At 39.5% G+C, this 72,089-nt stretch overlaps 1 protein-coding gene and 2 long non-coding RNA genes across 5 annotated transcripts; 2 read left to right on the forward strand and 1 right to left on the reverse strand.

Moving 5' to 3' along the window:
* The first annotated feature begins 3,601 nt into the window (after positions 1 to 3,601).
* ATP6V0D2 (ATPase H+ transporting V0 subunit d2) lies at positions 3,602 to 43,629 on the forward strand. Of its 2 annotated transcripts, XM_031669654.1 has the most exons (7): positions 3,602 to 4,047; positions 29,595 to 29,773; positions 31,592 to 31,671; positions 33,038 to 33,115; positions 40,339 to 40,515; positions 41,691 to 41,765; positions 43,029 to 43,514. In XM_031669654.1, exons 1-7 carry the CDS (start codon positions 3,812 to 3,814, stop codon positions 43,188 to 43,190), a joined length of 987 nt encoding a protein of 328 aa, XP_031525514.1. In that variant the 5' UTR covers positions 3,602 to 3,811; the 3' UTR covers positions 43,191 to 43,514. The 2 variants fall into 2 exon arrangements, with proteins under 2 accessions (XP_031525514.1, XP_031525515.1); XM_031669655.1 differs by lacking the exon at positions 40,339 to 40,515 and having other exon boundaries at positions 3,603 to 4,047; positions 43,029 to 43,629.
* On the reverse strand, positions 40,489 to 45,862 carry LOC116276374. Of its 2 annotated transcripts, none has more exons than XR_004185869.1 (3): positions 45,774 to 45,843; positions 40,956 to 41,176; positions 40,489 to 40,597 (listed from the first exon to the last, which is right to left on the reverse strand). It is a non-coding gene; the product is annotated as an uncharacterized LOC116276374 (long non-coding RNA). The 2 variants fall into 2 exon arrangements; XR_004185868.1 differs by having other exon boundaries at positions 40,490 to 40,597; positions 40,956 to 41,168; positions 45,774 to 45,862.
* On the forward strand, positions 45,030 to 56,197 carry LOC116276375. The gene is made up of 3 exons (XR_004185870.1): positions 45,030 to 45,303; positions 52,389 to 52,524; positions 54,899 to 56,197. It is a non-coding gene; the product is annotated as an uncharacterized LOC116276375 (long non-coding RNA).
* The last annotated feature ends 15,892 nt before the right edge of the window (positions 56,198 to 72,089 follow it).

The following is a 72,089-nucleotide window of genomic DNA, read 5'->3' on the forward strand; positions in this document are numbered from 1 at the left end:
CTAATTGCAGATCCACCCTCCCCCAGCTACCAGAGCAGTCAATTCATAGCCCGCAGTAGTGGCTTCCTGTTATCTCCGGATAAACATGGCATACCAAACCCTCCTTAGGACAGTCCTGCTTATTTCTTTGGCTTCAATTCTTACCTGCCCTTTGCTACCGCTCCTTTGAAATGGACACACAAAAATTGCATATATTTATCATATGCACCATGATGTTTTATTTTATTTTATATTTTTTGAGACAGTCTCTCATTCCTTTGCCCAGACTGGAGTGCAGTGGCGCAATCTCAGCCCACTGCAACTTCTGCCTCCCAGCTTCAAGCAATTCTCATGCCTCAGCCTCCTGAGTAGCTGGGATTACAGGCGCACACCACCACACCCAACTAATTTTTGTATTTTTAGTAGAGATGGGGTTTCACCATGTTGGCCAGGCTGATCTGGATGGAATTCCTGATCTCAAGTGATACACCCACCTCAGCCTCCCAAAGTGCTGAGATTACAAATGTGAGCCACACGCCCAGCCTACGTTGTTTTAATATATATATTAATTGTTGTATCAACCGAAATTAAGTCTGTTAAGGCAGAAATAGTTCAACAAAGGTTTATTGGAAGCCAAGTGTGAGGACCGATCAAGGAAGACACAGCAACAAAGCTGGGTGTGTCCCAGAGTCTGCTGTGAGTTGGAAGACTTTTAAGGGAAAGTTTAGAAGAACAGAGGAGGACTCTTCATACTACCGTTGTTCTTTTCATTGGAGGTCACAATATAGAGGTTGCAATCACTGGCTACAGATGATATACAGGCTACAATGTCTATATGCAAGACAATCAGTAAACTTCATGATGCAGAAACTAATCATCAAAATTTGATGATTCAGAAACAAATCAATGTCCTTTTCAGTGCCAGTAGGTTATGTATTAATCAGTACATCAACAATTTGAGGGACTCACCGTAAGATTCTTTACTCTGGGATAGGACAGGACAGGACAGGACAGGATAGGCATCGTAAGAACTCTGCCAGGCAGGTTAATTTGGAAGCCTGCCCAATGTGACCTATACGTTATCAATCAAGTGAATTAACATATATGTTAATTCACATACCAAATTTTGTGGGGAGAACACAATATCTACTATTTACATGATTTTAAAAATACAATACATTGCTATTTACTCTAGTCACCGTTTTGTACCATAGGTCTCTTGAAGTTATTCCTCTTGTCTAACTGAATCTAACTGAATTTTGTATCCTTTGACATCTTTCCGATCCCTCACCCTCTCACCTGTCTCCCACTGTCTGTTTTTTTTCTTTTTTTCTTTTTCTTTTCTTTCTTTCTTTCTTTTTAATGTAGAGACAGGATCTTGCTTTGTCACCCAGGCTAGAATACAGTGGCGTGATCATAGCTCACTGCAGCCTTGAGCCCCTGGGCTCAAGGAATCTTCCCACCTCTGCCTCCCAAAATGCTGGGATTACAGGCATAAGCCACCACTCCTGGCCCACTCCTCGCCCTTTGATGACCACTACTTTACTCTACTTCTCAGTTGTCACAAATGACAGGATTTCTTTCTTTCTGAAGGTTGAGCAGTATCCTATGGTATATTCATACCACCTTTCCTTTGTCCATTCATCCGTTGATGGGCACTTAGCTTGATTCTATGTCTTAGCTATCGTGAGCAATGTTGTAATGAATGTAGGAGTACAGATATCTCTTCAACATACTGATTTCGTTTCCTTTGGATATGTACCCGGTAGTATATATCCAAATAGCTAGATCATATGGGAGTTCTATTTTCAATTTATTTCTCTCCCACTTAATGCTTCAGCAACACTGAACTGCTTTGAGCTCCTTGCACACACCACACCTGTACTAAGTCATCGAATGCCTGCCCCTATTCTTATTCTTTCTCCCCTCTTCCTCCACTCTTAACATAGTGTTCTAAGGCTCATCTCCTTCGAGACACTTTCCTAGGCTTCTTGCTCCTATTGCTATGGATCTGGGTCTCATTTTCTATGTTCCCATAAATCAAGGACCTTATCTTTATCACTGAATTAACACATTGTTTGAATCATCTGTGGCTGCCTCCTCCTTTACCAAACAGTGAGTTTCCTTGGGAATGAGGAATATGTCTGGTTTATCTTTGGGTCTCCTGTAGTTGGCAGCATGTAATAGATGCTTAATAAATGTTTGAATGCAGATCCAATAAGCTCCATATGTGTGCTGGATGTTGCCAAGGACATTTTAGACACTCAGATATGCAATAACACTTACATGTTGGGTTCTGCACAAGCAGTCACAGATAAAATATATAACTAAGATAGTGTAACTGCCTTCTGGGTTAACATGCTTAAGAGTATATAATATCCTATAATAGATGTTATGCTAGAGGTTTTATCAAAGTACTTTCAAATTCAGATGAGTGAGAGTGAATAATTCTGCCTGAGATAAGTAAATCTTTACAGAGCAAGTGATAATCTAATTGAATTGGTTGGCAATAAAATAAAGTTTTAAGTGACTTTGAAGTCAGGTATACCTGGTTTTGAATCACAGCTTATCTACGTGAGATTTTTTAATTTTTTAATCTATGTGATCTTGAACAAGTTACTAACCTCTCTGAGCTTCAGTGTTCTTATCTGCACAAAGGCATAGAAATCATTTTTACCTCATAAAATTGCCTTGAGTATTAAATGAGATAATACAAGTTCAGTACAGTACCTAGTACCTAATAAGCACTCAATCACTGGCAACTATTATTTTAATGTTACAACCAGACCTTGAAGGGTAGATCATAATAAGCCAATCTGAAAAGGGGTGCGGGAAAAAAATTCTAGAGTGGGGTTGGGTCAGCATTGACTGAAGTATGGATGCTAGAAAACACAAGGTTTGTTCAGGAGGAATGACAATCAACAAAGCTGAAATTCAGTTCAATCCAATTACCTGGCAACCAAAATGGATGACATTTAACGGATGCATGGCATGGTCTGGTGGAAACGATGCTGGGTTATAAGAATAAGGGGACTAATCTCCTACTTCAGTCTCATTAGATAACTCCACCATTTAGTCCCACTGAGCTTCAATTTCTTCATCTGTAATAAAAGGATACTGAAACAGAGCAGCGATGACTGCCCATGCCACCTGCCCCCACACCCACGGTAGCTACTACTAATACATTTATCTTTTCCATCAAGCTGAGATGGAGCATTAGTATCTTCAACAGTTTCCCAGGTAGCTATTTCCAAATGACTAAAACCTGTTTGCTATCTGTGGATTAGGTGTTTGTTAGTTTTGTTTTTTTTTTTTTTTTTTTTTTTTTTTTTTCAGACCTTCTAAATAATACCAGACTTCTTAGGTAATTGAAATATTTTGTGAGGGCCAGGGACAGTGGTTCCTGCCTGTAATCCCAGCACTTTGGGAGGCTGAGGTGGACAGATCACTTGAGGTCAAGAGTTCAAGACCAGCCTGGCCAACATGGTGAAACCCTGTCTCTACTTTAAAAAATACAAAAATTAGCTGGGCATAGTGGCATGCGCCTGTGGTCCCAGCTACATGGGAGACTGAGGCAGGAGAATTGCAGAACCCAGGAGGCAGAGGTTACAGTGAGCTGAGCTCCCTCCACTGTACTCCTGCCTGGGCTACAGAGGGAGACTCCCTCTCAAAACAAAAGAAAAACACATTTTGTGGTGTGCTGGATTATCCATATTCACATTACATTTTCTGTTGCTTTAGAGATCAAGTTTAAATCATATTTAGACCTCATATTAAAATCTAATAAGATAATACATATGTATGTACCATAAAATTGTCATGAATTCAACTAATGTTGAAAAAGCTATTTGTGTATGCTCAAAATTTAACCCGAATTGGGTTTTATTTAATTTCAGACCTGAAAATTCATCTCCAGACTACTGACTATGGTAACTTTTTGGCTAATCAAACAAATCCTCTTACTGTTTCCAAAATTGACACCGAGATGAGGAAAAGACTATGTGGAGAATTTGAGTATTTCCGGAATCATTCCCTGGAGCCCCTTAGCACATTTCTCACCTATATGACGTAAGTGACGACAGAAAGCCCCAATAAGCCCCAATGTACTTGTGCGGATGACCCCTAAGAGTACTCGTGTGGATGACCCCTAACAGTTACGGGGTTGAGGGGTATTAAGCCAGAGTGAGACTTAAGACCTTTTCCATTGTTTGTAAGTTTAAATTCATTCAAATTTTAGCAACTGATCAGCTCACAAAGCCACATTTTTGCATTAGAAAATGGATTTCATTGATTTATAAACATGACTGTATCAGTGGTGGTAGCCTCCATCTAAAGGAATATTTTCAGTTTTCATTTAATAAAAAAAAAAAAAAAGTGTTGCCAGTGTTTAAGGTGTTAGTGATGAAGGTAAATGTTATGTGACATTTTTATATCACTTTTGAGGATGGGGTTGACAATATCTCACAGTATTCATAAGGTCACATATACCGCGGCTAATTCCCTTTGTAACAGTATAAGTAGCTGTTGTGAAAGTTATATGTGTTTTATTTTTATCCATCACCCACAGGTCCAATTGTGCAACACATGAGCTCCTCATTCTAAAAAATATCTAGTGTTAGGAGCGGTGGCTCACACCTGTAATCCCAGCATTTTGGGAGGCCAAGGCAGGTGGATCATGAGGTCAGGAGATCGAGACCAACCTGCCCAATATGGTGAAACCCTGTTTCTACTAAAAATACAAAAATTAGCCAGGTGTAGTGGCGCTCCTCTGTAGTCCCAGCTACTTGGGAGGCTGAGGCAGAATCGCTTGAAGCCGGGAGGTGGAGGTTGCAGTGAGCCGATATCGTGCTGCTGCACTCCAGCCAGGGCGACAGAGTGAGATTCTATCTCAAAAAAAAAAAAAAAATTGAACTCCCACATAATAGTAAACTGCACTTTTATGACACTAATTGATAAATCTTACTTAGTGCTGAAATGGACCATTTGAAATAGGTGTGTGCCTTTCCAGTTCTCCTAGCTGAAAAACAGAACAAAGACCCACAAATGGATGAGCTGTGTGTTATGCAGATAAAATTTAGATGTAAAGCACAAAGTTCTGAAGACTAGGTCCTAGCCCAGGTCTAGTGCCTGGCACTAAGGCATCAATATATTTGTGGAAAGAAAATATCAAAAAAAAAAAAAAAATGCTGGATAATACAAGCCAAAGATTAGTCAAAGGGGAACAAAAGAACAGGACTTCATGTCAAACACTGCTCAGTACTAGAAAAGGAAATTAGAGACATGTTGTATGAATAAAGGAAACTGGGCATTGGCTGTGTGAAGGCATGGCTTTGGGGGACAACCTAAGATTTTTAGAGGCAGATTCCAAGAAAATATCACAAGAGAAAGGCTGGAAAGGTAGAAGGCAGAGACTCCTTCTGAAAGAGCAGTTTCAGCATCTGTCTGGTTGAACGATAAAATGACAGTGTTGCCTCAAGGACCAGGGAATGAAAGAATCCGCTTATCTGACCAGGCAGATACTCCCTCTATCCTTCTATTCTTTCTTTGTCCTTCCATATCTCCATCATCCATTCTTTTTTTTTTTTTTTTCTTGAGACTGAGTCTCACTCCGTCGCTCAGGCTGGAGTACACTGGCGTGATCTTGACTCACTGCAACCTCTGCCTCCAGGGTTCAAGCGATTCTCCTGCCTCAACCTCAGTTTTGGCTGGAGTGGGTATGCCAAATGGGAAGGAGGCATGCAGGCACGTGCCACCATGCCCGGCTAATTTTGTATTTTTAGTAGAGACGGGGGTTTCACCATGTTGTCTGGGCTGGTCTCGAACTTCCAACCTCAGGTGATCCACCCGCCTCGGCCTTCCAAAGTGCTGGGATTACAGGTGTGAGCCATCATGCCCAGCCTCCATCATCCATTCTTCCACTTTACAAATAACAGTATCTCTGCCCTTGAGTCCTGCAAACAAGAGATTGGAACTAAGAATATCCAAATGTACTTGCTGAGCTGAACAGAGTTAAGTGGACCTTAATTTCTACACATGCCTTTAATTTCAGGGGAAAATATCAGTCAGCAAGATTTCTCACACTGTAGCAGATATTCCTTGGCATCTAAATACGGCAACCAGAAAATATTCCATGAAAACAGAACTGCATTCCTAGGCCTTTGGCACAAAGGAAAACCAATGCAAATTTCCTATTATTGACAGCAGGCAAGAGCAGAAGTAAAGGAATTCTCTTCTGTTTGGGATTTCACATCACATCATACAATCTGAAGATCAACTTTACTTAATGAATAATATCTTTAAGAAAAAAAGAAAAGTAATTAAGGGACATGATTACAATCTTTAAAGAGTTCAGAAAAGCATAAAATAAAAATATCACTCTGTGTCTACATGTCCCCTTCTTCCCCCACTCAGTTTCTCTCCCAAAAGTAACCACTTCTCAGTTTCTTATGTGTTATTCCAGAAAAATACTTACATGTATGTGTGTCTATTGCTACACACTGTCCCACGCATACATTTCGAATTTATACAAATGGAAACATATTCCTTCTGTACTTTTTTCCCACTTAATATTTCTTAGAAATATGCTTGTGAATGTCATTCTTTTTATTTTATTATTTATTTCTGTTTTTACAGACAGAGTCTCACTATATTGCCCAGGGTGGTCTTGAACTCCTGGGCTCAAGTCATCCTCTCACCTTGGCGTCCCAAACTGCTGGGATTATAGATGTCTGCCATGATGCCTGGAAAACATCATAATTTTTAAATAACTGCATAGAATTGACTATATGTGTCATGACTCCATTTACCAATCATCTATTGACAAGTAGCTAAATTATTTTTATTTTTTCCCATTACAAAAAATTTTGCAATTAGCTTATTTCTTCTGAGATTAGATGAGATCAGGTGCGTTCAGGGTGGTATGGCCGTAGACCAATTAGCTTATTTCCATGCAGGTCTTGAACTTATTTCTAAGCTCAGTTTTTAGCAGTGGAAGTGGTGAATCAAAGGAATGTGCATTTTCATATTTTAGTAAATATTTCTAAGTACTCAACAAAGGTAGCACCAGTTTGAATCCCCTAAAACAGCCTGTGAAAAGGCCTGTGTCCTTACACCATTATCGACATTGGATATTTTCTTTTTAACTTTTGTCAGTCCAATAGGTTAAAAAAAATAGTATCTCTTTGCTTCAATTTATATTTCTTCATGAGTGAAATGGATCATTTCATATTTATTATTTATGTGGATTTGATACATGACCTAATTGCCTATTTTTATTAGAGTTTTCAGCAGTTTTTGATGATGTATAACAGCTCTTTGTAAATTAAGAAAGTTTTAGCCCTCATAATATATGTTGCAAAACTATTTTCTTGGTATGATATAATGTAATTTTTATGTTTGTGGGGTGTTTTTTGCTGTGGAAACATTGAATGCTTTAAACTAGCTATACTCATCAATGTTTTTATTCATTGGCTTCTGGGTATTTTACTGTACCCTGTTTAGAAAGGCCTTCTCCACTCCAAATTCATGAATAAATTCACTTGTCTTTTCTTCTATTTATTTGTTGTTACAGATGTTGTTTCATTTTTTTACATTTAAAACTTTGGTCCATCTTAGAATTTATTTTCATGTAAAGAATTAGACTACATATCTAGCTGAAATTGTTTTTCCCAAATAGCTCTCCATTTCTATAAGTAAGTAAGTAGAAGAAATGACCATAGGTCAAGTAAGGAAGGAATTGTGGATATACCTGAGACATGGCGTTAGTGCCAATGTTTCTTGTTTGCCCCTCTCAGTCCTCCTATCAGCGCTAGGGGTTAGGATAATTCCTTCCATATTACTTACAGGCAAGACACAGATGCTGATGTTTTCAAAGAATTCACAAATTTCAAAGAATTCACAAAAGCTAGTCAGGGGTAGAGATTAGATATGAACTTACATAGGACTCAGTTCCGCGATTCTGGAAAGCCTTCCAGAAGGGCTGATGTTGCTGAGCCTGGAAACAGTGTAGAATTTGACAAACGGGAGAAGCCTCAGCATCCGGGGCTGAAACATGTAGATGGGAAGGTTGTTCCATGCGTGAGGAACAGTTCAGTTTTGGCTGGAGTGTGTGTGCCAAATGGGAAGGAGGAAGTGGGGAAAGGAGGCTGGAGATGCAAACTCCAGTCACGTTACGGAAAGTCTTTGATGCCAGGCTAAGGAAGTTGAGCTTTATCACATCATAGTGTTTCGTTTCTTTTCTTTCTTTCTTTCTCTTTCTTTCTTTCTTTCTTTCTCTTTCTTTCTTTCTTTCTTTCTTTCTTTCTTTCTTTCTTTCTTTCCTTCCTTCCTTCCTTCCCTCCACTCCTTTCTTTCTTTCTTTCTTTCTTTCCTTTCCTTTCTTTCTTTCCTTCCCCTCCTTCCTTCCTTCCTTCCCTTCCTTCCTTCCTTCCTTCCTTCCCTTCCTTCCTCCCTCCCTCCCTTTCTTTCTTTCTCTCCTCTCCTTCTTTCTTTCTTTCTTTCTTTCTTTCTTTTTCTTTCTTTCTCTCTCTCTCTCTCTCTCTCTCTCTCTTTCTTTCTTTCTTTCTTTCTTTCTTTCTTTCTTTCTTTCCTCTCTCTCTCTCTCCCTCCCTCTCTCTTTTGAGACGGAGTTTCACTCTTGTTGCCCAGGCTGGAGTGCAGTGGCGTGATCTTGGCTCACTGCAACCTCCGCCTCCCGGGTTCAAGTGATTCTCGTGCCTCAGCCTCCGGAGTAGTTGGGATTACAGGGGCACGCCACCACGCCCAGCTAAATTTTGTATATAGATATATATTTATTTATTTATTTTTAGTAGAGATGGGGTTTCCCCATGTTGGTCAGGCTGGTCTTCAACTCCTGACCTCAAGTGATCTACCGGCCTCAGCCTTTCAAAGTGCTGAGATTGCAGGCGTGAGCCACCGCACCCGTTCGCAGAGTATTTTTCAAGGTTGTGTGTGTATGTGGTGTATTTTGTTGGTATCTGCAAGTCCCTTCCTAAAAAGTAAAAACCTTAAGGAGAAACCCAAAATGTAAAAGGGACGAAAGAAGATGCCGGGATTGCTCACAGAACATTTTCCTCCTCCCAGTGATGGTTGGGAGGAAGTAGAAAGTGCTTAGGCTTTCGGTTGAGTCAGATCCAAATTCATGTCTAATCTTCAATAGCTGCAGTGAGAGAGGCTCTGCAAGCAGTGGTGCCTCCTGCAAAAATGCCTGGCATGGATAATTACGGAAAACAGTAAAGATTCCTGAGCTGAGGGACAAAATGGTCCTAGTTGTGTGGAAGGAAAAATAATAATCAACATACTAGACAACATTTACAGAACATTACTATATGCCGGGGACTTTATTGGGTTGGAAAGCTAAGTGCTTTACAAACATTCTCTCATTTAACCCTCCTGACAAGTCTTACTCAATTCTTACCATCACCATTCTAAGGATGAGGAACCTAGAACTTAAGTGCAATAATTTGCCCTGATCACAGATCTAACAACGAGTGGTGGCGTCGTGGTTTGAAATAACTGTTAGCAGTAGGCTTCATTAAATTATTTTGCTCAGATTTTCATTGAGTTCAGAAAATCTGACCATGACAGTGACAGAGGGCAGCCCAATTTTATCTGAGTCAGAAATCTCCCAGCGTTTGTACTTTGGGGTTGGGAAACAAATCTCATATAAAGGAAATGTGCCCAGAATACACTGGGAAATGCTCTAGTTCTAAAAACAGCTGTGAGTCCTTTGATCAAAGGTTCCTCTCATTGATGATCCCACAGATTTTTTGTTTCCTAATCACAGGATCTTTTTTCTTTTCTCTTTTGAAATGGAGTCTCGCGCTGTCACCCAGGCTGGAGTGCAGTGGTGCGACCTCGGCTCACTGCAACCTCTGCCTCCCAGGTTCAAGCAATTCTCCTGCCTCAGCCTCCTAAGTAGCAGGGATTACAGGTGCACACCACCACACCTGGCTAATTTTTGTATTTTTAGTAGAGATGGGGTTTCACCATGTTAGCCAGGCTGGTCTCGAACTCCTGATCTCAGGTGATCTACGCCCCTCGGTCTCCCAAAGTGCTGGGATTACAGGCATGAGCCACCATGCCTGGCCCTAATCATAGACTCTTAGACATGGAAGGAAACTTAGCATTCATTAATTAAGCAAATGTCCTTATTTCACAACAAATTACTGTGTTAAAATATACTGTTTCTAAAGCAAAAATAATTACTTGAAATTTTTAACATTTCTAGTTAAAAGCCGTATTTTTTTTAATGGTTTACAAAAATACAGATAGTCACAAAGCCCAGGGTAGAATGTTAATGCAAAATTAAAATTGGAAAGGTGGTTTTGGTAGTATTAGCATTGTTACTAAAGGATATATTTTAATGTATCTACTCTTCCTATTGGCTATACATGCTTTGAATTAGTGCTTTTAGTATCTCTGTCTAGACTCGCTATTACTTAATGGGCATTGAATATTTGTTGAATCAATATAGAATTCTGCATTCAGCAGTACGTTACACAGAGCTAGAAAAATATATCCAGAGAACTCAGCAGTTTATATTTTATATAGCAGTTGAGAATTGGTTTTTTATTGACCATTATGTTAGGGGTAAAACTGGATGTCATGCCTGCAGATATATTTTGTGAGGCCAGCTCAGTGTTTTAGAAAATAACTTTTAAAAAATACACTTTGAGCCAGGCACAGTAGCTCATGTCTGTAATCCCAGCACTTTGGGAGGCCAAGACAGAAGGATCACTTGGGGCCAGGAGTTTCAAAAGCCTGGCAAACATAGTGAGACCCTGTCTCTACAAGAGAAAAAATTAAAAATTAACCCAGTGTGGTGGTGCATACCTGCAGTCCCAGTTACTGGGGAGTCTGAGGCAGGAGGATTGCTTGAGTCTAGGAGATTGAGACTGCAGAGCCATGATCATGCCACTGTACCTCAGCTTGACAGAGTAAGACCCTGTCTCCAAACAAAACAAAACAAAAACAAAACAAAAACAAAAGCAAACATACAAAAAACACTTTGAAGTCAGGTGTGGTGGCTTGCACCTGTAATACCAGTTTCTCAGGAGGCTGAGGCAGGAGGATCACTTAAATGCAGGAGTTTGATTCACCAGCCTGGGCAACAGAGCAAGACCCTGTCTCTTTAAATAAATGAATAAATAAATAAATAAATAAATAAATAAATAAACCATTTTGTCAAGGCTGCGTTCTTCCATTAGCCACAGTCTCCAACACTCCTGTATTTAAGCTACTTATCAGACCCCTGAACATATTTACCGTGACCTAGATGTTTTACCTTCACCTCTACACAAGAACCCTGCAAAGCGGGTATTTATATCTCCACTTTTAAAATTATGGAAATGAAGGGTCAATGAATTAATGCATTTTTCAAAGTCACAAAGGCAAGAGACATGAAAGGATTCCATTCCAGGTCTATCAGTCTAGCAAGCTAATGATCTTGCCACTGTCCAGATAGTTTATAATAAGGCAAGCAAATCAGAAATATCTGTGGGTCTTCAAAAACCACTTATATTCTTGACCCCTTCTTCAGGAGATTCTGATCTAATTGGCCTTGGAGTGGGGCCCATCTATATTTTGGAAGGCACCCAGGTTGTACTGAGGTGCACCTCTGATTAAAAATGTGTCACCAGGGTGCCCCAGCTTGATTACTTGGAGGTGACTTTCGCAAATACTTTCATGAGCTTCTCTTGACAGTTACCTATACAGATAGCATTATCTCCCTGTCGGAAACTAGATAGCACCAAAGCCTAGGTCTTCTGAATCTCCATCCATGATCTGTCCCATCATGTCATGTAATGTCTTGTGACTTGCAACCCTGGCAGCATTCAGCTGCTCTCTGTGGAGCTTAGAGATTTATTACAATAAGAAACGGTAATGGCTGGACACGGTGGCTCATGCCTGTAATCCCAGTACTCTGGGAGGCCGAGGTGGGTAGATCACTTGAGGGAGTTTGAGACCAGCCTAGCCAATATGATGAAACTCTGTCTCTGCTAAAAATACAAAAATTAGCCAGGTGTGGTGGCACACACCTGTAGTCCTAGCTACTTAGTAGGCTGAGGCATGAGAATTGCTTGAACCTGGGAGGTGGAGGTTGCAGTGAGCTGAGATCATGCCACTGCACTCCAGCCTGGGTGACAGAGCAAGGCTCCACCATTTCAGGAAAAAGAAGAGGAAGAAGAAGAACAACAACAAGAAGGAGGAGGAGGAGGGGGAGAAAGAAAGAAAGAAAGAAAGAAAGAAAGAAAGAAAGAAAGAAAGAAAGAAAGAAAGAAAGAAAGAGAGAGAGAGAGAGAGAGAGAGGAAGGAAGGAAGGAAGGAAGGAAAGAAGGAAGGAAGGAAGGAAGGAAGGAAGGAAGGAAGGAGAAAGAGAAAGAAAGAGAAAGAAAGGAGAGAGAAAGAAGAAAGAAAGAAAGAAAGAAAAAGAGAGAGAGAAAGAAGAAGGAAGGAGAGAAAGAAAAGAAAGAAAGAAAGAAAGAAAGAAAGAAAGAAAGAAAGAAAGAAAGGAAGGAAGGAAGGAAGGAAGGAAGGAAGGAAGGAAGGAAGGAAGGAAGGAAGGAAGGAAGGAGAGAAAGGGTATACAAATGGTGGAAAGGTATCCCACAGTTCTGAAACCCTTTCTCTTATCTCTCTTCCAGTATGTCTTCCAAAGTCAAGGGTCTCTCTAGCACCCATGAAATTCCATCAAATGAAGTAACTTCCTGTCCTATTAGGAAATGCCCAAGACAACATTATACAAATGATTAAATCAATTTTAATAGAGACAGTCTAAATTTAAGTTGGAATAATAAATATAATCTTAAGCATTGCACATTTTATGAGATATAATTACTGTACATGTGAAACTTATTTTGAAAATCTGGAATGGATATTTTTAAATACTTAATAGCAGGAAGATCTGCTGGAGGGTTTGTATACTATAATTATACACAGTTGTGTGAAACAAAGGAATGAATCCAATAACATTTTAATGAAGAGACCATTTAATATAGGCCTTGGTTGTTTTATTTTTCTTCCTTCCTATCCAACATTTTCCATCAGCATTTCAACTTCTCATCTCTTTTAAAACTAGACATTTTTAAAAAATAATCTCTCAAGCATTCGAAGTATCCCACCTCGGAGGCTGTAAAATTTCTGAATAGAGGATGACCAAGGAAATATCATCTTCGGTACTTAAACAGTAATGAGTAATCCTAGGTTAAAGTCCTAATTCTCAGATTACTGAGAATCTGAGGTTAAGGACCACACACTGAAGAAATCTTTAAAGATTCATTCCCAACGGCTAATCAAAGTTTTAAAATATCCCAATGACACATAATAAACCATCTACAGCCTTTGTGGTGTGCTGTAAATTAGGGTACTGAACACCTTAGTTTACCCAAAGTGTTTTCCAGGACTCAGAACTTGTAGTGTTGATGCCAGGAAAGTCCTTGGAAAACCAGATGACTTGATCACTCTATCACCAGAGAGTCAAAAAACGAATAACATAACTCTAGCTCAGTAAGAGCTTACATTCTAATGCAGCAAGCAAGTCCACAAATGGTGTAAAAGTAAGACAGAATTAAGCCATAGCTATAACAGAAGCTTGAACATTCAATGAGAAGAACCTAGAGGACTGAAACAACGAATTTTGACTTTAAACGATTTTGTAGAGAAAGTAGAATGTTGGCCATTGTTTAAAATTGGCATAGATTGAAAGAATAAGTGAGGCATGAAAGGATTTTGTGTTTGGAGATGACACGGCAACTCAAATGTTGCTGGAACCTAGACATGAATAGGGAGAATAGATACTTGAACAAGAGAGTAAAGAGTTTGACCCGGTGAGGGGCTTTGCTGCTAAGTCTCTGAAGGCTTTCAGAAAGTGCTATCAATTACATGCTTCTTGTGTGCTGCAGACGATACCCCCTCACTTAATGGTCACCACCCTGTAAGGGGAGAAGTATTCTCCCCCTGGGTGGCCATGTGATAGAGCGGTTGAACACTTCCTCTACCTCTGGCTGTGTGGCCAAAGGCGGTTTGACATCTAAGCATTAATTTCTCATCTAGCCAATGGGAGAGTACCTGTTCTTAGGATTACTGTGCACGTAGTACTTGTTCAATAACTGGTGATTGTTATTATTATGCTGATTTCCTGGGGCATATTTAAAAATAAAGTGTCCAAGTCCTTGTAGCTGGTAAGTAAAGAGCCTAAGAGGTGATATCAAGTCACTCCAAATAGCATTCCAAAAGTGATCATTTTTTTCTTTTTTGCTTATTTGCATGTTTTTACTTTTTAACTCCTCCTGCTTTGCAAAGTGAGGGGGCTGATCTGATGTATATCTTAGGAAAATAATTTTGTTAGTATTATGAAAGATGCGTGGAGGGGACGGAACTCAAAGCAGAGAAACAATAGAGGAAGCTATTTTAAAAGCTTAGATTGGAACTTTGAAGGGTAGAGACAGGAAGGCGGGGAATATGATTAGATTCATTTGAGAGAGAGACTTAACAGGATTTAGTATCTTGATTTATGAGGCATGAGGGAAAGCAGACAATAATTCCTGGGAATTCTAAGTTAAGGAAAGAAAGGATTTGCAAGTCAGATAAGTGGATTTTATTTTTAGTTCTTACCAAAGAGACTAGGAAGACCATTGTAAATTAGAGGAAATTAGAGGAGTAAATAAATCACCCTAAATCTCACCATCAATTGACATATCCCTATACTCTTTTTCTATACATGTTTAAAGAACTAACATCATCACTTTAATTTTGAATCTCGGTTTTTCTCTGTATATTATCGGCATTTTCCCTACATCTTTAGATGAGTATATAGCCTTCCATCTGGTCATGAACACAGATGTGTTGAGTTTTGTGTCTTTCTTTCCTCAAATTCTGCATAGTATTTAATTTGTTGAATTCTAACTTCAACAATCAAATTTCCAATAATATGGAATTGGCTTTTTGACACCACCATGCCCTTGTGATCCTGGGTCTCTGGTTGGAAAAGTTCTTCTGTGGTCTTATAGATTGCACTGTCTTAAAGGCTTTGCACTCAGAGATTCAATGGGAATAGTGAAAGGGGAGCAAGTGCAGGGCAAACATGTCCCTACTATAGTTGCTGATAAGACCTTCTGTGTTTAAAACTCTCAAGCATTTTGTGAACTGAAAAACACTGGCGCTATTCTGCCAAAGCTATACTTGGTCTCTCTGAAATTGAATGATATCCATTTAATCAGCATAACAGTAAGTGGCTATGAGTAAAGGCTTATGCGAGACTCTAAGATTAGAAATGAATTGAATATAGACTTTGTTCATTAACCAATGGAAGAGTTACTTAAGGTGCAGTTTCTAAGACCATGCTTTTAAAAATTATGATTTACTAGGTTCTGGAATGCAGTCAATAAATTTGCTCTTCTAAAAGCTCTCCAGGTGACCCTGATACAGGTGGGAAATTCTTATAACCAGTAGGTAGACTCTCAACTGGGTCTACAATATACCAACTGTAGGATCTCAATAAAAGTCCCTTAGTCACTCAAAGCCTTGGTTTCCTCATCTGTAGTACAGGGATCATAATTATGTACAATATAGAGTTGTGAGTTTAATTTAAAAACAGAACCAGCTACATATTTTGTGAGGCCCGGTGCAAAATATAGAGCTCCTTGTTTAAAATATGTTCAATGATTTCAAGAGAACAGCAGCAGAGAATTAAACCAAGCATGGAGTCCTGTGTGACTACACAGATCACAATCCCCTGAAACCGACTGATTGAAAAAATGTATGCTTACACAGTACATAAATATACCCATACATCCATACACATGCTCAACAAATGTAGCTAATTTTATTTGTGATTTGAGTATAATGTTCACCTGTGTGAGTGAGAAAAGGTGGCATGAGGGAGGTGATGCCCAAGCTCAGGCTCGAAAGGCTAAGCGTTTGTAGGTAGACATGGCTGGAGAGAGGCAAACAGCAGAGAGAACAGAAAACACAGGCCCCACCACTACTGTTGTTGGGTTGCTTATGCCACATGTCAGCAAAAGTAGTGTCTGAAGTTGAGGATGTTAAGGTAATGGATGTGAAAGAGCTTAGGATGCCATCGCTACAACAGTTCTGAGTGGGATACAAATCAGGATCAAGGTGGGCATAGTCTTTGTCTTGTGCTTGGGCAACTGTCTGGCAAGGCATCAATCAACCACCAGGGGGCGATACTGATCCCAGTAACCTGTTTTCCAAAATACTACTCCTTTTAGTTTAAGAGATTTGAAACTGTTCCATAACTTTCATTTTCTATTGTCCTAGTTTTATTTTATCTTGTTTATTTTTTAACTGAAAATAATCACGTGTGTTTAAAAAAACGAGAGGTTTTTTTTACTAAATTGTATTTTGTGCTCACTACACAAGTTAGTACCTTTATAATCACTTTCCTGTATTAAATTTAATCAATTTTCACAGCAACCCTATGGAGTGGTACTAATATTGTTGGCTTTTTAGAAATAAGGAAACGGATTGAGTAAAGACTATACTTCAGAATTCATGTCACAGAGTCCAGAGGTAACCACTCAAAACTTTCATACATATCTTTCTAAACTTTTTCTTTGTGAAAAATGTTTTTTTATATATGCATGTAATTATATGTAAACACAAATATAAATATACACAGTTGGGCTTATTGTTTGTTTTAGAACAGTGAGATCATATATGTATTGTCTACAATTTGTCCTTTTAAAATGTAATCTATTATAATTTTTTGCATAAATATATACAGATATATTTTATTTAATACATTTTTAATTTATGTATTATTTACTTAATTAAATTAATTTATTTATTTGTTTTTCTGAGACAGAGTCTCACTCTGTCACCCAGGCTAGAGTGCAGGTGTGCGATCTTGGTTCACTGCAACCTCCACCTCCTGAGTTTTAGTGATTCTCCTGCTTCAGCCTCCTGAGTAGCTCGGATTACAGGCACACACCACCATGCCCAGCTAATTTTTGTATTTTTAGTAGAGACTGGGTTTTGCCATGTTGGCAAGACTGGTCTCGAACTCCTGACCTCAAGTGATCTGCCTGCCTCAGCCTCCCAAAGAGCTGGGATTATAGGCATGAGCCACCATGCTCAATCTATATATATGTATATGTATATAGTATAAAGTTCAGGTGTACATGTGCAGGATGTGCAGGTTTGTTACTTAAGTAAATGTGTGCCTTGGTGGTTTGCTGCACAGATCACCCCATCACGTAGGTATTAAGCCCAGCATCCATTAGCTATTCTTCCTGATGCTCTCCCACTCCCACTCCCCCACAGTTATTTATTCTCTGTAAATAACTATGTTTGAAATGAACGTGTAAAATGACTTACTCAAGAACATACAGCTCTACAGTGGCAGAATTAGTACTGGAATCCAAGCCTTATGTCACACTAAATACGTAATAAATATTTGTGAATGAATGAGCTAACTATTCCTTATGTTCATCACTGCTACTGCCAATGTATATAGAAAATTAATTTCACCCCAGGATAAATATAAATACAGAAATCTAGAAAGAAAAAAGGTATCACCTCTAGCTGGAGACATTTTAAAAGCTTCAGGAAGAATATGATACTTGAATATGGCCTTAAAGGATGGGGAAGATTTTAACTTTTAACAATTGGTAAGGAAGGGAAATTATACATCTAGATAAGAGTAGGAACCAAGACATTAATCTAGAAAAGGACAAGTTAAGTTTGAGGAATTTTTAATCTAAACAGTTGGGTTAGACCAAGATTGTAGAGAATCTTAAATACTGAAGAGGTTTCTTAAAATTCCAGAGCCACCAAGGGCTTGGGAAATGCAAAGTGATCAGCATTCTTGTTCTAAAATATGCTATTATGGCAATGCTGACGTCTAAGTAATTTTTCAGTTTTTTTTTTTTTCTATAAGGAAAAACAAGTGTGACAGCAAAATTGTTTGCTTTTTCAAATTATTTTAATTTTCACTTCCTCTATTTAAAATAGGGAAGCTTCAGAGAAGGAAGAAATGTTACCAAAAATGTCAAATTTTAAGAGACAGAAGAATGTTTATGGGGATATTCTAAATTCAGCTGACTAGCAAATCATGCAATATGACAGGGTTGCCCCATGTAAGCATATGTGGTTAGTGCTGGATTGAACAAATCCACGGTATAACAAAAATGTTTACCAATGTAATCAAGGAAAACTTTCATTTGAAAATTCATATACTGAAAAATTGTGAAATATATTTGGTGTATTTTTATAAATTATTTAATTCCTCAATGAAACTCCTAAATGAAAGATGCCTTTCTCACACACACCCCGGTCCTTTCCATGAACAATGACTCCTGAAATGCTTTTTTTTCTTTTTTTTTAATTGAGACAGGGTCTCATTCTGTCACCCAGGCTACAGTGCAGTGGTGTGATCATGGCTCACTGCAACCTCAGCCTCCTGAGTAGCTGAAACTACAGGCGCGCAGCAGCACGCCCAGCTAATTTCTGTATTTTTGGTAGAGAGGGGGGTTTGCCATGTTGGCCAGGCTGGTCTCAAACTCCTGAGCTCAAGCGATCCTCCTGCCTTGGCTTTCCAAAGAGATAAAATTACACGAATGAGCCACAGTTCCCAGCCTGAACATGCATTTTATGTCCCTACCCCCGTACATTTTCTATGTATAATTGTTACCTAGCCAACATCTCACAGAGTTCTGGTCAACTAAAACAAAATGGTTGTCATTAAGAATTTGATTACATGTTGCAGATGAAGGATGTGGATGGGGCCTTCTAGGTAGAAAGGAAACCTGTAGCAATCAAGGCCTGATACAAGGATGTGGCTTTCTGGGCCAGGCACGGTGGCTCATTCCTATAATCTCAGCACTTTGGAAGGCCATGGTGGAAGGATCACTTGAGCCTAGCAATTAGAGGTTGTGGTGAGCTATGATTGTGCCACTTGGGTTTGGATGACAGAGAAAGACCCTGCCTGTAAAAAAATAAAATAAGGCCAGGCAGTGGCTCACGCCTGTAATCCCAGCACTTTGGGAGGCTGAGGTGGGTGAAGACCAGTCTGGCCAAGGTGAAACCCTCATTTCTACGAAAAAAACAAAAAATTAGCTGGGTATGGTGGTGGGTGCCTGTAATCCCAGCTACTCAGGAGGCTGAGGCAGGAGAATCACTTGAACCCATGAGGTGGAGGTTGCAGTGAGCCAAGATCACGCCATTGCACTCCTGCTTGGGCAACAAGAGTGAAACTCCAACTCAAAACAAACAAACAAACAATAAAAGGGATGTGGCTTCTGTGATCAAGTCAAAGATTAGTCACAATGTGTGTAGACAGTGAAGCTGTTGTCATCACCAAGTTAAATGTTCCATCAGGTCCAAAGGACGAAGTTCAGACTGAGTCTTAAGGTGCCTCCAACTAGCAAAGGGGGTCAGGTGTCTTTATATGAACGCTGTTACCAGTTTTGACAAACAGCTGGCAAGCATTGTTTTGAGATTAGTGGTTACATTTCCAAAGAGGTAACATTGAACTTTTTGAAGTTCAGATAACTTAAAGAAAACATCATATAAAATAATGACCACACAAAGACAGCTCTGGGGTTACAAGACACAAAACAAGATGGTAACAGGTTTTTTGTGGGTTTTTTTTTGTTTTTTTTTTTTTGTTTTTGGTTTTTGGTTTTTTTCAGACGGAGCCTATATCTGTCGCCCAGACTGGAGTGCAGTGGTGTGATCTCGACTCACTGCAACCTCCGCCTCCCGGGTTCACTCCATTCTCCTGCCGAGTAGCTGGGACTACAGGCGCCTGCCACAACGCCAAGCTAATTTTTTGTGTTTTTGGTAGAGATGGGGTTTCACCGGGTAAGCCAGGATGGTCTCGATCTCCTGATCTCGTGATCCGCCTGCCTCGGCCTCCCAAAGTGCTGGGAATACAGGCGTGAGCCACTGCGCCCGGCCGGTAACAGGTTTTATGAAATACGTATAAATCAGACTTGAGGGCTAGTATCTCAACACTATTGAGTAATACGATTTATGATCTTTTTTGGTGTCCCAGCCTTCCAAATGACTGTACCACTCAGCTTCTTGTCTTCACACCACAGCTGACATGATAATCTCTTATTATCTAAGAGCAACAGGTAAATTTAGAGAGATCTCTCTTAGCTAAAACTAAATCCAAAACCATGGAGATGAAGAAAGCTCAGGCTTACCTCAACTAAACTTTTCTCAGATGTTTTACATTCAAGATGATGTGGTTTATAATTTCCTGCAAAGTCCACTTTACAGGAAAATATCTTCTTCTAACAGTGTATGTCCTCCTTTATCCAAGGCACTCTACAAGTGCTTTCATATGTAAGCCTGATACCAACCATTCCATGTTGAATAAATATTTTAATTTCAAAACTGAAGAAATGGAACTTTTAGGGTTTTTAAGTTGCAGAGCTGGGCTTAAATCAGGTTTAGCTGTTTCAAAGCCTACGCTCCTTCTATTGTGACAATTTATTTATGATTTGCAAACTGCTTTCCTATATGTAATTTGATTTAGTTTGCAGTGACCCTGTGAAGACAGTAGTTGTCTACCTCTTCTCACCCTGTGATGCCAAGTTTGTTGAAAAGAATAATCTGGTCAGGCATGGTGGCTCACGCCTGTAATCCCAGTACTTTGGTAGGCTGAGGTGGAAGGATTGCCTGAGCCCAGCAGTTTGAGACCAGCCTAGGCAACACAGGGAGACCCTGTCTCTATAAAAAAGGGAAAAAAAAAAAAAAAAAAAGGCCAGGTGCGTGTCTCACGCCTGTAATCCCTGCACTTTGGGCGGCCAAGACCTGCGGATCACCTGAGGTCAGGAATTCGCGGCCAGCCTGGCCATCATGGTGAAACCCCGTCTCTACTAAAAATACAAAAATTAGCTGGGCGTGGTCGTGCATGCCTGTAGTCCCAGCTACTCAGGAGGCTGAGGCAGGAGAACTGCTTGAACCTGGGAGGTGGAGATTGCAGTAAGCCGAGATGGCACCACTGCACTCCAGCCTGGGCAACAGAGTGAGACTCTGCCTCAGAAAAAAAAAAAAAAAAAAGGAAAAAATTGACCAGGCATGATGGTGCATGCCTGTAGCTGCAGTTACTCTGGAGACTGAGGTGGGAGGATTGCTTGATCCCAGGAGGTCGAGGCTGCAGTGATCTGTGACTGTACCTCAGCACTCCAGCCTGGGTCACAAAGAGAGACCCTGTTTCAAAAAAGAAAAGAAAATAATAATCTATACTTCCCTATTTTCTCACTTATTTCCTCATTCCACTTCAGTCTTATTTCCTTCCCCATCAAGTCACCAAAAGCCATTCTAACAGCTAAGTCCAATGGATATTTTTTCAGCTCTTTCCTAATTCACCATGTCATTTACCATTGTTGATGTCCTTGTCTCATTCTGTGACAACTCTTTGTGCTCCTTTTTTTTTTTTTTACCATTTTCACTCTTTCTCCTTCTTCCTTGCAAAAATCTCCTTCCTATCCCTTAAAAACCAAGGAAATAATACAATATGGACTTTAATTAATAACAATATGTTAATATTGATTCATGAATTATAACTAATGTGCCAAACTATTTTAAGACGTTAATAAGAAGAAACTGGGTATGGGGTATACGGAAACTCTCTGTACCATAATCCCAATTTTTTCCGTGAATCTAAACTTATTCTAAAAATTAAGTTATGTTAAAAATAATTTTACAAAACCGAGGTTTTCTAGTCTCAGGGTGTGCAATGCTTAAGAGACAGGAAAAACAAAACAACAAATGAGCTAAAAAGGAAAAGAAAATGACAGGCCTGGGAGATAGGGCAATCATAAGACAAGTGATCACAGAATTCAAGTTCCAGGAATGAGAAGGAAGGTGTCCTGGAGGGGTGTTTACACTCATCAAATACCATTGCAAATCCCGGCAGACGCAGCCTGAAAAGCACTCTCTCCCCAGAGTGAAGCCCACCTTCTTGCTGGTACTTGAGAGGAAGAATAATATGCCCAGCTGCCTGCCTCTGTCCTCCTCCCCATGTGCCCTAGGGGGAAGCTTCGGAGCATTTCTGCTGGCATAATGACCCCTCACCCCAGTTTTTCCCCTTTCGATTCTGTTCTCAAGGTCTGGGTTTATCGCCGTCTCTGCTCACTCTGACTCAGTACTCGTAAGTACATCAGAAATCTTAACTCTCCCCTTCTCTACCTCAGAGACCCTTTTGGATTTTATCTTAGAGACAAATAACAGTGTGGCTAGCAGTTCTTTGTTATATAATGTCCAACGTCCCTTCTGTCCCCTTAGATCAGTGATCACCATCCTTTAATCATATACCTCAATCATTAAAACACAAGACCAACATAATATGCTAACATACTTAATTATATATTATATGCATTTTTCTAATATATTATGTCCATTTTATATATATATATATATATTTATTTATTTATTTATTTTGTGTGGCAGGGGGACGAAGTCTCACTCTGTCACCAGGCTGGAGTGCAGTGGTGCAATCTCAGCTCACTGCAACCTCTGCCTCCTGGGTTCAAGCGATTCTCCTGCTTCAGCCTCCCAAGTAGCTGGAACTACAGGTGCACACTAACACGCCCAGCTAATTTTTGTATTTTTTAGTAGAGACAGAGTTTCACCATGTTGGTCAGGATGGTCTTGATCTCTTGACCTCGTGATCTGCCCGCCTCAGCCTCCCAAAATGCTGGGATTACAGGTGTGAGCCACCGCACCCAGTCATTTTTATTTATTTTATTTTTTGAGACGGAGTTTCGCTTTGTCACCCAGCCTGGAGTGCAGTGGTGCGATCTCAGCTCACTACAACCTCTGCCTCCCGGGTTCAAGCGATTCTCCTGCCTCAGCCTCCCAAGTAGCTGGGATTACTGGCACCTGTCACCATGCCTGGCTAATTTTTGTATTTTAAGTGGAGATGGGGTTTTACCATGTTGGCCAGGCTGGTCTCGAACTCCTGACCTCAGGTGATTTGCCTGCCTCGGCCTCCCAAAGTGCTGAGATTACAGGTGTGAGCCACTGCACCCAGTCTTATGTCCATTTAAAAACATATGCAAAAATTGAAATTTAAAAAAGAAAGAAATTAAAACCTATCTTAGTGAATAATTTTGAACATTCTATAGGACAGCAATCTTTCCTCTGTTGTACGTGTCCCCCTAGGTCTACAGGATGCTTTCCAAGGGTTATGGAGACAGGAGTGATTACAAGATGACCAGTTTCCAGATCCTGAGTGCCCATATGTATATGTACTAAAACTACCTAAGAGTACTTGAAGCCAGAACACTGTGCTGGGTTCCCATTATCACCTCCTTATCACAATTGTTCTTTTTCCACCATCCTTTTACACCATACTGTGATGTATAGCCCTGAGGTATAAAAAACTTCAGGGCACTAAACAAACCACAGGACTATTTGAAGTATTAGAGTGTTGTTTTTTTAATTGATACATAATCTTTTCTATATTTATGGGGTCCATGTGATGTTTTGGTACAGTTATAGAATGTGTAATGATCAGGTCGGGGTATTTGAAGAGTCTATTACTTTGAGTATTTGTCATTTCTGTGTTGGGAACCATCAGTCTATTTTGAAATATGTCATACATTGTTAACTATAGTCACTCTGCTCTACTGTCTATAGACTTATACCTTTTATCTAACTGTATATTTGTACCTCTTAATGTGCTTCTCCTCATCTCCCCCTCCCCACCACCCACCCTTTCTAGCCTCTATTATCTGTCATTCTATTGATTACCTTTATGAGATCAACTTTCTTTAGTTCCCACACATGAGTGAGTGCATACGATATTTGGCTTTCTGTGCCTGGTTTATTTTACTTAACATAATGACCTCCAATTCCATCCATGTGGCTGCAAATGACATATTATTCTTCTTATGACAGAATAGTATTCTATTGTGTATCTATACCATACTTTCTTTACCCATTCATCTGTTGATGGATGCTTAGGTTAATTCCATATCTTTGTTATCGTGAATAGTGCTGCAATAAACATGTGCATGCAGGTATCCCTTTGATATACTGATTTATTTTCCTTAGTATAGATACCCAGTAGTGGGATTGCTGCATTGTATGGTGTTTCTGTTTTTAGTTTTTTGAGATATCTTCATACTGTTTTCCACAGTAGCTGTGCTAACTGAAATTTCTACCAATGGTGTATGAGAATCTCCTTTTCTCCACATCCTCTCTCCAGTATATTTTATTGTTTGTCTTTTTAATACTATCCATTCTAAATTGGGTAAGATGCTATCTTATTGCGGTTGAAGTATTGGCATCTTGGAGGACACTAATGACTAAAAGGTAGAGAGAAGACCGATTGGCTAAGAAACTTGAGACCCAGAAAATGGCTTGGTTTTGAGTTTCTTGGGTTTTCCTTTTGTCTCATACACTCCCAGCTGGATGCTAGAGAATCTTACAGCCCAGAAAGCCAATGGGCACATACAAAAAAGCCCCAAGAAAAGCCTGTTCTCTCTAGCCAAAGGACCAGGAAAGGGGCAACCTCACAAGTAGAAAGTCTTTTTTTTTTTTTGAGACGGAGTCTCGTTCCGTCGCCCAGGCTAGAGTGCAGTGGTGCAGTCTCGGCTCACTGCAACCTCCGTCTCCCGGGTTCAAGCGATTCTCCTGCCTCGGCCTCCTGAGTAGCTAGGACTACAGGCACCCGCCACCATGCCCAGCTAATTTTTATATTTTTAGTAGAGACGGGGTTTCACCATATTGGCCAGGCTGGTCTCGAACTCCTGACCTTGTGATCTACCTGTCTTGGCCTCCCAAAGTGCTGGGATTATAGGCGTGAGCCACCACGCCTGGCCACAACAAGAATATCTTTAGATAATAATGACTCTACTCTAACCAAGTGCCATGGGAAAAACTGCAACCCTACCCCTTTAAGCAAAGGCTTAGTGGGGGCCCAGATGTCTACCCTCACCTGGCTGTAAATGGGGTCAGAGAGGGCCAAGCAGGAAGCTGGGCCTTTGACCACCTTCCAGCAGTAATAAGCCCTCTTTTAGCCTTGGTGTCAATAGAGGCCACGTGCAGAGTAGTAATAAATCCCAGAATGAGAGGAGAAAAAAAGAAAGGTTGAAAAAGTATTCAAAGAAATAATGGCTGAAAATTCCCCCCCATTTGGCAAAAGACACATACCCACTGATTCAAGAAGCTAAGTGAAAGTCCAAACAGGAAAAATCCAGTGAAATCCAGGCCAAGACATGTCATAATCAAACTTTTGAAAGAAAAAAAGATAAAACAAATCTTGAAAGCTATGGGAAATGACTCCTTACCAATAAGAGAGAAGCAATTTGAACCATAGATTTCTCATTAGGCACCAAGGAGCCAGAAGCAAGCAGTGTAGTATTTTTCAAGCACTAAAGACAAGAGAAAAATAGCATTTTGTATTCAGTGAAAATATTCTTCAGGAATGAAGGGAAAATCAAGACATTCTAAGATGAAGGAAAACTAAGAGATTTTGTCACCAGCAGACCTACACTAAAAGAAGGGCTAAACAAAGCATTTGAAACACAAAGGAAATGATAAAAAGAGTAATTTTGAAACAACAGGAAAAAAGAAAGAACAACAGAAAGGAGAAAAATATGGGTAAATACAATACACTCTTTCTCCTCCTGAGTTTTCTAAATTGTATTTGACAGTTGAAGCAAAATCATTACACTGTCTGATGTGGTTCTTGATGTATATAAAGGAAATATTTATAACAGTTATAAGCAGGGAAAGAAAAGACACTTAAAAAGAAGTAAAGTTTTTAATACTGTGCTAAAATTGGGACAGCTACTCTAAAAAATAGTCTTGCAGTTTCTTAAACTAAACATACTCTTACTATGCCATTTAGCAACTGCACTTCAGGGCATTTATCCAAGAATAATAAAAACTTACTTTAATATAAAAATCAGCACAGAGATGTTCTTAACAGTTTTTATTTGTAATAGCCAAAAACTAGAAAAAAACACAAATGTCCATCAATAGGTGAATGGTTAAATACACTGTGGTATATCAATACCATGGAATACTACTCACCAATAAAAAGGAACAAACTGTTTACATGCAACAGCTTGAATGTATTACATGTATCTCAAGAACACCGAGCAGGGCTAAAATAGCCAGTCTCAAAATGTCACTTATTATCTGCTGCCAGTTATATATTATTCAGAAAATGGCAAAATTATAGAGTGGGAGAACTGATTCGCATTTTCTAGGCATTGGGGGTGGTGGGTGGAAAAGGGTGGGTGTGACAATGAAGAGGTAATACCCTGGAGAGCTTCTTCACTGAACTGTGTTTTTCTTAGAAGGCGTTTCTCTTTTTCTATCTCATGCCAGAGTGCTTTGTGAATGACAGTCATTTCTCAGCTATTGCTAATGACACTGAAGTACTAAAATTTTTATTCAGAGAAGAGCAATTCCTCTAACTTACCAAATTATGGCTCTATATTATTTGACCTCTTAGCAACTGTTATAGCACCAGAATGTGGTAGTTATCATACAGAAAATATATTATAGTTATCTTTGAGATCCTTAAATAAGCTAGGGAGCAGGAGGAGAAAGAATAGCTCTAAGATCAAATGGAAATGTTAAAATATCATCTGGCTTGAGCTCTTTTATCTGAACCTTCTAGGGAGAGCCAGCACTTTGATTTTAGGGACCCAACTCTGCTGCTTGCCAGCACTGTGATCTTGGGCAAGGTATTTAGTACTGCTAAGACTCGGTTTTCCTTAATAATGGTTCTTACAGCATTGAGTTGTTGTGAAGCTTGAGTGAGAGTGTGCACATAATTACTGCCACATAGTAAAAACCTCAAAAAGAATCAGCATTTAAAAAATTTTTAATATCCTAAAATTTTTTAAATTGAGTAATTTGCTCATCACAGTTTTAGGTGACTGATTTTTACAGGTGTCAAAGAACATTTGTCTAGACCATGAGTAGGAGAAAAATTAACCTAACTGAATGGGTGGCTCTGTCACTACTTATGAGGATAACTATCTAAAACAGGGGTTTGAATTAGGTAAACACCCTGGTGTCTTTTTGTTCAAAAATTACTCAGGTAATGTCAGCAATTATTTGCTTCGCAACCATTGCCTGCATGACTCCCTGGAGATCTACAAAGATTATAGTCTGGAGAAAGTAAACTGTCTTCTGGTTACACTATGTCCCTGTCACCCCAACAGCCAATGATAATTATGTACCTGGTACCTATGTGTGATGGAAATGAGAAAGGGGACAGGAAAGAGACACCCCTGCCCCTCATCGTAGGCCAAGCCCTGGGTTCTCAGTGTTTCTGAGCAACACTGCAAGAACTGGTGTTATTGTTCCATTTTAGAAACAAGGCCACTCAGTAAGAGTTGAAATAAAATTGAACTCAATCTATAAAGCTCTTGCTCATTGCCATATAGGGCTTAGCCTGTCTATTAGTAAAAAAGTAAAAATAAAAATACTTAATACACACACATGCACACATTGTAGAGGCACGTCTGCGTGTTATACGCAGGCTGCATCCTACTCACACCATTGACGTTGGTTGCCCTTCAACGTTGCTCTAATAGTCCTCTGCTAATTGGGAATGTTCACAGCTCGGATGCTTTTACATTGCAGGGGGGTTGTGGGGAACAATTAAATGTCTAGAGTCTGCTAAGGATTATTAAGTGCTAGCAATTGCCCTCTCAGGTAATTGCTTTTGAGCCATAAAGGGACAGTTAAATAAGCACTTCCATTTTAATATCATTTTGAAGAGATAAAAAGGATTCTAAAATTCCATAGTGTCTAAATTTGGTACTGCTGTTCAGGAGGTGAAGAAACTTTATAGTCATGTGCTTTTTATAAAGGGATAATTGCCTGCTTCAAAAACTTCTTTAGTTAGAATTTTTGGGGGTAAGCTGTAGAAGCTCCACAATGAAGGAGACCCCCTTTTCCAGCCAGAAATGAATTCCCTGCCCAGGAAGTCTGTCCTCCATGCAGCCAGACCCTGGAAAGGGGCTGGGAACTGGGGAAAAGCACGTTTCAAGGCAGAAGGAAGGACGTTTGCAAAGCCCCAGAGATGAGAACACAAGGACACTCAGAGTTTCCTTTGCCTGGGCCGAGCACTGGAGCTGGGGCTGGGGCTGAGCATGTGGGTACTGAAAGACAAGATGAGGAACTTGGATGTTAAGGGCAACGGAGGATACTGACTGCCCTTACTGTATAGGTGTTTGTTTACCTCTTCTCCAGTTTTAATATTTACATAGGTCATAATGTTCCCTTCAGTGTAAGGGCAGTCAGTAACCTCCGTTGCTCGGCCCAGGCAAAGGAAACTCCCTGAGTGTCCTTGTGTTCTCGTCTCTGGGGCTTTTCAAACGTTCTTCCTTCCGCCTTGAAACGTGCTTTCCCCCAGTTCCCAGCCCCTTTCGGCTGGCCGGCTCCTACTAATTCTTCAAGTTTCTACTTGACTGTCATTTCTCTAGCAAGTCTAATTCCGGGACTGGTTTAGTGTCCAGCTATGATTCTCCACACCACCCTATAATTTATTTTGCATAGCATGTATGCCCTATTGTGATTTATTGTAAATGATTCTGTGTCCAGTTCCTCACTTAAGCTGTATTCTCTGTAAAGGAATGCCCCAGGTCTCATTTACTTCTCAACCTCATTGCTTGGAATATCCTAGGTGCTAAGTACATGAGTGAACCAGGACATGCACCCAGGATATCCTGAGCAGAGCTTATATCAAATAAAGAAATCACATTAAAATGATTAATATATGAATTAATATGAATTAATAAACTCTTGGGTATGTGGGGAAGGTGGCCTAGAAAATTCACAATGTGATCTCATATGAGGACAGAATTACACAGTATTTTTTAGCATTAAATTTTGAATCCTCAGTGATAGGCTTCATTGCAGATTCAAATATAGTCGTCACTTTTTAAAGTAGAGTAAGATGCTTCAGGTCTGTGTTTTTCAACTTTTCAAGCCCTTTGTCCATTCTGATAAACCAAACAAGTTCACACCCTTACCCCTGCCCCATCGCATTTGACAATGACTATGGAGGGGCTTCTTCCACATATTCCCACCAGCCAAGGTTTTATTTAGTTAGTTGTTAGAATATTGAATATGCTTTTTCATGGCCAGGCGCAGGCACAGTGGCTCACGCCTATAATTCCAGAATTTTGGGAGGCCAAGGTGGGCAGATCACCTGATGTCAGGAGTTTGAGACCAGCTTGGCCAACATGCTGAAACCCTGTACCTACTAAAAATACAAAAATTAGCTGGGCATGGTAGCGAGAGCTTGTAATCCCAGCTACTTGGGAAGCTGAGGCAGGAGAATCACATGAACCCGGGAGGCGGAGATTGCAGTAAGCCAAGATTGGGCCACTGCATTCCAGTCAGGGTGACAGAGAGAGACTCTGTCTCAAAAAAAAAAAAAAAAAAAAGAGTATTGAATATGCCTTTTCAATTTATGACAGTCTCAGAGGTCATATATTTTTCTCCACATCTCGTAAACTCCAGTGTTTAAAATAAAAAGAGACTCATGTTAGTTTCTGAATGAAACAGTGTGTACCTCAAAGGTGTGTATTTTTTACTTGTAGGATTCTTCTTATCCTTTCGCAGTTGTCCTATAATGATTGAGTTGTCTTCTAAACCAGGTGCAGTTACATGATAGACAATGTGATTCTGCTGATGAATGGTGCATTGCAGAAAAAATCTGTGAAAGAAATTCTGGGGAAGTGCCACCCCTTGGGCCGTTTCACAGAAATGGAAGCTGTCAACATTGCAGAGACACCTTCAGATCTCTTTAATGCCATTCTGATCGAAACGCCATTAGGTAGGAACACTTAGATAATTTGGTAGCTGCTTGTGTATGTTATCACAGTCATTAGAAAATGTACTATTTTTTCTTCCCTGTGGTCCAAAAGAAAATGTACTTTGATTTCACAATTTTTTTTCCATGTATACAGTAGCATACTATGCAGATTCCTGGAAGTGGCAGAGACATGAAGGAATCATCTAGTTCAGCTCCCTCATTTTTCAGATGAGGACAAATGAAGCAACCTGCTCAGATCACATGTGAACCATTTGTAGTAGAGAAGGAATTGGGGCTCATCTCTCAACCTTCAAACCCTTTACTTTATACCAGGTCATAGCAAATAAATAATAGAACTTGTCATTCTTCAAAAAAATGTAATTTTCTAGCTTGGTTTTAGAGGATTAGTTTCTTGTCCTTCCATTTAAACTTCTGTCTAGATAGGTTGCATATAGGAAGCATTTTGTTTCAGGAAGTTTAAAAATGTAATTTTTCTGAGATGCTCAAGAGATGACTGAGATGTCAAGTCATCAGAAGCAATGATGAAATGATTGTTAATTTCATTATAATTTGGCAGTAACAAGAGTTGTAGTATTCAAAATGCTAAAGAGATAATTGTATAAGCATCATTATCTAATATTGTCAGGAAATCTGGATAGCAGCAATTCACTATTGATCATTTGTCAAAATAGTTGCTGTTTAAAATAGATATTTTAAAAAGGAAAAAAAAATATTTGTGTCATCATTAAGCACCCGATGCTGAGATACCATAGGCTAGTCGAGAGAGGTTGAGACCGCAATCAGACAGCCATGAGCATGAAGCCAGGCTCTGCCCGGTCCCAACAAGGTGACTAGGAGCAATTCAATTCACCCCAGTTTCCTCATTTTGGAAATAATCGTGTCTTTTTATAACAGAGTTTTAAAAATAAAACACAATTTAAGTACAACTCCATGCTTGGCACATACTAAAGTTGCAAATAATAAATATTATCGTTAGATAGTAGAGGAGGGGGGACTTCCAAAAAAGCCTTAAGTGAATAGCTCTAAGGTGTTGTGAAGATTAAGTGAAAGTATATTCAGTGTGTAGTGTAGTGAGTGAGGTTTAGGGCAGTAGTCCCCAACCTTTTGGGCACCAGGGTCTGGTTTCGTGGAAGACAACTTTCCCAACATGGGAGAGAGGGGATGGTTTCGGGATGATTCAAACACATTACATTTATTGTGCACATTATTTGTATAATTACTACATTGTAATATCTAATGAAATAATGATACAACTTACCATAATGTAAAACCAGTGGGAGCCCTGAGCTTGTTTTCCTGCAATTAGACAGTCCCATCTGTGGGTGATGGGAGACAGTGACAGATCATCAGGCATTAGACTCTCATAAGTAGCGTGCAACCTAGATCTCTCACATGCACAGTTCACAATAGGGTTTGCTCTCCTATGAGAATCTAATGCTGCCACTGATCTGACAGGAGGCGGAGCTCAGGTGGTAATGCAAGCAATGGGGAATGGTTATATAATTATAATTACAGTTGAAGCCATTCTCTGGTCCACCGTTCACCTTAGCTGTGTGGCTCAATTCCTAACAGGCCACGGACCGGTGTTGGTCTGTGGCCTGCGGGTTGGGGACCCCTGGTTTAGGGCTTACACATGATAAATGCTTAAAAAGTAATAACTGCTTTCATCCTCACTACTATTAGCCTTATTTAGTTGAGTGTATGGATTGCAACTCTGCAGTCAGGAGTGAGCATAGGGTGGTGTGTTCAGGATACATTTTCTACAGTTTATAATCTTGCTTAAGATTCATTTTTTGGTATGGCAATTTCTGCTTTCAGCTCCGTTCTTCCAAGACTGCATGTCTGAAAATGCTCTAGATGAACTGAATATTGAATTGCTGCGCAATAAACTATACAAGGTAATGGTTTTCCCAAATATTGCGTTTTTCTTGATTACACAATATATTGTGACTAGTGTTCTCTAATAAAAGTTACGTTGCTCATTAACCAACTTCTGCAATTATGAAACTGTGCATATTTGGAATATAACTTTTATAGTTCTGGCCTGTTCTCTAGTTAAATGCATGCATGTCAGCTTCCCCTAGCCAGCAAGATATTTGAGAGGAAATAACATGCCCCATTCTTCCATATTCCCAGCTCCTTGTATGGTATCTGGAACATAAATGGTGTTTGGATGGTGGTAGGTGAATAAGTGGGATGAACAATATCAATCCATTTAAAGCAACCAGCACACATAGTAAACCTTCTGTTATGCAGTGTTCACCTCTGACCTCAATCCTGTTAGTATCCCTGAATCTCACAGCTAATCTGCCCACACAATTTTAATCTACAGTGTGCAGCATACCAGAATGAACAATTTGTGTACACTGCATCATAGGTACTACTTTGCATAATCTGATTGTCTGTCTGGACTGTGCTGCCACCATTTGAGTAGCTGTATATACTATAGACTGAGCAAAATCTGTCCATTTTTACTCAAATAACCATAGCCTCTTTGGACACTCACACAGAGTAACTGAATATATACGGCCATGCCATATACATGGCATCCTGTGTTCAAACTTGTGGTCCTTTCAAAAGCGTATTGCAGGCAGTGTTCCTTTTGGTAAAGTGACTTATGGGCCTAGAGGAGGCATCTTTGAGATATAACTAACAGAAGGCACTGTTCTAAGTAATTTATAGGCCTTAACTCACTTAATCCACCTGGCAAAAATATGATGTTTATGCTATCTCCATTCCTCAGAGGAGAAAACTGAGGCTTGGAGAGCCAAGGTTTCTTTGGAAGAAGTCAGTTAGCTAAAACGTATTAGAGTTGGGATCCAAACTCAGGCAGTCTGACCCTACAACCTTTTCCATATAGCTCCAAGCTCAAAGCTGTCCCAAATGTGCCTCTATAAGAGATTAAATGTCAGCATAGGGCTGAATCTAAAATTATTCACTGATCTCAGAAAAAAACTTGGCACTCTTGTTAAAATAGCAAGAATTAACCATATGAAATAATCCAAAACCATGCAAAAAAAGTGCTTGTTAAGTAATTATAAGTTATGATAAATGCAGTTTTGTCCTTTTCTGGATTTCCTTTTTAGTCTGTGCAACATGCTGCAATATGAAAGCTTCTACCAAATTTATTATAAAATATTTCCCTATGGGAGATGTAATTCAATTTCCATTCAAGCATTTGATAAACCATGAAAAGCTGATCTAGAAATTTTCAAAAGGAATATATATTCATTATATCACTTTATGATCTTTTTTCTTTTTAAGTCTTACCTTGAGGCATTCTATAAATTCTGTAAGAATCATGGTGATGTCACAGCAGACGTTATGTGTCCCATTCTTGAGGTAAGAAAGAGTCCTTGAATTTTGTTATGCTCTATAAGGTGCTTCCATATTTTTTATTGTTTTAACCTTACTTAAATTTCCTTATCTTTGAAGTTTTTTTTTAATCTAGAAATAAGACAAGCAGTACATTTTACTATATATTATTTGATGTATTTGGTTAAGAGTTGTATTTTCCAACTCTTTAAGTTGGAGCCTGGAAGTTTTCTACATGGAAAAGTTATCTTGGAATTAGAAAATAATAATGCTTACACAGATTTGGCTATGATTCATTTTGATGTAGTATGTAAAAAATAGATTATAAACAATAAAAATTTAGTATACTGTTGTTACTGGAAAAGAGTCCCACCCCAGACCCCAACAGAGGGTTCTTGAATCTCAGCAAGAAAGAATTTGGGTCCATAAAGTGAAAGTACGTTTATTAGGAAAGTAAAGGAGTAAAAGCATGGCTACTTCATAGGCAGAGCAGCCCTGAGGGCTGCTGGTTACCCATTTTTATGGTTATTTCTTGATTATATGCTGAACAAGGGGTGGGTTACTCATGTCTACCCTTTTTAGCCCATATAGGGTAACTTCCTGACATTGTCATGGCATTTGTAAACTGTCATGGTGCAGGTGGAAGTGTAGCAGTAAAGAGGACCATGGTCACTCTTGGTTTCATAGGTTCTAGCAGGCTTCTTTACTGCAGCCTGTTTTATCAGCAAAGTGTTTATGACCTGTATCTTATGCCGACCTCCTATCTCGTCGTGTGACTTAGAACGCCTAACCATCTAGGAATGCAGCCCAGTAGGTCTCAGCCTTATTCTACCCAGCTCCTATTCAAGATGGAGTTGCTCTGGTTCAAATGCCTCTGACCCTATGAGTAATGAATGGACTATAGACACTCAATAATGACCCAGATTCCCTCTGGTGAGGGAACATTGGGTAGTTGGGAACCCCCACAACTTGGCACCAAAAGTCCACTATAACTTCATCCACAGGGACATTGTACCTTATAAATCCTAAAATAAAGGCTGCCCCAAGCATCCCATGAGCATTCCAGCTTTTGGCAGGAAGACCCCTTGGCTATGTGATTCACAGTGGGTAAGCTCATTTAATTACGTGTCAAATGCCACCATTGGTATCTACCTCTCTAGGTTATGTGATACTCTTGTTAATTCCTCTTAGGGACTACAGATTTCATCTATGCTTAGGAGTCCTCTTGCTTAAGAATATTGACCCACAAATGCATGGGAGATTCAGGGCAGAGATCAGAAGGATTTGTGGGGCATCCTGCACATAATTTGCACTGAGTATTTTACATCTATTCCTCTTGCTAGTAAATAATTTCCTAATTCACTTAAAAAGAAAAAAAAAATCACTTAGTGCTTTTATAAGCCCTTACTTTGCCCTGTGAAACTACATTTTATCTAAAGAATATTTTTCATCATTACATTATCTGGTACACTGACTTCACTGGTGGGTGGAATTCTGATTTCAAGAAAAGCCTAATAAGCATTACCCTTTAGGTAAAAAGAAAAAATTAACTTCATTTGCAAATATTTCAACCTAAACTCTGAAACCACATATGATAAAATTAGCTCCCCTCAAAACATCTAATCATTAAAATTTTACTTGCTTGATGACTGGTGATATTGAAAAAAAAATTTTACTTGCTTGATGACTGGTTTATAGTTGAAGATATTTTGCTATTCCTTATTGAGATTTTGTTTGTTGTTTTTGAGATGTGGCCTCACTCTGTTGCCCAGACTGGAGGAGTGCAGTGGCATGATCATGCCTCACTGCAGCCTCGACCTCTTGGGCTCAAATGATCCTTCCACCTCAGCCTCCTGAGTAGCTGGGACCACATGCCCATGCCACCATGCCCAGCTAAGTTTTTTATTTTTTTGAAAAGACCAGGTCTTGGCTGGACACGGTGTCTCATACCTATAATTCCAGCACTCTGGGAGGCCAAGGTGGGTGTAGCACCTGAGGTTGGGAGTGTGAGACCAGCCTGACCAACATGGTGAAACCCTGTCTCTAATAACAAAACAAAAAAAAAAATTAGCCAGATGTGGTGGTGCACAGATTCTTGGGAGACTGAGGCACAGGAGGCATGAAGGTTGAACCTGGGAGGCGAAGGTTACAGTGAGCCAAGATTACGTCACTGCACTCCAGCCTGGGCGACAGAGTGAGACTCCATCAGAAAAAAAAAAAAGAAAGAAAGAAAGAAAAGAAAGAAAGAAAGAAAAGAAAAGAAAGAAAGAAAGAAAAGAAAGAAAGAAAGAAAAAGAAAGAAAGAAAGAAAGAAAGAAGAAAGAAAAGAAAGAAAGAAAGAAAGAAAGAAGTCTATTTATGTATTTATGTTGTCCCAGCCTGAAATTCTTAAAATAAAGCCTAAGTAGTTATGAAGTGAAAATCTTATCGTTAAAGATCTCCAAAAAATATTTTTGTCCTTATCTATATTGTAGAGAAAGTGGATATTGAATAAATAAATAACATTTTTAAGGCATAGTAAATGACAGAATGAAAAATAGTCTCTCTCAGTCATGCTAATCATGCACCATGAGTAACTAGTGACCCTATGAAGCCTTACCCTTTCTTTTCATAAATTCAGCTACTAGCCACACTATAAGAATCCGTATTATCTATGGCTCAAAAGTAGAATTTCTACTCAGCATAATTCTTGTGGTTTAGAAATGGTTTGTGTACTGGCCGGGCGCGGTGGCTCAAGCCTGTAATCCCAGCACTTTGGGAGGCCGAGACGGGCGGATCACGAGGTCAGGAGATAGAGACCATCCTGGCGAATATGGTGAAACCCCGTCTCTACTAAAAAATACAAAAAACTAGCCGGGCGAGGTGGCGGGCGCCTGTGGTCCCAGCTACTCGGGAGGCTGAGGCAGGAGAATGGCGTAAGCCCGGGAGGCGGAGCTTGCAGTGAGCCGAGATCGCGCCACTGCACTCCAGCCTGGGCGACAGAGCGAGACTCCGTCTCAAAAAAAAAAAAAAAAAAAAAAAAAAAAGAAATGGTTTGTGTACTTTCTACCTGTGAAATATGTGAAATAAAAGTTATATGAAGACTCATAACCTTATCAAAGGTACACAATAGCACTATTCCTGAGTGCTTTATATACATGAATTCACTTAGACTTCAAAACCACACAGAATAGGTAGTCTAGTGTCTGTTTTTCAGAAGGAGCAACTGAGGCACAGAGAAGGCTAGTAACTTACCTTATGTCTCATAGCTAGTAAGTCAGGATTGGAATGCAGGCAGTTGGCTCCGGTACTTATGTGCTTATCCACTCTGCCATAGTGCCTCTGCATTAAATTCACCATTCACAATTCTTTTATATAAACATAAATGCTAATTCATAAGCAAGATCATACTGTGTACTATAAAAATTGGTAAATAGGTAATGTAAGAATTCTGTCTTTGAATAGGTAAGAAATAGGTAAGAATTATGTCTTTGTAATCCTCGGTAATGTAAAAAAAAAAAGATAGTATCAGAAAAATGCTTATCACTGGGATGATATGATCAAATTATGATATGCCCAGTGTTCTCATTGTACTTTTCCAATCTTCATGGTATCAGATTAGATTAGTTGTTTGTTTGTTTCAAACAGCGTTAAAAAAGAATGCAGCTAGGCATGGTAGTTTATGCCTGGGGGACCTATGCAGAAGAATTGCTTGAAGCCAGGAGTTTGAGACCAGCCTGGACAACATAGCAAAATCCCACCTCTACAAAAATACAGAAATTAACCAGGCCTGGTGGAACATACCTATAGTCCTGGCTACTCAGGAGGCCGAGGTGGGAAGACCACCTCAGCCCAGAAGTTCCAGGTTCCAGTGAGCCATAAACCACCTCACTCCAGGCTGGGTGACAGAGTGAGATCCTGTCTCTAAAAAATAAAAATAAAAATCCATTGAACCATTTTTATTTATATAGAAATATCAGCTACATAGGGCATGGAGTTAAAACGTTTATAATTATATGATCAAAGGGTGTTTGTCAGTTTACATAAATACTTTCGATCGTGTAATTACCTCCCTTTTATTTTTGTAACTATAGAGCACTTACTATTTATAAATTCCATGTATATTCTCATTTACTCTCATTTGGCCGGAGACTTAATATGGTAGAAGAGACCATTAACCTCAGCTTACATGTGAAAATCTGACCTAATTACAAGATTATAACTTCATATGAAAAAAAAAGAAATTGACTTATGTTCAAGGCAAGTGCACTGTAGTATAATATTTGCCTTTTACTCCTACTCTTCAATCTTATGGTTAATAGGGCAGTGAAAAACAAGCATAAAATATGTTTGTTTGATCTCTACTGGTCAGTGTATGCGCTGATAAGGCTGGGCTCCATTCCAGTTCACTTTACTCTTTTCCATTGCCACTGACACCTCTGCCTACTGCCTCCTGCCAGGTGTGCCCTTCTTCCCGACAGTATATTGCTATCTCTTGCAATAACAACAAAAAATAAGGTCTAGTTTTAACATGAGTATGTTTTTATAGGGAAGAGTAAAAGGAAAGGTACAGGACTGCCAACATACACCATACCACACAGCATGCCAACACTCTGCAAGAAACAGGAGCTAAGTCACACTAACACCAGACCATTCGGTCTCCTCTAATCAAATGTGTGTCAAACTCTGCTTGGGGATGGTCAAAGAACAGTCCTTTTCCAATTCTAAAATGATGGGTTTTTTCCCTGAGAGGATAATACACACACTTACCCAAAAGAGCCTCTAGACTAGAAAAGTAAGGTAGATATATAGTCAGTTACGATAAAAGGAAAATGGAATGTAATCAGGGTTCAAAGGGAATCATATCCAATTAGAGAAGAAATGGAAGGACTTCTTATGAAAAAGATGACAATTGATGGGACGCGAACGCAGGGAGGATTTCGGCATGCAGAGTTATGGAAGAGAGCACATGTGTGGTAGGCTAAGGAAAGAAGTGGTAACAAGGACAAGAAGGTAGTGAGAAGATGGGGGGCTCTGATAACCTGTATCAGCCAAAGCCCTTTCTTCTTGTATTCATATTCTCTCCCCAGCTATCTGTCCTTCCCACTTCTCCAATTGCTTTTCCAATGATTGAGCGATGACAATTCCTCCAAAACATCCTATTTTACTTCCTGCAGCTCCCTCCTCCAACCTGGCCTCTGCTGTTTGCATGTCTGCAATGCTGCCTACCTTGCCCTAATTCTCTTATAAGATCATAACATTTTAGAATCAGAGAGCACATTAAAGAACATCTGGGACAATTACCTCCATTGTTGCTCTTGCTGCCCTAATTTTTGTCTGAAGTTTTCTTATTGCCATGAAATCTTCCTCTTGCATTTCTTCTCTTATCCCTAGAAGGTCTAAAATTACTGACAGGACTGGTTATATTCAGTAGCCAGAGACAGCTGCCTTTGCTTCCAAATAAAGCCACTCCCTACTTTTCAGCTCACCCATAATCTCCATGAGAGCAATCAAAAGGATCAGATGGAACTAACTCTCACTCTCCTGATAGAAAACACCTGTTCTTACATAACAGTTCCGGTGAAATCTGTTGCAAGTTGGGTTTTGTTATCGGTTAACCAGTCAAAAGCTGATTAGAGGATAGCACAGCAATTCTTTTCAGCTTTCATGTGCATACAGATAGCCTGGGAATCCTATGAAAATGCAGATTCTGGTTGAGTAGGGCTGGACTGTGGCCTGAGACTCTGCACTTCTAACAAGCTTCCAGGTGACGTCAAAGCTACTGAGCCACAAAATATTGCTTTGAATAGCAACATTATGGAGAATGTTGGAGAATTTTCAAAGTATTAGGGGATCACACATCACTCTGTTGGATTCAGTAAGTACTTAAGACTTTCTTATGTGTCAGGCACTGGCTATTAAAAAAGGAACAAAAGGCTGGGCATGGTGGCTCATGCCTGTAATCCTAACACTTAGAAGGCCCAGGAGGGAGGATTTCTTGAGCCTAGGAGTTCATGACCAGCCTGGGCATTATGGCAAAATCCCATCTCTACAAGAAAAATTAGCCAGGCATGGTGTCACATGCCTGTAGTCCCTGCCACTTGGGAGGCTGAAGTGGGAGGATCACCTGAGCCCTGGGAGGTTGAGGTTGCAGTGACTCCTGACCCCACCACTGCACTCCAGCCTGGATGAGAGAGTGAGACCCAATCTCAAAAGAAAAAAAAAAAAAAAGAACAATGAAAAGTGAGACATGGTTCTTAAAAGATTTTAGAGTGTAGTGGGGAGAAACACAGGCACAGATTTCAAAATGAAGTGGTAAGTACTGGACATTTGGAGTACCTAGAGAATTGCTGCTTAGCCCAAGGAAACCATGGCAAGCCCCCACAGTAGGTAGAGGAGGAGTCCCTGAAGGAGAGACTGAGATGGAATGGCCAGAGTCGAAGGGAGGAGAACCAAGAGACAGTAGAAACATGGAGCTTAAAGGAATATAAATGAAATTTCAAGAAAGACTTGAGGGGTCAGATGAAATAGGAATGATGGAGGGATGGGAGCCCAGGTGCCTAGTTCAGCACAGAGAAGACAGGCTGTGAGTATGTGTTGACCTATCTTGAAGATCGTTAGCCACACTCCAGCATCTTACAAAGAAGAAAACTTCTTGAGAGAAACATGACTTGTCCCACCCCACATAGTTCTTAGCTAGTCTTAGATTTATTGATACCTCACCTAGGACACTAACAAAGAAAACCAAAGGCATGAAAGTATAAACAAATGGTAGGTAGCACAAAATTTCATTATGTAAAATATGCTGACATTGACAACTAGGAAGGGATATTAACATGTATGGCATGCACTTTTTGTTCCAAATATCATTCTAAGCACTTCCACTTATATTACCTGGTTCTGTCCCTGAATGAACCCTAAGAAATAGGTATTATTCTCCTTTTTATAGAAGAGACACTTGCGACGCTGGTGGCCTAATGTGACAGAGACACGTGAGGAATTCATTGCAGGGTGCCTGGGAAATAAAGCTTACTGGGGTTTCAGGAGTCATAGGTCATCATTGCTGCTGTGTGATCCTTCTCTGGCAAGCAGAGTTACTCCATTACAAGAAAAGACTAGGGGAACACTAATAACACATGTCTGGAGTATAATTAGACATAGATCCAGAAAGGAAAGCAAATCATTTCAGAAATGAATTTGTGTAGTTAAGAGTCTGTTTATAGCATTTAGCAGTTTATTAGATTTTACTGGTTTTTGTCTTGCAAATTCAGTTTGAGGCCGACAGACGTGCTTTTATCATCACTCTTAACTCCTTTGGTACTGAATTGAGCAAAGAAGACCGGGAGACCCTCTATCCAACCTTCGGCAAGCTCTATCCTGAGGGGTTGCGGCTGTTGGCTCAAGCAGAAGACTTTGACCAGATGAAGAACGTAGCAGATCATTACGGAGTATGTGATGACCCTGGCTTCCCGAAGTCCCTTGTGTTAATTCATTTCCACGTGCTTTAGAAGCTCACACATCAAATGTCCACTTACATTCAAAAGAAGTAATAACATTTGTAAGGTAGCAAGCAGTGCTGAAGCAAGCTTCAGCAAGGGACATGTCAAGTTTCTAGCCCAAGCTGCTAATTTTTAAGGTTCCTGCCAAGCAAGTACTTGTTTAAATCTCTGGGGAATGGTCATCTGAGAACTCCTTTTGAAGTGTTTGATAAAGCAAGTTCCCCCAGGAGGCTGGTAGAGTGTTCTGGAAATGTGAGCTCATATCAACGTTATGTAAAATAGTCTGATCCAGCAGCCCTTTCAGGTACCCACTAAGGAAACAAGGTTAGGCACAGAACGTCTAGGTGGACTGCAAGGAAGGATATGGATGTATTAGTTTTTCCACTCACCTTGCTGAGTGGCCAGACATCAGGAGAGGAAAGACAGCTGCCTGTGTCCTTCCCCCACTCCAGCATCCAGTTGCTCTTGGAGCACCTAAAGCTCCTCAGCTTAAGGTTGTACGCGTCGGCTCAGCTTCCATTCCCTCTGACTTGCACAGAGTTACATAACCTCCAGGTAACTTTTCCAGGGCTAGAATGACACTCATCTTTTCCTGTGGGGTTCTGAAGCACTCCAGGAAAGATGAAAGTCAGCAAATGCATAAACTTTGTGACATCTCATAAGTAATTGCGTGAGACTCTTTAGCACAATATGAAAATTTGAATTTCTCCCACATTCCACCCCTTCCACACTGGAAATCGCATGTGAATTTTATCAATTTTCATCTCAAAGAACCTATGAGCCCATACCAATCAAATTATGAGCATTCACTGAGCTTCTATAATGTACCTAGCTAGCCCCAAGACCCTGAGTGAGAAAATGAGTTCAAACACTGTATACTGAGAGTTGAATTGCCTTGTAGCCCTAAACAAGCCAGTAGGCTAGAATTTCATCCTCACTCTTGTTATTTGGATTTTTTGTTGTTTCTTTGGGAGGCCAAAATCCTATAAAAAAAACCTTCAGTCCTCCTGGTATACTTTTTTTTCTTAAATATGTGCGCGATTTCTATAATGCTAGGAAAAATATACTTACATACATTTATAAGAAATGAAAATGTATTTAAAGTTAACGTTTTTGTTTTTAAGGTATACAAACCTTTATTTGAAGCTGTAGGTGGCAGTGGGGGAAAGACATTGGAGGACGTGTTTTACGAGCATGAGGTATGATAAGTGAAAATGCTATTAGCTTATTTTTCTTTTACTGTGGATTTTATATATTTTCTTACTTTGGATTTTCTTTTTACAATTGATCATGTCAATTGATTAGGCACATTCATAGCCTGATAGGCAGTATTACTGTATTATTACTACAAAGTTACACACACACCTAGGAATCTTCATGCTAGCAGTGCTGCTAAAGTTTGGAGCTTTTCTTTTTTCTTTCTTTCCCCTTCTAAAAGAGTTTACTTAAAAACTGCAGGAATTAATGGAAGTACATTCCATTCCTCATGGAATTTGCTGAAGAACATTATTACAAATGCTACAAATTTTAGTGTAAAATTTTGGTTAATCATACGAGATAATGTTTCTTTTTTAAAAAAAAAATTATTATACTTTAAGTTCTGGGATACATGTGCACAACGTGCAGGTTTGTTACATAGGTATACATGTGCCATGGTGGTTTGCTGCACCCCTCGACCCATCATCTACATTAGGTATTTCTCCTAATGCTATCCCTCCCCTATGCTCCCCCCGCCCCTGCCACCAACAGGCCCCAGTGTGTGATGTTCCCCTCCCTGTGCTCATATGTTCTCATTGTTCAACTCCCACTTATGAGTGAGAACGTGTGGTGTTTGGTTTTCTGTTCCTGTGTTAGTGTGCTGAGAATGATGGTTTCCAGCTTCGTTCATGTCCCTGCAAAAGACATGAACTCATCATTTTTTATGGCTGCATAGTATTCCACTGTGTATATGTGCCACATTTTCTTTATCCTGTCTATCATTGATGGGCATTTGGGTTGGTTCCAAGTCTTTGCTATTAGGAACAGTACCGCAATAAACATGTGCACATGTATCTTTATAATAGAATGACTTATAATCCTTTGGGTATATACCCAGTAACGGGATTGCTGGGTCAAATGGTGGTGTTGGTTCTAGATCCTTGAAGAATTGCCACACTATGTTCCACAATGGTTAAACTAATTTACACTCCCACCAACAGTGTAAAAGTTATCCTATTTCAATTTGGAGCTTTTCTTGTGATTCTACTTTAATAACTTCCATTGTCTACATTTATCTGCAGAGTGACACTCTCCATTTAGAACTTTCTGAGTTGTCACCATACTCCTCTATTAGGCCCAATTTAGAGATTGCTTATTTAAACACAAATAAGCACTGCACATGTACAAGCCAGTCAGCAGCTTAATATTATTTCATAATGTTCCAAATAAGTTGATGATCTGTGTTACTTTTTTTCTTTCCTCAGGTACAAATGAATGTGCTGGCATTCAACAGACAGTTCCACTACGGTGTGTTTTATGCATATGTAAAGCTGAAGGAACAGGAAATGAGAAATATTGTGTGGATAGCAGAATGTATTTCACAGAGGCATCGAACTAAAATCAACAGTTACATTCCAATTTTATAACCCAAGTGAAGTTCTCAAATGCAGAAAATTATAAATGTTGAAAGGAAGTTATTGAAGAAAATAAAAGAAATTATGTTATATTATCTAGACTACACAAAAGTAAGCCACACTATATCTTCTTGAGCTGCAAATCCATAGAAACACAGTAAGCCAGCCCTGAAACAAAGCATTTCCTTATTCTCAGTGGCATTAGATATTGTTTCCACATGTCTGTCTCATTCTTCACTGGGTCTTACAGGTTAATTTTAATTAACCCTATGGTATTTTTCTTATTCTTGTTTGATCATGTTAAAAATTGGACCTAATAAAAGTATTTTATTCATGCTTTTCCATGCTTCGCTACAGGTCCAAATACTGAATGTCTCCTTTGCTTTTTCTCTTTTAAATTTTTTTCTAGACAAGGTCTCAGTCTGTCACCTAGGCTACAGTGCAGTGGTGTGATCACAGCTCACTGCAGCCTCCACTTCCCAGGCTCAAGTGATCCTCCCACTTCTCAGCCTCCCAAGTAGCTGGGACTACAAGTGCACACCACCACACAAGGCTAATTTTTGTATTTTTTGTAGAGACAGGGTTTCTACATATTACCCAGGCTAGTGTCGAATTCCTGGGCTCAAGGGATCCACGATCCCCCTTGGCCTCCCAAAGTGTTGGGATTACATGCGTGAGCCACTGTGTTGGGCTTCATTGACATTTTAACTGTCTGTTCCTTGCCTAGATTCACAGAAATCCAAAGCTGTATGTAGCCAACATGGTTCACATTTGTTGGAAAATGTGTTTTTTATTTGTTTTGCTTTTTTTTTTTTTGAGACAGAGTTTCGCTCTGTCGCCCAGGTTGGAGTGCGGTGGCATGATCTCGGCTCACTGCAACCTCTGCCTCCTGGATTCAAGCAACTGTCTGCCTAAGCCTCCCAAGTAGCTGGGATTACAGGCACTCACCACCACACCCGGCTAATTTTTTGTATTTTTAGTAGAGCTGGGGTTTCACCATCTTGGCCAGGCTGATCTTGAACTCCTGATGTCATGATCCACCCTCCTCGGCCTCCCAAAGTGCTGGGATTACAGGCCCCTTGTTCAGCCAGCACACCTGGCCCCTTATTTTGTTTTTCTAATATACTTTGATCCAATCAGCTTGAGAAAGCAACACAACTCCAAATCCTATCTTTTAGATGTAAGCAGTGTTCAATTTGTTAATAAATTTGCTTTTCACACCTTTCTCTAAATAAAAGGTATATCTCTCTTTCTTATGGTTTCTTCCTTCTTTACATGAGAAGAAAATTACCTCCTTAATTGTAGTTTACTCATTCAAAAATCGCTAGTTCAGTTTGCAGGGTATGGATTCTCTATTAAAATCTCAGTAGCAATGGTGCATAGAGCTACCGGGAAAACAAAGGCAACACAGCACTGCTCAAGTCCTTCCTTTAAATATAAAAGGTATTCCTAAATGTAAAATCTACATTTGCTATGTTTTAAAAAATAAACCCATACATATTTGAAAATTCTTCAAATCGGAATATTTACAGAGAGTATACAAATATTGATATCTAGAATTAGATGCATAGAACAAGGAGTAAATCAAATTTTCTGCAAAAATCCAGCTTTTTTAGTTAAATATTTTAGTAATTTTAGTGATAGGAACCTTTTTGTTGTTGTTGAAACAGGGTCTTGCTCCATCACCCAGGCTGGAATGCAGGGGTGGGATCACAGCTCACTGGAGCCTCAACCTCGCAAGTTCAAGTGATCCTCCTGCCTCTCAGCCTCCCAAGTAGCTGGAACTAGAGGTGTGTGCCACCCAAACTGGCTAATTCTTTTTCTTTGTAAAGGTAGAGATAGTGTCTCTACATGTTGCCCAGGCTGATCTCAAACTCCTGGGCTCAGGCATTCCTCCCACCTCAACTTCCCAAAGTGCTAGGAATACAGCCACCACACCCAGCCAATGGAACTTTTAAGCATACAGTAAAGTAGTGGCTCATAGAACCAGGAAGAAAGCCAAGTGCCCCGCCTCACATCTATGCAGGAGGCCCAACCCACACTGGGGTCCTGATGGTATCTGAGGTGCCCCCTGGAGGACTCCAGTGCAGACCCATCAGCTGGAAGCAAAGCAGCCACTGACCAAGTAAGGCCCCTGGTCTGGAAAGCATCTTCCCTGCCTTGCTCAGGATGCTGTCCTTCACGGTGGGGGACTTGGACCCAGAGACACCTCTGTTGTTCATTTTAACTTGTGGTTTTTGATGATGGATTTAAGGCTTAGGGCTCCCTTAAAGGTTGGGAGAAAAGACACTGATGGGAAAGGGGTAGCTTGAAGAAAGACTCCAAGGTGATTCTCAGACTATCCCCTTCCCACCCCACCTCTCTGTGGTATGGGTAGGGCCCTTAATGTGCCACAAGGCTGTAGGCTGAAGTTAAATTCTGTTTTCCTGGATATAAACAGAAGATTCCAATCCTTCTAACCCCTTCCTCAGCTACCCAAGAGTCCAACTGTTATGTGAATATAGAAGAAAGGAACTTCCCTAATCCCTTGGGGCAAGTAGAAAGTGTGCCTCTGGCATGGATAAGGATATATATGTTGCGATTTGAAGAATTTACCTTGAAGTTTCACAGCTTTTCAGTGGCTGAGCAGGGATCTGACTGCTTCATCATGCCTCAGGAAACTGGGCTGCAATGGAAAACATGAACCTTTGAAAAACATCTTATAAAATGAGGCCCAAAAGTTCAGGTACTATATATGGAACACGGAAAACAGTGAAGCAAAACCTAATTTCTTGAGCAGGGTGCAGTGGCTCACACCTGTAATCCCAGGATTTCGGGAGGCCAAGGCAAGTGAATTACTTGAGGTCAGGCATTTGAGACCATCCTGGCCAACATGGTAAAACCCCGTCTCTGCTAAAAACACAAAAATTAGCCAGATGTGGTGACACATGTCTGTAGTCCCAGCTACTTGGGAGGCTGAGGTGGGAGGATTGCTTGAGCCTGAGAGGCGGAGGTTGCAGTAAGTCAAGATTGGACCACTACAGTCCAGCCCGGGCCACACAGCAAGACTCCGTCTAAAAAAAAAAAAAAAAAAAAAAAAAAAAGAAATCTTGTTCTAAGTGACTGAAGCTGAGGCACTTCACCATCCCTTCTCTACTCTCCTCCTGAACATTTCATCAGCCCCTCAAATTCCTCCTCTATCTGCTGCAGTTAGAGTCAGAACATTATATTCCAATTAAACTCTAGGCAGAATTCTTGGTGGTCTGCAGCCAGTCCTGTCTGTATTCTGAGGGTCTCCAGCCTTCTGCTCCCATCCATTGCTCTCAGAGGTTCACAGGTCCTCTATCAGCCTATCTGAGGGCAGAATTTGCTAGTCCTCTAATGAGATTTTGCAGTTGCAGAATTGTGTTGCTCTATGGGATACAAATGTAGCAGCTGCAATTCTCAGGACATTTGGAGAACACTTCAGAAGAAATGCAGTCATTTTGGTTGTTCAGATGCTTTAGGAAAAAGGAACACTGACTGAGGGCTGGTGGGGATAGTGAATTTGAGTTTGGCCCAGAAGCTAAGTATTACTGAACAATGACAGAATTCCATTAAGCACCCTGGAGGGCCCCCCATCCCCTCCACAGCATGGCAACAGTGTAACAGGGCATTGGGAGGCTAAAAGAAATATTTATAGGCCTGGCTCACTCCTGTACTCCCAGAACTTTGGGAGGCTGAGGTGGGCAGATCACTTGAGGTCAGGAATTTGAGATCAGCCTAGCCAACATGGCGAAATCCCATTTCTACTAAAAATACAAAAATTAGCCAGGCGTGGTGGCACACGCCTGTAATCCCAGCTGCTCGGGCGTTGAGGCAGGAGAACCGCTTGAACCCAGGAGGTGGAGGTTGCAGTGAGCCGAGATCGCACCACTGCACTCCAGCCTGGCGACAGAGCAAGACTCCAACTCAAATAACAAAACAAATTGTAGAGTGAAGAAAGTCTTGGTGATAATCAGATCTGAGTCGCTTCATTAATAGTAATTTTTAAGTCTACCACTTAGATCTCTTAGATCTCACAGACAAGACACAGGAAAGATGCAATTACAGTTTCATTCTGTTTTGTCTTAGTTAGAAGCAGACAAAATTCTCCCTGTTATATGATTCATTTTATTCACTTTGAGTCATTTTCTCTTCACTTCAGCAAATGGAATCACTAGTACTTATATACACTATATATACTGAGTAAGAATTGCTGAAGAATATATGTGGCATTATCAGATGGCATTATTCTCAGTGATTTCATCCCTTATGTCTCACAATAGCTGAGCCCAAGAGTTTTGATGTCATCTTGGATGACTGCATAGTCATAAGATGTATAAGTTTTATACATGCACAAACACAGGACGTGGAAACTCGAATAATGCCCAAACTACTTTACCTAAGTAATCCCTCTCTCCAGCATCTTCATTATTCCATCTGACTTTTCCACTGACTCCCCCTTTCTCCTCAGTCAGCTGTGCTGCAGTTTTCAACTTCCACCACTTACTGAATATTTGGTCAGTAATTGAAATCCAACTCATCACAGCCCTACTCAACATGGATGACATCTGGCTTCTTATGTAAGCAAGGCCAGGTTAGAGTTATCTTTGGAATGAAAGCAGAATAAGTAAAGAAGATGCACATAGAGACCATTGCGAGTATCAATATATTAGAAAGGAATTGTTCCCTGAGAATTACCATTCTAACTAGATCCACAAACGCCATTCAAAAGCTAGGCTTACTGACAAAATATAAACCTACATCAGTAGCTCTACGGCAATAGGAGACTCTTGGTATCCCTGACACTGGTGATACTTGCTAGTGGGACGGATCTCTTATCGATGGTCAGATGGCAGCACCAGATTCGCTGACACTGAGTCAAGCTCTTCAGTGGTGAATGTCATTATTACCTTTATCTTTTAAGCGAATAGCAATTCTAGATTTTAAATAATTTATACATTTTCTGATCCTACTTTTGTAGGTTTTAAAAAATTAAGCATCTATTTAGCTACTTAGTTGTTAATGCTGAGATGTACATTTCATTGTGTAAGATGCTCACTGTTTCACATTTTGGGTTTATTTCAACTTGAGTTTTAAATTTTGTTTTTCATATAAATGTAAGAGTGGATGCCAATATATTTCCGGTTATTTCTACAACATCAGGAATTTTTAAAAATTAAAAGATTATTTTGAAAATAAAAAACAAACAGAATTCAGATTTAATATCTTCATTATTCGATTTTTTAAAATTCAGTAATATATTTATTAAGATCAGCTTGGATGGGTGGGTGACCAAAATCCCAGATCCCAGTGTCTAGATCATGTATTTGTACACAAGGATTCACCATGGTTGTATAATGACAGTTGTATATGCTGAATAAATCCTTCAGAGCCCCAATGCTTTTCAGTAGGTGGATCATAAGGAAGTTCTATAGGATCCAGATATGCAAATAAATAAACAAACATAAATTATGTCATAGGGAATTAACACTTCATAGTTTAACTGTGTCTTATACTGGATATAACTCCATGAAACATCAAGATTATTTTATTTATAGAATTTAATAAGTCCTTAACAATGACTTCAATCCATGGATATGTTTCTTCAGAATAATAGACATTTGCACATCCTCCCAAAATTTTTGCATAATGCATGAAAGGGCTATGGATGCTCTAAAATCCATTCATGAGCAACCTAGATATAGACCTCTATAGAGTCCAGGATAGACACCTCCATTGCATAAGTTGGGGAATGGAAGAAATGACAGGTTAGAAAGCAATAAATGGAAAATAATTTTAATTTGAAAAATAAAGTATACGTACACACATACTTTTCCCATCTCTTAGAAGGACATCCTGTTGTGCTGAGCAAGTAGCTTCAGGATGGAAGCAACCTCTTAGCTGGAGAAGGGCTCCCTACCTGCCTAACCAAGTCAATCATGTCAATCACGGAGAAGGTGAAGAGACCAAGGTCACAAGTAGTTTGCTTACATAACGAATTGAAATTATACTCCAAAGCATCCATATTCTACTTCTTAAAACTATTAATGTTCTTATTCATTAAATGCATTACCCAATGCTACTGGTTTTTGCGAACAGTAGGTGAAAATTTGTGAGTTTTTTTTTTTTTTAATTGTGCAGTGACCATGTTGTAGGAAAATAAAAAATAAAGTAAAATAAAAGTAAATGTTGACCAGCTGATGTTTCTTGAAGCACACTCCAGGACTGAATGATCAAATGGAAAAAAAAAAAAAAAACTACTTTTAAGCCTTTACCTTTGGTGAAATGGAAGGAAATTGCACTCTCACATTTCCTCGTGTCACCTAGAAATGAATCATTTCTATCTTTTTAGTCAACTTTTATTGCTTAAAGTCAAATAAAAGTAAGCCAAGTGGAAGAGTAAATAGTGAGCAGGACAGATGCATAACCTCCTCAGTAAATACTATAAATCCCGGAAGAGCAGGTGGAAATTTAAATCAGTATATTTCCCAGGGGGAAGCATGTATCTTTATGTTCAGGAAGTAGCCTCTGCTCTCCTGCATTGATGAGGCCATTTTCAGGCAAGACTGTGGAGAGAATGAGTGTGTATAAATCAAAAACAGCTGGGCACACTGCTCACCCCTCCAAAGCCACATGGAAAACATAAATTGACTCAAGACAGGAGTAATTTTAAAATATGGGAAGGCAGCAGCAAGGAGAAATGGAACGCCTCTGTAAAATAAATAAATAAATAAATAAATAAAGCCAAAATCAACAGTCAATGCAGAAGAAACCTCAACAGGGAGTAGGACTGTTTTGAAAATTCACTCTGGGTTGGAGCCATGAGAGTAGCCTGCTTTGAGAGATAACTTTACCTGAGGAAAACGAAGTAAAAGCATATGAATGAGAAGCACATTCTTTTTAGATCAAGCTAATGCTTGAACATTTTCCCACCTAAGTTCTTTAGGTTTTCCCTATGTATTTTACCAATTTTAACTATTGTAAACACTAAATTTATAAAGAATAGACTCAGAATAAGAAAACAAATGCTAGCTTTAAACTCATAGACACTGTGGAAGCAAAGCATTTAACCTCTCACAGACCAAGAGAAGGCAGTATGGCAGCTTTTGCTGGACAGCCAAAGGACCCACCTGCACAGCTACCAAAGTGCTCTATGTATATTTTTAAGAAGGCTCATCTCAGATTCAACAAATACTTAATAATGATCCCTCATCTCAGGCATTCTGTTAATGTGGTTGTTGCAGACACAAGGGAAAAGCTCCCTTTTTATTAAATAGGAATTATGAAGTAGTCTGCTTATTGTATAAAGTTTATGTAGAGCAAGAGTATTTCTTTACAGGCTTATAAAAGGGCTAGCACCCCTGTTATATTAAGTTTTAGGGACTAAATGACACTGCCAACTGACGCAAATCCAAGGCCAGAATTTAAGGAAGGGAGGTTTTGTTTGTTTGTTTGTTTTTTGAAATGGAGTCTCACCCTGTTGCCTAGGCTGGAGTGTAGTGACGCAATCTTGGCTCGCTGCAACCTCCACCTCCCGTGTTCAAGCGATTCCCCTGCCTCAGCCTCCTGAGTAGCCGCGATTACAGATGTCCACCAGCTAATTTTTGTATTTTTGTATTTTTAGTAGAGACGGGGTTTCACTACATTGACCAGGCTGGTCTCAAACTCCTGACCTCGTGATCCACCCACCTCGACCTCCCAAAGTGTTGGGATTACAAACGTGAGCCACCGTGCCTGGCCAGGAAGGGAGTTTTTGAGCATTCATTTGGAAAAAAAAAAAATTTATGGGAACATCTATGTCACCTTTACATTTTTAAGCCAGAGTTTCTCAGCCAGTATGTCAAAGCACACATGCACCTCGTGTGAATTACAGGGCTGTACAAACATTCATTCTCACAGTCTCAGGATGTCTGTGGCTTCCAGTATTCTTGGCCCAACATCAGTCTTCTCTTCCAAAGGGAAGCATACACCTGTTATCATTTTATTTTTTAATTTTTATTTAATATTGATTGATTTATTGATTGATTGGTTGATTTTAGAGACAGAGTTTCACTTTGTCCCCCAGGCTTGAGTGTAATGGTGTGATCATAGCTCACTGCAGCCTTGAACTCCTGGGCTCAAATAATCCTCCCACCTCAGCCTCCTCAGTAGCTAGGACTACAGGTGCACCGTGCTTGGCTAATTTATATATATGTAATTGCTGGTAGAGAGAGGGTCTTGCTTTGTTTGTCTTGAGATCCTGGCCTCAAACAATCCTCCTGCCTTGGCCTCCCAAAGTGCTGGGATTACAGGTGTGGGCCACTGAACCCAGCCTCTGTTATCATTTTGTATGCACTCAGTGATGTGGAAAATAAAGGAAACAGTTTTAACCAAGCCAGAGAACAGATGTATAACCCATGGTTTCTCCAAAGAGATACAAGCCAATACTATGAGAGTCCATTTTTATATTTTTATGATACCTTTTATGGACCTCAAACCACCTGGTCAGCACAATTCCTTTTGTATGTTGCTAGGAGATTAGCATTCTCTATGTTATCGATAGCTAGGTCTTTATCTTACAAAAAAAATTCAAGCTAAATGTCAACATAATATCTCCATAAATAAATTTACATACATGTATGACCCATTAATTTTTCTACAGTAAATCAATCTACTTTTATGATCATATTTTGAGCTGACAACTTTAGTACATTAAGATGAATACTCCTTGGTTTTCTTATTCAATTTAGCCTTCTAAGAAACACATCTTTATTTCCTTACAGCTCTATCTTTCCTACAGAGACGAAAAAAAAAAAAAAAAAAAAAAAAAGGATGTGTGATTTAAGTACGATTCTAAAATACAGACATAAAATAGGTCCTTAGAAATATAGAATTTCAGGGCTAGAATGGATACTAGTTTTCCAAATAAGAAAACTAAAGTCAGAAAACCTAAGAGTAGAAGAGTCAAAATTAGATGTCAAGGGTCCTGATTCTTAATGTTGGCTTCATTTTTTCCCTTCTCCTTAAGTTACAGCCTCTAGTTTGAGACTAAGATCCTTGCTTGCTCAGAATATATTCTGTCAAAAAATGACAGAAATCCTATCACACTAGTTTAAAATACAAAAAGTAAATTTATCACATCGCATCACTGGAAAGTTGAAGAGCTCATGGAACTGTGTCCAGGGCTTCAAAAATGTCATGAAGAACTGTCTGTCTGTCTTTCCCCAGGTAGTGACAAAGGGAGCAGCAGCAGCTCAGGCTCCCATCTCACCAACTACCCAGCCCAGCAGAAAGAGTCCCTCCTGTACAACAGCAACAAAAATGTTCTGGGTTTGCCAGTGACTGGTCTGCCAAGGCACTTCAGGTAAACCTTTTCAATCCTAGTATTTATTATTTCACTAATATTTGAGAAATAAGTAAAAATGATAAAAATAATGTAGTGTTAATTTACTTTCATAAGTTGTTAGAATAGGCAAAATTCTACTTACTTTACCAAGTTATTTGTTAAATATATATTTGCTTGTTTACTGAGTACCAGATTATGTCATGCTCAGTGTAATTTGAGACTTCTATTTGCAAGTAATTTTGTCATTGTTCAACCTTAAAATTATTTAAAACGCTAGTTATTAAAGCTTTGGTTTTTTAAGATTTTAAATTTAAAATGTCAATAATGAAGTTATGTTATGAGATCTTAATCTTTCTCACCTATCATATGCAACCCATCAATAAATTCTCCCAATTGTATTCCTTTAACCCATCTCCTAAATCCAATCCTTATCATCTTTTGTTGAGATTAGGGCTATAAACCTCTAACTTGTCTCTATTCTGTCTCTTTCAACCTATTACTCCTTCTACAACTGAGAGAGCTTTAAAAACCTAAGACCATGTCACCCTCTTATTAAGACTCTCCATTGTATCTCATTAGATTTGAAGCAAACTCAAAAAATTTACCATGACTTACAAGGCCCATAATGGTCAGGTCTTTGCCTACCTTTCCATTCTCTTCTTCTATTGGCTTCTTGCTGTCTGCTAACCTATTCTCACTGGCCTTTTTTGAGGTTACCAATACACCTAGTTTTGATACTCATTTTGGGGCCGTCATACATGTTCTCTCTACATAGAGACTTTTCCCAATGGATTGTCACATGGCTGGCTCTTTCTTCCCTTCAGGTTTCAATGTCACCACATTGCCAGGTTGCCCAACGCCAGTGACCACCTCCCATAACTTTGGAATTGTGCAAACCACCAGTACATGACAATATCTCATATCACCTCCTAAAAGAGATCTTCCAAGCATAAGGAGGTTCCTTATATTATTCTCTCTCAAAGCTCCCTGTTTGATTGCTTGGTTTTAGAGGCAGAGTCTCACTCTGTCACCCAGGTTGGAGTCCAGGGGCATGATCTTAGCTCACTGCAGCCCCAAACTCCTGGGCTCAAGTGACTCTCCTGCCTCAGCCTCCCCCATCAGGTATGTACCTGTAGTGAGACTAGAGGTGCATACCACCACACTTAGCTATTTTTTTTTTTTCTTTTTGGAGATGGGATCTTACTATGTTGCCTGGGGTGTCTAAAACTCCTGTCCTCAAGCAATCCTCCTGCCTCAGCCTCTTAAAATGTTGGGATTGCAAGCATGAGCTACCACTCCCAGCAAAGCACCCTGTTTTTTAAGCTCATAATTCTTATCACAATTTATAATCATAAATGTATCTGTTTCTTTGTTTTGCAATGTTGGTCTTCCCATCCAAATACACACTGTGAAAGTAAGGAACTTAATCTTTTTGATCACTGCTGTTTACTCAATGCTCGGCATAGGGTCTGGCATATACGGCAGTACTAAATATATAATTGTTTAGTGAATAAATGAACAAATTCTTCTACCTGTAAATTCTGATTCAAATTACAGAAAGAAATGTCAAAACATAATTAGGCCAATGGATTCATAGATTTTCACTGAAGGCAGACATTTTAGTGCCCAGAAATGGAAACAACGAAGACACTTAATTTGAAAAGGTGTCACTGCCTCACTGAGAAAACACAGAGCAACACTTTAGAAAGGACCCCTGCTGTCCCTTCACTGATGAAAGTAAATTAACACTACATTATTTTTATCATTTTTACTTATTTCTCAAATATTAGTGAAATAATAAATACTAGGACTGAAAAGGTTTACCTGAAGTGCCTTGGCAGACCAGTCACTGGATCCAACATATTTTTTGGATGAACAAATTTATAGCTGGCAAGTACTGCATCAGCACCCACACCTGATCCTTGCAACAAACAAGGATCGGCACCAAGCACAGCATCCACTGAGAGTGGGAGCAGCCAGAGCGCCATTCTTTGCCTGCATAACATTGGGCACAGCATCACCAGACAGTAGGCAAGCCAGTTCACAGAAATATACCCCTTAACTAAATAGAGCCTACTTCTCATAGTCTACAAATACAGGTGTCTATGAGGGGCAAACCCTAGTAACAGGTAAATTCACAGATTGCTCCATGGTGTCCCCTAATTGCTAAAACAAATCTGCGCAATGATTCTCAATCCAATTTGCCTTTCTGTTCAAATACTTAATATCTACCTTGAAATTCACAGAAACCTAGAATACCTAAAGGACTGGTTCATTTCCTCTAGTCTGGGGTGCATTAAAGGAGGAAAAATTAGACTGAATTATCAAGGGAGATTTACTCTGCCATGTACTGTTTGTTTATTCAACTAATTATCTTATTTCTCCTTCAAAGTGTTGAAGGCAAGAAAAAAGCAGAAGCATAGAATATTCCATCTCAGCGATAAAAATTAATGGACGTATTAAGGAAAAAAAGACACATAAAATAAGAAAAAGGAGAAGAATAGAAATGATTTCAAACAACTGCAAATGGCATTTAAGGTAATTCCAAAGTCCCCGACATTTTACTGAACCTAGTGTCTGTACACCAGGCACCATGCCACAAATCATTCATCCTATTAAGAACAGAAAGGTTCTCAGATGGGATACTATTCAGCTAGAACAATAAGATCGTCTGAAAAAAATTGTTTTAGGAATTTCATATTTATAACATAAGCATAATAGCTTTTCTGATTATTAGGTAGCATTTAGGCATCTGTTCAAACAATTTCCAATGTCTGTTCAAACAATGATTTTTACTTAAATGCAGAAACCTTGGGGATGTGGGGACAGACATTTCACAATGGACTTTTTCAGGAATAGGTTAAGATTAAGAAACAAACCATGTCTAAACACAGACCAAAAGCCACGTGAATGCACAGAGTTTTATGAAACCTCTGTAGTTGTGCAATTTTCTTTTGAGGTGAAGAATGGTGAAAATGCATTCACTGTGGACTGGCATTGTTTCCTCAGTAACACTTGCTCCTCCTAGACATGTAAACAATAAATCTAGTCTTGTCAAAAGTTTCTTAAACGCATCATTCCAAAATAGAAGTGCTTCAAGGAGACACCTCCTGGTTAAACCAGTTCAATAGTCCTAATACTGTAATATGTATACAGTTAGGAAGATCTATGAAATACTGGCCTAGGTTAAGGAAAGTCCGAAAAGATAAAGTTATTTTACACATACTGGTGATTATTTGTATCTCTTTTGATCTGTGCTTAAGTCCTTTGACTAGAACCAACTTCATAGTCATGGAGAAATATTTTAAAACAGGGCTACCTCAAAGACTATTAGTTGCTTTGGTAATACATGGGCATGAGAGTTTAAAAGGTCAAAATGCCAAATTCAGAGGCGAACTCCATTCTCCATATTCATTCTTTGGGATAATGAAAAGGTTTCCAACCTCCAGGTAGATCTTCCCCTCTTAATCTATTCTTGTTCCACCCTTCAAAACGGATCGCCTTTACTCTACTAGGCAGTGCCCGGCTGATGAGGGTCTTAGAAATAAATGCTTTGACTCTTTTTGAGGATGAAACAAATAAAATCAACTTTCAGAAATCAACTGGGGCCCCAGTGCGGTGGCTAACACCTGTAATCCCAGCACTTTGGGAGACCCAGGTGGGCAGATCACTTGGGGTCAGGAGTTCGAGACAAGCCTGGCCAACATGGTGAAATCCCATCTCTACTAAAAATATGTGGTGACTCGTGCCTGTAATCCCAGCTACCCAGGAGGCTGAGGCAGGAGAATCGCTTGAACCCAGGAGAAGGAGTTTGCAATGAGTTGAGATCACGCCACTGCAGTCCAATCTGGGTGGCAGAGTGAGGCTATGTCTAAAAGTGATAATAATAATAATTAGCCAGGCATAATAGAGCGTGCCTGTAATCCCAGTTAGTCGGGAGGCTGAGTCATGAGAATCTCTTGAACCCCAGAGTCAAAGGTTGCAGTGAGCCGAGATCACAGCCTGGGCAACAGAGGGAGACTATGAAAAAAAGATAAGAAAGAGAGAAAGAAAGAGGAAGGAAGGAAGGAAGGAAGGAAGGAAGGAAGGAAGGAAGGAAGGAAGGAAGGAAGGAAGGAAGGAAGGAAGGAAAGGAGGGAGGGAGGGAGGGAGGGAGGGAACTGGCTAGACCAGAAAAGAAAACAAGTCTAAGAGAAGAGTTAGAAGAATTTGAATCCATTTTAATTTCCAGAACTTTGTGGCCTGAGGCACGTTACTGAACTTTTAAGATTCAGTTTCCACATCTATGAAAGTGGGATAATTGCATCTATTCCTTGAAATTTCTATAGGATTGAAATTATATAGTATGTTTAATATGTTAAATATAATTACTATGTTTAATATATTAATATGTTTAAACGCACAGGCAATACACAGCTTAGTACAAAGTGCTCAATAAATGTTCTATTCATACCCCCTTCAGACAGACTGGCATTAGAATGACTTGCACATGTGACTATCCCAGTCACTGTATTGAATGCATCTGGAAAGTGAATACCATGTCTTCATTAGCTTTAAAAAAAAAAAAAACAAAAAAAAACAAAAAAAAACTTGCATTGATTTTTCTTTTATTCTTTTAATTGTACTTTAAGTTTTAGGGTACATGTGCACAATGTGCAGGTTTGTTACATAGGCATACATGTGCCATGTTGGTTTGCAGCACCCATTAACTCATCATTTACATTAAATATTTCTCCTAATGCTATCCCTCCCCATTTCCCCCACCCCACAACAGGTCCCAGAGTGTGATGTTCCCCACCCTGTGTCCAAGTGTTCTCATTGTTCAATTCCCACCTAGGAGTGAAGACATGCAGTGTTTGGTATTCTGTCCTTGTGAGAGTTTGCTCTGAATGACGGTTGCTAGCTGCATCCATGTCCCTGCAAAGGACAGGAATTCAGCCTTTTTTATGGCTGCATAGTATTCCATGGTGTATATGTGCTACATTTTCTTAATCCAGTCTATCACTGATGGACATTTGGATTGGTTCCAAGTTTTTGCTATTGTGAATAGTGCCTCAATAAACATATATGTGAATGTGTCCATATGGTAGCATGATTTATAATTCCTTGGGTAGATACCCAGTAATGGGATCGCTGGGTCAAATGGTATTTCTGGTTCTAGATCCTTGAGGAATAGCCACACTATCTTCCACAATGGTTGAACTACTTTAAACTCCCACCAACAGTGTAAAAGTGTTCCTATTTCTCCACATCCTTTCCAGCATCTGTTGTTTCCTGACTTTTTAATGATCGCCATTCTAACTGGTATGAGATGGTATCTCATTGTGGTTTTGATTTGCATTTCTCTGATGACCAGTGATGATGAGCATTTTTTCATGTGTTTGTTGGCTGCATAAATGTCTTCTTTTGAGAAGTGTCTGTTCATATCCTTTGCCCACTTTTTGATTGGGTTTTTTTTTCTTATAAATTTATTTAAGTTCTTTGTAGATTCTGGATATTAGCCCTTTGTAAGATGGGTAGTTGCAAAAATTTTCTCCCATTCTGTAGGTTGCCTGTTCACTCTGATGGTAGTTTCTTTTGCTGTGCAGAAGCTTGTTAGTTTAATTAGATCCCATTTGTCTATTTTGGCTTTGTCGTCATTGGTTATGGTGTTTTAGTCATGAAGTCCTTGCCCATGCCTATGTCCTGAATAGTATTGCCTAAGTTTTCTTCTAGGGTTTCTGTGGTTCCACGTCTAACATTTAAGCCTTTAATCCATCTTGAATCAATTTTTGTATAAGATGTAAGGAAGGGATCCAGTTTCAGCTGTCTATATGTGGCTAGCCCGTTTTCCACACCATTTATTAAATAGGGAATCCTTTCCCCATTTCTTGCTTTTGTCAGGTTTGTCAAAGATCAGATGGTTGTAGATGTGTATGTGTAAAGACCGTCAATGCTATGAAGAAACTGCATCAACTAATAGGCAAAATAACCAGCTAACATCATAATGACAGGATCAAATTCACACATAACAATATTAACCTTAAATGTAAATGGGCTAAACGCCCCAATTAAAAGACACAGACTGACAAATTGGATAAAGAGTCAAGACCCATCAGTGTGCTGTATTCGGGAAACCCATGTCATGTGCAGAAACACACATAGGCTCAAAATAAAGGGATGGAGATATACATGGCACATGTATACCTATGTAACTTTTTTTTTTACTTTCCATTTGCTTGGTAGATCTTCTTTCACAGGCAGGTGTATGTGTCCAGGAATTTTTCCATTTCTTCTAGATTTTCTAGACATTGTTATTTCTGAGGCCTCTGTTCTGTTCCATTGGTCTATCTCTCTGTTTTGGTACCAGTACCATGCTGTTTGAATTACTGTAGCCTTGTACTATAGTTTGAGGTCAGGTAGTGTGATGTCTCTAGTTTTGTTCTTTTTGCTTAGGATTGTCTTGGCAATGCAGGCTCTTTTTTGGTTCCATACGAACTTTAAAGCAGTTTTTCCAATTCTGTGAAGAAAGTCATTGGTAGCTTGATGGGGATGGCATTGAATCTGTAAATTACCTTGGGCAGAATGGCCATTTTCACAATATTGATTCTTCCTAACCATGAGTATGGAATGTTCTTCCATCTTTTTGTGTCCTCTTTTATTTCATTGAGCAGTGGTTTCTAGTTCTCCTTAAAGAGGTCCTTCACATCCTTTTAAGTTGGATTCCTAGGTTTGTTATTCTCTCTGTAGCAATTGTGAATGGGAGTTCACTCATGATTTGGATCTCTGTCTGTTATTGGTATATAGGAATGCTTGTGATTTTTGCACATTGATTTTGTATCCTGAGACTTTGCTGAAGTTGCTTATTAGCTTAAGGATATTTTGGACTGAGACGATGGGGTTTTCTAAATATACAATCATGTCATCTGCAAACAGGGACAATTTGACTTCCTCTTTTCCTAATTGAATACCCTTTATTTCTTTCTCTTGCCTGATTGCCCTAGCCAGAACTTCCAACACTATGTTGAATAGGAGTGGTAAGAGAGGGCATCCCTGTCTTGTGCCAGTTTTCAAAGGGAATGCTTCCAGTTTTTGCCCATTCAGTATGATATTGGCTGTGAGTTTGTCATAAATAGCTCTTATTATTTTGAGATATGTTCCATCAATACCTAGTTTAGTGAGAGTTTTTAGCATGAAGCGCTGTTGAATTTTGTCAAAGGCCTTTTCTGCATCTATTGAGATAATCATGTGGTTTTTGTCATTGATTCTGTTTATGTGATGGATTACATTTATTAATTTGCATATGTTGAACCAGCATTGAACCCCAGGGATGAAGCCAACTTGATCATGGTGGATAAGTTTTTGATGTGCTGCTGGATTCAGTTTACCAGTATTTTATTGAGGATTTTCACAGATGTTCATCAGGGATATCAGTCTAAAATTCTCTTTTTTTGTTGTGTCTCTGCCAGATTTTGGTATCAGGATGATGCTGGCCCCATAAAATGAGTTAGGGAGTATTCCTTCTTTTTCTATTGATTGGAATAGTTTCAGAAGGAATGATACCTGCTCTTCTTTGTATCTCTGGTAGAGTTCGGCTGCTCCTCTTTGTACCTCTGGTAGAGTTAGGCTGTGAATCTGTCTGATCCTGGACTTTTTTTGGTTGGTAGGCTATTAATTATTGCCTCAATTTCAGAGCCTGTTATTGGTCTATTCAGAGATTCAACTTCTTCCTGGTTTAGTCTTGGGCAGGTGTATGTATCCAGGAATTTTTCCATTTCTTCTAGATTTTCTAGTTTGTTTGCATAGAGGTGTTTATAGTATTCTCTGATGGTCGTTTGTATTTATGTGGGATCAGTGGTGATATCCCTTTTATCATTTTTTCTTGCATCTATTTGATTCTTCTCCCTTTTCTTCTTTATCAGTCTTGCTAGCGGTGTATCAATTTTGTTGATCTTTTCAAAAAAACAGCTCCTGGATTCATTGATTTTTTGAAGGGTTTTTTGTGTCTCTAATTCTCTCAGTTCTGCTCTGATCTTAGTTATTTCTTGGCTTCTGCTAGTTTTTGAATATAGTTGCACTTGTTTCTCTAGTTCTTTTAATTGTGATGTTAGGGTGTTGATTTTAGATCTTTCTTGCTTTCTTTTGTGGGCATTTAGTGCTATAAATTTCCCTCTACACACTGCTTTAAATGTGTCCCAGAGATTCTAGTGTGTTGTGTCTTTGTTCTCATTGATTTCAAAGAACATCTTTATTTCTGCCTTCATTTTGTTATGTACTCAGTAGTCATTCAGGAACAGGTTGTTCAGTTTCCATGTAGTTCCGTGGTTTTAAGTGAGTTCTTTCATCCCGTGTTCTAATTTGATTGTACTGTGGTCTGAGAGACAGTTTATTGTGATTTCTGTTCTTTTACATTTGCTGAGGAGTGCTTTACTTACAAGTATGTGGTCATTTTTGGAATAAGTGTGATGTGGTGCTGAGAAGAATGTATATTCTGTTGATTTGGGGTAGAGACTTCTGTAGACATCTATTAGGTCTGCTTGGTGCAGAGCTGAGTTCAAGTCCTGGATATCCTTGTTAACTGTCTATCTTGTTGATCTGTCTAATATTGACAGTGGGGTGTTAAAGTCTTCCATTGTTATTGTTTGGGAGTCTAAATATCTTTGTAGGTCTCTAAGGACTTGCTTTATGAATCTGGGTGCACCAGTATTGGGTGCATATGTATTTAGGATAGTTAGCTCTACTTGTTGAATTGATCACTTTACCATTATGTAATGGCCTTCTTTGTCTCTTTTGATCTTTCTTGGTTTAAAGTCTGTTTTATCAGAGATTAGGATTGCAACCCCTGCTTTTTTTTACTTTCCATTTGCTTGGTAGATCTTCCTCCAGCCCTTTATTTTGAGCCTATATGTCTCTCTGCATGTGAGATGGGTCTCCTGAATACAGCCCACTGATGGGTCTTGACTCTTTATCCAATTTGCCAGTCTGTGTCTTTTAATTGGGGCATTTAGCCCATTTACATTTAAGGTTAATATTGTTATGTGTGAATTTGATCCTGTCCTTATGTTGTTAGCTGCTTATTTTGTCCATTAGTTGATGCAGTTTCTTCATAGCATTGATGGTCTTCACAATTTGGCATGTTTTTGCAGTGGCTAGTACAGGTTGTTCCTTTCCATGTTTACTGCTTCCTTCAGGAGCTCTTGTAAGGCAGGCCTGGTGGTGACAAAATCTCTCAGAATTTGCTTGTCTGTAAAGGATTTTATTTCTTCTTCACTTGTGAAGCTTAGTTTAGCTGGATATGAAATTCTGGGTTGAAAATTATTTTTTTAAGAATGTTGAATATTGACCCCCACTCTCTTCCGGCTTGCAGAATTTCTGCCAAGAGATCTGCTGTTAGTCTGATGGGCTTCCCTTTGTGGGTAACCTGATCTTTCTCTCTGGCTCCTCTTAACATTTTTCCCTTCATTTCAACCTTGATGAATCTGACAATTATGTGTCTTGAGGTTGCTCTTCTTGAGGAGTATCTTTGTGGCATTCTCTGTATTTCCTGAATTTGAATGTTGGCCTACCTTGCTATGTTAGGGAAGTTCTCCTGGATAATATCCTGAAGAGTGTTTTCCAGCTTGGTTCCTTTCTTTCTGTCACTTTCAAGTACACCAATCAAACATAGATTTGGTCTTTTCACATAGTCCCATATTTCTTGGAGGTTTTGTTCATTTCTTTTTACTCTTTTTTCTCTAAACTTCTCTTCTCACCTTAGTTCATTGATTTGATCTTCAGTCACTGATACCCTTTCTTCCACTTGGTCAAATCAGCTATTGAAGCTTGTGCATGCATCACATCGTTCTCTTACCACAGTTTTCAGCTCCATCAGGTCATTTAAGGTCTTCTGTACACTGCTTATTCTAGTTAGTTTTTCATCTAATCTTTTTTCAAGGTTCTTAGCTTCCTTGCAATGGGTTCGAACATCCTCCTTTAGCTCAAAGAAGTTTGTTATTTCCGACCTTCTGAAGCCTACTTCTGTCAGTTCGTCAAAGTCATTCTCCATCCAGCTTTGTTCCGTTGTTGGTGAGGAGTTGCAATCCTTTGAAGGAGAAGTAGTGCTCTGGTTTTTAGAATTTTCAGCTTTCTGCTCTGGTTTCTCCCCATTTTTGTGGTTTTATCTACCTTTGGTCTTTGATGTTGGTGACCTACAGATGGGGTTTTGGTGTGGATGTCCCTTTTGTTGATGTTGATGCTATTCCTTTCTGTTTGTTAGTTTTCCTTCTGACAGTCAGCTCCCTCAGCTGCAGGTCTGTTGGAGTTTGCTGGAGGTCCACTCCAGACCCTGTTTGCCTGGGTATCACCAGCAGAGCTGCAGAACAGCAAATATTGCAGAACAGTAAATATTGCTGCCTGATACTTCCTCTGGAAGCTTCGTCCCAGAGGGTCACCCATCTGTATGAGGTGTCAGTTGGCCCCTACTGGGAGGTATCTCCCAGTTAGGCTACATGGGGGTCAGGGACCCACTTGAGGAGGCAGTCTGTCCATTCTCTGAGCTCAAACACTGTGCTGGGAGAACCACTGCTCTCTTCAGAGCTGTCAGACAAGGATGTTTAAGTCTGCAGAAGTTTCTGCTGCCTTTTGTTCAGCTATGCCCTGCCCATAGAGGTGGAGTCTACAGAGGCAGCAGGCGTGACTGAGCTGTGGTGGGCTCCAACCAGTTCCAGCTTCCCCAGTTGCTTTGTTTACCTACTCAACCCTCAGCAATGGCAGACGCTCCTCCCCGTGCCAGGCTGCTGCCTCTCAGGTCAATCTCAGACTGCTGCACTAGCAGTGAGCAAGACTCTGTGGGCATGGGATCCACCGAGCCAGGCATGGGATATAATCTCTTGGTGTACCATTTGCTAAGACCATTGCAAAAGTGCAGTATTTGGATGGGAGTGTCCCGTTTTTCCAGGTACTGTCTGTCACGGCTTCCCTTAGCTAGGAAAGGGAAATCCCCTGAACCCTTGCCTCAGTTGGAAATGCAGAAATCACCCGTCTTCTGCATCAATCACGCTGGGAGCTGCAGACTGGAGCTGTTCCTATTCGGCCATCTTGGAAGAATCTCTTCATTATCTTTTATGCCTTCATTAATTCACAGCACAATGCTTGCTCAAAATAAGCAAAACATGCTTTTCAAATAAAATCAAACATTTGGCATTAGATATCAAAGTACCTGTTTATAGATGCGTGACTAAAATAATTTTGCTTTATTCCCAAATTACAGCTGGCTGCAGATGAATTCTAAGCAATGGGACCTCTCAACTTCCACAGCAGCCTACACTACACTGTACGGTCTCTTTTGTAAGTGATTTCTTCTGTTACCATCTCAAGGCCTCTCTTCCCCAGGACCCTGGAGCAGTTTATGTGCTTATCTGGCAATTCCAGTTACTCCTCCTAACCCTCCTTTCTGTTTCCACTCCCAAGTCCTTCGTGGTAAGGTCTGCTGCAACAACGGAGCCCTTAGTCACATCTATTTTGTTCATGGCTCCTGGGACTCATGGCTGCTCCTCTTCCTTCAGTATCCTCCCCTCATCCCTGCCTCCATTCAGTGTTATAATACATTCTTCTTGAAATTTAAATATGTTTCTGCTTTCTTTTTTCTTTCCTTTTTTTTTTTCTTTAAACCATGCCTCGCTCTGTTGCCCAGGTGCCCAGGCTGGAGTGTAATGGCACAATCTTGGCTCACTGCAACCTCAGCCTCCTGTATTCAAGCAATTCCCCTCCTGCCTCAGCCTCCTGAGTAGCTGGGATTACAAGAATGCACCACCATTCCTAGTTAGTTTTTGTTTTTGTTTTGTTTTGTTTTGTTTTTTACTAGAGACAAGGTTTCACCATGTCAGCCATGATGGTCTTGAACTCCTGACCTCAAGTGATCCGCTCGCCTGAGGACCCCAAAGTACTGGGATTACAAGCATGAGCCACCCCACCCAGCTGCTTTCTTCATAACTAGAGGCCACCACACAGAATTTACCAAACTCTTCTTGATGATTCAGGATGCCCACCCTTCCAATAATAATACAGAGTTGCCTCGGGGGCTACTAAGCTAAATTGGGCTATTTGTCCTTTTTCTTTCTTTCTTTTATTTCTTCACTGAGTCCCTTCCTTACACCAATATTTGTCCTTCTTTGAAGTGACTCCAGACAAGTATACATTTTGCAGTTTTATTCTTGCTTTTCTATAATGTTCTTTCCCCTCTTTCGCTGTCAGTGTAATAGAAGTCACTTGTCTCTGTCTTCTTATTTGCTGCTTATTTTTTGGGAGCCATAAAACTAAATTTTTATACTGGTTAGAATTAAGTCTAACATAAGAGTAAATAGAGATCAGATCAGCTTTAGTACCTGGACTTTGAGATGCTGCTTTGAATTCTTGGTAAGCTTTTTAGCTTGATGGATTATTTTCTATTTCCTGAAAGCTGAGATTACTTTGTTAAATAACCACTGAGTACATGAGGGTTTTTATAATATTATCACTGTTGTTGACAGCAAGTAGTGGAGCTGAATCAGCAGGCTGATGTGTCCTCTAAATCAATATTAAATAATGTCTTGTGACGATATGTACAGACCTCGGGTACTGGAGATGCCAGTTGCCAAACTGCATTACAAAACCAAGCCTTACATTCCTTCTGATTATTAAGTATTCCACTGAGTGTGCATGTGCTAACAAAACGATAGAGGATATTTTCTTCCCAGTGTTCTGCCAAATCTCAGCTTGAATTTAACACTTTGGCTGAGCACATTTCCCCTTTCTGTTTCATCTGGATAAATTTTGCTTTTTGGCTTCCTGTCATAGAAGGTTATGTTTACACAAAGACCATATCTTATAACATCTCGTCTTTGGATAGAAGGAATTTCACAGTGTACCGTCAAGCTAATTAGGAAGTAAAGCTGCTTAGTGTTAGCTGCTATGGAAACATCAGATACACATACGTCAGACTATGTCATTTTAATTGGCATTGAGGAGAAGTGGACCTAACATCTAGGAACAATTGAAGCCAAAATTCTATGCTAACTTAACATGGCATTTTAAATTTGAAGTGAAAAGACTATTTCTAGAAAGGGAAAAATATATTATTTTATGAAAAACATGAAAAAAGGACACCTGAAATGAAAACAATGTTTAAATTGAGTTCATGTGGTTTTGTAGAAAAGAGTACCAAGAATTTGCCTACCTTTGTTTCTGCTAAATCTAACCTCTTAGAAAGCTACAAAATCTGTATGCTCAAAGAGCTTCACTGTGTGCGTTTATGAGAACCTAGTCATTAACCCTCAGAATAGTGAATCAGTCAATAGTGTTTGCAATCTTTCAGTATTTTTATAATTGGTGCTTTGGTTAAGATTCTTTTATTTATAAGCAAAAGAAACTGACTCTAGCTCATCGCAGTGAAATAGGGGAGCGTGTGAAAAGGGCTCCTCACAAAATCAAAGGAAGAGCAGTGTACGTAGTCCTTGAAGAGGACAGAAATGGGAACAGATCCAGGGAAATCATCAGGCCTGGTTGCTCACAAATCCTCTCTGTAAGACACTCACATCAGATGACTCAGCTCTCAGAAACTTCCATTTCTGAAAAACCTCAAGTCATTTTCACATGCCTGTGGGGGGAATATCCTGTTGGCCCAGCTGGACTTAGAATTTCTGCTTTTGGATTAATAGCCAATGCAAAGGATAAGGGATAAGCATAAAAGGAAGAGTGATACTGACAGGGCCACTCAGAGAATCATGTACTGAGTAGCAACCTGATTTGGGAATGCTATTTTTGATGAGCTCATAACCAAGTTCAAGATGAATTAGTAATAAACAGAACTTTGGTTTTTCCATATTTTTATCTTTATAAATTAATAATTTCAACACTTTATTAAATACCTTCAGTGTACCAGGAAGAAGACGACACTGCAGGCATAAAAAAATAAGCTCTACCTCAAGTTGAAAATGCAGATGTGTAACTAAAGTGATTAGCATCGTAGCAGGTATAATGCAGGCTTGCACCTATTTAGGTAGTTATTAGAAGCATTGAAGAAAAGCATCAATCTACATAGACTTGATGATGTCAGGGAAAACTTTATAGAAGAAAGAATGTTTGGGTTGAATTTCAAAGGATAAGTGGGAATTTGCTATGAAATGGGAAGAGAGAAAAACTATAGAAAAACTGCATATCAAAGCATCCTGTATCTACAAAGAGCATGGCTCAGGTAGGAGCTGCAAATGGTTCAGTGTTTTTGGAGGTTTGGATTCTGAGGAGGTTACTGAAAATGAGTCTGGAGAGAGAAGCAGTACCTGAAATTTCTATTATGCACATTAAGGTGAGTGAAGTTGAGGCTTTAGACAATGGAGAGTCATTAAAAGATTTTTTTATTTGGGAAATATCATGACTGGAGTTGGTTTTGGAACAACAACTTTGGCCAGGCACAGTGGTTCATGTCTATAATCCAGCACATTGGGAGGCTGAGCACATGGATCTCTTGAGCCCAGGAGTTTGAGACCAGCCTGGGCAAGTTGGCAAAGTCTTGTCTCTACAAAGCATAAAAATTATCCATGCATTGTGGTGTATGCCTGTAGCCCCAGCTACTTTGGCAGCTGAAGTGGGAAGATCACCTGAGCCTAGGGGCTTGAATCTGAAGTGAGCCATGATCTCACTATTGCACTCCAATCTGGGCAACAGAGTGAGATCCTGCCAAAAGAAAAAAAAAAAAAAAGACAACTTTGGCAGCAATGTGGAAAAGAATTCAAACAAGAGAAGACCAGCTATAAGACTGCTGCAACAGATCATTTAGAGAGGTCCAGAGAAATTCAGTCTTCTTTCTCAGGCTAGATAGAGAGGTCACTAACTGATATAAGCAACTTAAGAGAATGTTAAAAAGTTAAAATCATTCAGAGGCTAAGTGCAAACTTGGGTCTGCAGTCAAAAGAAGAGGGAAAGACTAGAAACTTGTATTTCTGAGTCAACAACATAATATAGCAATTCTAAGTGTGAATATTGATGAGGTTTCACATGTAAAATACTTAGAATATTCAGTGATCACCAGATAGAACCCTGGAGACAAGGGATGAATAAAGGAAGGTGAGAAGGAAGACTGTAGTTAGCTCAGCACCTTCATGAGAAAGGAACTCATGGATAAGACTTTGATGGGCCATGTGCAAGCTGAGGCAGAGGAAACCAGCCATTAGGAAGATGAGAATGGAGCAACCTGCTTCTCTTGGAAACTTCTTCTTCTGATGTCCTTCCAAAGCAGTTCCACCAACATGGGATAGAAGAATGAGAGATATCATATTTCTTGTGTATTTTTTTTTTTTTTTGAGATGGAGTCTTGCTCTGTCACCCAGGTTGGAGTGAAGTGGCACAATCTCAGCTCACTGCAACCTCTGCCTCACAGGTTCAAGCAATTCTCCTACCTCAGCCTCCTGAGTAGCTGTGAATACAGGTGCCTGCCATAACACTGGGATAATGTTTGTATTTTTAAGTAGAGACGGGGTTTCACCATGTTGGCCAGGCTAGTCTCGAGCTCTTGATCTCAAGTGATCCACCTGCTTCACCCTCCCAAAATGCTGGGATTACAGGCATGAGCCACTACGCCTGGCTGAGAGGTATCATGTTTCTTATATGATCCATTTCCTTGTCAGAATTAATTGGTAGTTAATCTAATCCAAATTGGTCCAAAGAATCCATTCCAATGAACCACCTGGATGAATGAGGAGTGGCTAATGTACTCAAATGAGCCAGTTTCCCCACCATGGGATTTTTAGATTTTATACTGGAGAAATACCAAATCAATTTCATTTCAGTGATTGAAACTATAAGCTGTTGTTTCAGCTTATGGTTGGTTGGCAGCCATGTTTTCCATCATGTTTTGAAAAGCAACCTGCAATGATAAAGACAAATAAAAATGTAGAGAAATGTGAAGAAGAAAGACAAACAGAAAGACAGAAAGAAAGATAAGAGTGCTAGCAACATTTAGATCCTTGCTTCTGATTGTTCCTGCAGAGCCAGAAACATTTTTTCTCTCAAGATCTGAGATCATCAGTATTTCTACAATAAAATTTCTCTTTCTGCTTAAATAAATTGTAGCTGAGTTTCTGTCATTTACCATTAAAAATATCCGACTAAAACTGAGAGGAACATGTTTATATGTTTAGGAAAAAGTCAGAAGAAAGGTTGAAGATACAAAAAGACTGAGAATTTGAGAGTATGTGTATCCAAAACAGCAATCCTGTTTCTGCTTCACTCTGAGGTAACAGTCTCTGCCCCAAAACACTACTCTCTTTATGACCTCAATCCCTAGACATAGCTGTTCGAATCATGAGAGGGCACCTGCCTTCCTTCTACATCCTAGATGAACTGGTCTGAGCACATTCCTCTGTGAGGTTTAGAATTGGGATGTGTAGGCGCTAAGCTCATAAGGAATCAGGGCTAAGACTATGATGGGTCGTATGCAAGCTGATGCTGAAGAAGTCCACTATAAGAATGGAGAATGGAGCACTCTGGACAGAGCATATGTGACTGGGCCTCTGAGGGGAGAGCGGTGATCGAGGGAGTAGACACTTTTTGTTTTCTTAATAGAGACAGGGTCTCACTCTGTCACCTAGTCTGGAGTGCAGTGGCATGGTATCATAGCTCACTGCAGCCTTGACCTCCTAGGATCAAGTGATCCTCCCATCTGAGCCTCCCAAGTAGCTAGGACCACAGGCTTGTACCACCTTGCCCAGATAACTTATTTTAATTTATTTTTGTTTTAGAGAGAGGGTTTTGCTATGTTGCCCAGGCTAGTCTTGAACTTCTGGCCTTAAATGATCCTCCTGCCTTGGCCTCCCAAAACACTAGGATTACAGGTGTAAGGCCACCATGCCTGGCCCCTGGGAATAGATGCCTTGATTAATGCCAATCTGTACATTGTTCAAGGGTATGAGCTTTGGAATCACTTAAACCTAGCTCTGAACCCTGACTCCCCTATCACCTTGTGTGACCTTGAACAAGTTACTTAACCTCTCTAAAACTAATTTTTCTCATTTGTAAAATGAAGCTAATAGTAGTATCATTCTCACAGGATTGTAAGAATCAAAAGAAAGATGCATGTGAAGTGCAGAGCAGTGTCTCACAGTAAACTTACAGTTAATGCTAATAACATAGCATAATTATATCCAATACTACATATAATAATTATAATCAAATACAATGACAATAAAAGATAAGCTCTTTCCAGTTCCAATTCTCATTAATCTCAGATACTGTCTTCATTTATCAACGAAATCTGCATATCCTTGAAATATCTTTTCTTTCTATCTGCTCTGGTTAGACTAAGAATTTGTTCTTGACAAACACAGTGAGAATGTTTGCATCCTAATCCCCAGGGTGAGCTTGGACAAGCTACTTGTCTGACATTCAGCAACATTGCCCCCTCCATCCATCCTGAGCACTCTCTTCTCTTGGCTTCTGTGACCAAGAAAAGCCAAGGAGTCTCCTGGCTTTCCTCCTACCCACTGGCCATGGTGTCCCTCTTTTGCTGGCTCAGCCTCTTCTGCTTATCTTTAAATGCTGCATATTCTCAAGAATCATTCCTAAGTGTCCTCATTTTTCTCACTTTGTATTTTCTCCCTAGGTTATAATATCAGTGCATGGTATCAATTATCATGTAATTGAAACTTTAACTCCCGAAAGGTTATCTTCAGCCCAAACCTCTCCTAATCTCCAAATCCGCACATCTCACTACCCACTCAACATTTTCTGGAGATCTGGAGATCTGAAAGAAAGGTTCATAAAAATCTACAAATTCAAAACTGACCTCATGGTCTTTTCCCCTAAAACCTATTTCTCCCGACCCCAGGGTTTTCTATCTTGATACCATTACCCATCCACCCTTCCAGTTTTGCAAGTCAGAGACCTGTAGACATCATCCTCTGCCTTGTGTCTTAGTCCATCACTAAGACTTGTTGATTTTACCATCAGATTGTTTCTTGACTTTGTCAACTGCTTATTCTCTATTGCCATCACTCTTACTCTAGCCATCACCGTCTTTCTCTTGGACCCTCACAAGCTGATGCTGCAAGCTGATGCTGAAGAAGTCCACTATATATAACATATAATAAAAATATGTCCTTCTGTTGCTCTTTAAGATAATAATCAAACTGCTTATGGCATACAAGGATCCTGCATGATCTAGCCTCTGGAGAAGAAAGGGAGTGTGTTAGATCTGGCTCGTACTGGCTGGAACCTGCATGCAGTTGATTAAATATTCTGGAATTTTGCGAGCTAATTGCTGAATCGTTGGACGTGGGGAGAGTATGTACCCTGTGGAAACTGGCAAATGCTACAAAGGGTTTTCTCCACACCTCCCCTCTCTCCTTCACGCAGGAGAACCAGTTTAGCAGCACTCACTTCTGTCTCCAGATTTAACCATTCTTCCATTCTGTACTTTAACCATATCGACCAACTTTAAGTTTCTCTAATGTGTCATAGTTCCTTATATTTAAGAACTATCAAATATGTTGGCTGCCTTTCCCAGGAAACTATAAACTCCAAGAAATCAGTGACTCTCTGTTTGCCCAACATTAAATCCTTAGTGCTTTTCAGTGTCTGGCACATAGTTGGTGCTAGGTAAGTACCTATTGAATAAGTGCCTGCTCTCACCTGGATTTTACAGATCTCAAAACAATGTGATGTCTCTGATAATGTCCTGAAAATGATAAAATAATACGTAGATATGATTATGCATATTAAAATGTTTCCTAGATTTTTCTATTTTTATTAGTTTTTTCTATATTCCACTTAAGATGGTATCACAATTTATTTTCTAAATGATGAAATGTTTGTTTCTCTAAAGCAGCCATAATTGAATCATGATATTAACACATACTTAACTTGAATTAGATATGACTTTTGTTGTAATAAAATTACGTTCTGTAGCAAGAAGACTCAGAAAAAAAAATGTTTTTAATTATGTCAGAGTAAATGAGGGTAATATTTTCAATGGAGTCTTTAAATGTTCTTCTTTCCCATTTTAAAAGTCAGCTTTCCAGAAACATACACTCTTCTCCTTTATATGCTGATAAAGCCAAAACATAGTAGTAAACTATTTTCTCATGAAGAGATTTGTTTAAATTATCAGAACTCTCTTGGAAAACACTCCCAGTAACTTATTTAACTTGAATTCTAATGAAGTGAAAATTCATCATCATCATAACTATTAAGATTATATCCACTGGCAAGATTTGCATTTATATGGAAAAAATATATTCATTGCTATATTGGTATTTTTAACCATTCATACATTTTTCATTCTTCTCTCTTCCCCTCCAGTGAATTTTTTTTTTGGTCTCTATGGTACTAAATTATATTTAGTTTAGCGTGTAAACTAATTAGTAAAGGCAATATTTTTTGCAAATATCGTATTTTACTTGATATATTTATTTCTCCCACATTATTGCATCTTAATTTAGGGATACTGAAATTCCCCACCATGGGATAATATGGCGTAAGAGTTGCTACTATTTTCCATAATTAGTGGTTGTTGTTTTTAATTTTTATACAAAGTGTGCTTTAGTAGATATGTTTTAGATTGACATTGAGGGCCTAGTCAATCTCCCATGGTTTCA

Source organism: Papio anubis, chromosome 8, assembly GCF_008728515.1.
Source record: "Papio anubis isolate 15944 chromosome 8, Panubis1.0, whole genome shotgun sequence".
Lineage (NCBI taxonomy): Eukaryota > Metazoa > Chordata > Mammalia > Primates > Cercopithecidae > Papio > Papio anubis.

Excerpts from the sequence above, each read along its gene's own strand:
- ATP6V0D2 (XM_031669654.1), top strand. The coding sequence starts at position 3,812 with ATGTTGAAAAAGCTATTTGTGTATGCTCAAAATTTAACCCGAATTGGG. Across the intron at positions 33,116-40,338 it reads TTATGTGTCCCATTCTTGAG|TTTGAGGCCGACAGACGTGC; the intron begins GTAAGAAAGAGT and ends TTGCAAATTCAG. Across the intron at positions 41,766-43,028 it reads ACGTGTTTTACGAGCATGAG|GTACAAATGAATGTGCTGGC; the intron begins GTATGATAAGTG and ends TTCTTTCCTCAG.